The 72,089-nt window shown below is 44.0% G+C and overlaps 2 protein-coding genes, 1 non-coding gene and 1 pseudogene across 3 annotated transcripts; 2 read left to right on the forward strand and 2 right to left on the reverse strand.

Moving 5' to 3' along the window:
- Positions 1-14,814: 14,814 nt before the first annotated feature.
- LOC136453347 (uncharacterized) lies at positions 14,815-15,354 on the reverse strand. The gene is made up of 2 exons (XM_066453918.1): positions 15,216-15,354; positions 14,815-15,092 (listed from the first exon to the last, which is right to left on the reverse strand). Exons 1-2 carry the CDS (start codon positions 15,352-15,354, stop codon positions 14,815-14,817), a joined length of 417 nt encoding a protein of 138 aa, XP_066310015.1.
- Positions 15,355-50,255: 34,901 nt separating this feature from the next.
- On the forward strand, positions 50,256-51,086 carry LOC136453348 (uncharacterized; annotated as a pseudogene).
- Positions 51,087-56,022: 4,936 nt separating this feature from the next.
- On the reverse strand, positions 56,023-56,862 carry LOC136453349 (uncharacterized). Its single transcript, XM_066453919.1, has 2 exons — positions 56,601-56,862; positions 56,023-56,484 (listed from the first exon to the last, which is right to left on the reverse strand). Exons 1-2 carry the CDS (start codon positions 56,788-56,790, stop codon positions 56,282-56,284), a joined length of 393 nt encoding a protein of 130 aa, XP_066310016.1. The 5' UTR covers positions 56,791-56,862; the 3' UTR covers positions 56,023-56,281.
- Positions 56,863-61,151: 4,289 nt separating this feature from the next.
- LOC136455732 (small nucleolar RNA Z247) lies at positions 61,152-61,290 on the forward strand. The gene has a single exon (XR_010759206.1). It is a non-coding gene; the product is annotated as a small nucleolar RNA Z247 (small nucleolar RNA).
- The last annotated feature ends 10,799 nt before the right edge of the window (positions 61,291-72,089 follow it).

A 72,089-nucleotide genomic window follows, 5' to 3' on the forward strand; every position in this document is an offset into this window, starting at 1 on the left:
GGGTGACTAGTTTAAGGCAGACTGGTCCTGAAGGCCGAGGCAGACTCGAATTCTTGTTGGACTGGGCCTCCGGCTTGTGTGGGACGTCCTTGCTGGTCATCATCACCTCCACCACTTCCTCTAAGTCCTTCATGATCCTCTCCAATGTTCCTAAGTAAGATAACATCTTTGGTAGTAATCTATTCTCAAAAGTATGAAAAGTATTGCTTAAGAACGAGCTCACCTCTAAATTGAGTTGTCGCTTTCGAGCCCGGGTCATTGGACCTTGCATGACGGTTGGAGGATCAGCTGGTACCTCTAAAGAAGTGATGTCCTCATCATCCTCCCCCTCTTGAATTGGAGTCATCCTCGACTCAAGCTCATCTTCTTCTCCCAAATAAGGTTTCAAATCTACAATGTTAAAGGTGGGACTAACCCCGAACTCAGGTGGCAATTCAAGTTTGTAGGCATTATCATTTATTTTCTCAATGATCTTATAAGGACCAGCTGCTCTTGGCATTAATTTAGACTTACGCAGCTTAGGAAATCTATCTTTTCTCAAATGTAACCAAACCAAATCACCCGGTTCAAGTTTAATCTCTTTTCTACCTTTACTACCAGCAATTCTATACTTTTCATTCATTCTTTCAATATTTGCTTTAGTTGTTTCATGCAACTTACGAATAAAATCAGCACGCTCTCTAGCATCACTATGTATTCTCTCAGTGGTAGGTAAAGGCAAAAGATCAATAGGAGCACGGGGGTTAAAACCATACACTACCTGAAAAGGACTTACCTTGGTGGTGGAATGTTCCGCCCTGTTATATGCAAACTCCACATACGGCAAACACTCTTCCCACATCTTCAAATTGTGCTTCAAAATGGCTCTCAACATGGTGGACAATGTTTGATTCACAACCTCAGTTTGCCCATCAGTTTGGGGATGACATGTTGTAGAAAATAGCAGCTTGGTCCCCAATTTATTCCATAACGTGCGCCAAAAATGACTAAAGAATTTTGCATCATGATCTGAAACAATAGTAGAAGGCATACATGCAAGCGAATGATTTCTTGAAAGAAAAGGTCAGCAATATGAACAACATCGTCGCTCTTATGACAAGGAATAAACTGTGCCATCTTAGAAAAACGATCAACCACCACAAAAATACTATCCCTCCCCCTCTTAGTCCTTGGCAAACCCAACACAAAATCCATAGATATATCAGCCCAAGGAGTAGAAGGAACAGGAAGAGGCATATACAAACCATGTGGATTCAACCGCGACTTAGCTTTTTGACATGTGGCACACCGAGCCACGTACCGCTCTACATCTCGCCTCATCCTTGGCCAAAAGAAGTGTGTGGATAGCACCTCCTCTGTCTTCTTAGCACCAAAATGTCCCATCGATCCGCCTCCATGTGCCTCCTGCAACAACAAAAGACGAACGGAACCAACTGGAATGCATAGGCAGTTAGCTCTAAACAAAAACCCATCGCTGATCATAAACTTATTCCATGTGCATCCCTCTCTATAATTAAGCAACACATCCTTAAAATCAGGATCAAGCGCATATTGTTCTTTAATGGATTGAAGACCAAAAATTCGGCAATCAAGTTGGGACATCAATGTATATCTTCTAGACAAAGCATCAGTAATCACATTATCCTTCCCTTTCTTGTGTTTGATAATATAAGGAAAAGATTCAATAAATTCAACCCATTTAGCATGCCCATGATTCAGATTATTTTGAGAGCGAAGATACTTAAGCGATTTATGATCAGAATGAATAACAAATTCTTTAGGCCACAAATAATGATGCCACGTCTCTAAAGAACAAACAAGTGCATACAATTCTTTATCATACGTGGAATAATTAAGAACAGGACCATGCAATTTTTCACTAAAGTAAGCAACTGGTTTACCATCTTGCATCAAAACACCACCAATGCCAACTCCACTAGTATCACATTCTAGCTCAAAAGTCTTACCAAAATTTGGAAGTTGTAGCAATGGTGCGTGTGTAAGCTTGTTCTTCAAAGTGTCAAATGACTCCTCTTGTGCCTCTCCCCAATGAAACACCACTCCTTTCTTCGTCAACACATGCAATGGGGCAGCAATGGTGCTGAAATCTTTGACGAGGCGGTGGTAGAATCCTGCAAGACCAAGAAAACTCCTCACCTGTGTGACGGTTTGGGGAACCGGCCAGCTCTTTATGGCTTCAATTTTCATCTCGTCCACCTCAATTCCCTGTGGAGTTACAACACCCGTGCAAAAGATGCACTTCTCAAGGTTACCAAATAGACATGCATCACGTCAACCATTAAAAACAGCACGTAAGTGATCCATATGTTCATCAAAAGACTTGCTATAAATCAATATATCATCAAAGTAAAATCCACAAAATGTCCAATAAAAGCTCTTAAAACCTTATTCATTAAGCGCATGAAAGTGCTAGGTGCATTTGTCAAACCAAAAGGCATTACTAACCACTCATACAACGCGAATTTGGTTTTAAACACAGTTTTCCATTCATCTCCAAGTTTCATTCTAATTTAGTGGTAGCCACTTCGCAAGTCAATCTTAGTGAAAATTATAGAACCACACAACTCATCTAGCATGTCGTCTAGCCTAGGAATAGGATGACAATACCGAATAGTAATATTATTGATGGCTCTACAATCAACACACATACGCCAAGTTCCATCTTTCTTAGGAACCAAAAGTACAGGAACAGCATAAGGACTAAGGCTTTCACGTACATACCCATGGTCCAATAGGTCTTGGACTTGCCACTGAATTTCCTTAGTCTCCTCGTGATTGGTTCGATAGGCAGCACGGTTGGGCAAGGTTGCTCCTGGAATCAAATCGATTTGATGCTCTATCCCTCTCATAGGTGGCAGCCCCGAGGGTATCTCAGCTGGAAAAATGTCCTCATACTCCAGCAAAAGGTTAGTGACAGCAGGAGGTACCGAGCTAACAATATCATCAAGCGAAAACAAAGCTCGTTTGCATACCAAAGCATAGCAAATATCATCATCAGAAATTTCAGCAAAGTCACATTTTGTTGCAAGCATAACACCACCCTTCAATTTAATCCCCTCAGCCTTAGAAATAGATGTAGACTTATCCTTTTTATGTGGGAAAATAGAATTAGCAACTTGCTAATTTTCAGATTGAACATCATTCAAACTAGCAGCGCATTCTCTATCAGCTTGTACAATTTGAGCAGGGGTCAAAGGTACCAAAGTAATTTTCTTTCCTTTATGCACAAAAGTGTATTTATTACTTCTACCATGGTGTGTAGCATCATTATCATGTTCCCAAGGATGACCCAATAAGAGTGAACAAGCTTGCATAGGTACCACATCACAATCAACAGAATCAGCATAAGAACCAATGGAAAATGAAACTCTGCAAGTTTGTGTTACCTTTGCTTTACTAGAATTATTTAGCCACTGAATATGGTATGGACGTGGGTGTGGGCGTGTGGTCAAGCCAAGCTTCTTGACCAAATCAGAACTCACCAAATTATTGCAGCTACCTCCATCAATAATGACACGTGCTCGACGATCGCTGATGACGAAGAAAATCTAGAACAAGTTATGGCGTTGTAGCTTCTCAGGTTGCTGGACTTGTGAGCTAAGCACCCGCTATACAATGATACTCCTATAGGATGCCGTGGCCTCATCACCAAGGACTTTGCCATCGTCCTCATCTGCAACTTGGTCTTCTTCATCCTCAATGTTAGAGGTGCTGATGTAACCATCTTCTGTAGCAATATATGCCCGCTGACTTGGGCAGTCCTTCTGCACATGGCCAATGCCATGGCAACGGTGGCACTGATACCCAAAGTGCGTCCCGTCGATGCAACGGATGAGGAACTCTTGGTAGGCACCTGTAAAGAATTTTTACTTGAATCTGAAGGTCGTGCGGGAGGTGCCTTAGGTGTAGCGGAAACTCTAGAGGCTGCTGGTCGCTTGCTCGCTGGTGGAGGCGCCCAAAAAGTGGTTGGCTTGGTCAGCCCCGAAGATGGTGCCGAGTGTGGCGTGTATGTGCTAGTGCTGACCTTGCTCTTGCCCTGCTGTTCACGCCCCTGCAATTCCTTTTCTGCAAGCATAGCAAACTGAAACAACTGGTGACAGTGTTAAATTCTTTATAATCAACAATGTCCTGAATCTCATGCCTCAAACCCGAATAAAAATGACAAATGGCATCTTCGTTTCCCTCCACAACACTACAGCGCATCAATCCCTTTTGGAGCTCACCATAGTAATCCTGTATAGATTTATCTCCTTGTTCTAAACGCATCAATTTCTTACGCAAGTCTCTATGATAAGGAGGAACAAAACGATCACGCATAGCTACCTTAAGTTCTTCCCACATACCAGGTAAAACATTCTGTGCAGCTAGCCCATTCCACCAAATAATGGCAAAATCCTTAAACTCACTAGTAGCTTGTCTAGCTCTATGCTGCTCAGGTACAAGGTGGGCACTAAACTTTTGTTCTACTGTCATCTCCCAATCAAGATATCCCTCAGCATCATAATGACCCGAAAAAGATGGTATTGTGAACTTAATTTTAGCATAAGAATCATTGGGCACACGGTGATTATTACCTTGATGGTGGTGGTGGACACCACCCAAACCTGTCGTGTTGCGGCGAAGACGTTGTCGTAATCTCTCTTGTCGGAAAGCTGCTCGACCTATGTTCCCATTGGCATCATACACCATGTCTTGACCATTAGTGTTGCTGCCAGAGATGTTGTTGCCCACCACAAAGGTTTCCAACTCAGTAACCTTGTTGGTTAGCGTGGAAATTTGCTTGTCCAATCTCTCCATGCTATTGCCAATGTTGAGTTCAATGAGTGCGTCAGTGATGGCCTTCCTGATAGCCTTATTCATTCTTTTTTGGGCATCCTCTATAATAGCTTGTAGTTGCTCTTGACTGACACACTCATTGAAACCCTTAGGATTGTTATCTCCAGTCTGTTCACCTCCTGCCAGTAAAAACACAAAAACAGGAACAAACAGGTGAAAGTTATCCCTACCAAATGACTACGTGGTTGCAGTGGTGTCACTTTTCACAGCAAGTGGAAGCGTCTTACCAAGCTCTTACAAAGTTCTTACCAACGCAAGCAATGGGCGGTACAACCGATGGCTGGTTCGTGATACCTGTGAGGCAGTGGTACCGAGATTGCAAAGCCCTTTTTCTGTACTGATCTGAAGAATTTATGGAGCTTAGAAGGCACACAAAGAGTAATATGTATATCTGGCGCATAAGTCAGTAACAGAAAGTAATGCTGAATTATAGTCCAAAGTACTTGTTCTCGTTGCTGGTCTAAAATGTTCCAAATACTAGGCGTGTGACAAAAGTATGGTGGATAGAAAGGTGACAGGTGCGTGAAAAACAAGTATGGTGGATGAAAACCGCAACACAAATAAGGAACCAGATAGCACACGCTAACATCGCTTACTTTGGTCTTCTCTATGCGCTCCTCTAAATATTGTTCCTCTTTTGCCCCTCTTTTTTTCTATTTTTTGGGTTGTCGTTGTTTTCTTAGAAAATTTTGACTTTTTATTTTATTCTTTTGATATTTTTCCTTTACTTAGGAGCACAAAAGAAGTAACCACAGAAAATATAAGCTCAAATAAGTGTAAGACGTGTCCTGTGGAATTTTCAGAAAACTTGCTCAAAATCGATAAAAACCTTGTGACCACGAAAAGAGGATCTGTTGACCACTTTTTGACCAATCTAAAAATTTTGAACCCCAACAAGGTAGGGATGGATGGATCTGAAAATTTTTTCTGATCGATTTTGATATATGGAACATCGAAATCAGAGTCCGTATGCAAAAACTAGACCAGTTTTAAGAATTGGCTTCGAATTAGAGGACAAAACGGGAATAATGTGCGCAAAATTGGTCACAACAGCAAAGATTTGATGGAAACGATAGGGGAAAACACACGAACTAGACTCTAACATGACCTAACCAGCAACAAGACCTTAACCAGGACACAAACTCAACACGATGGACTCTGAAATCGAAATATGCAAACGCTATGGCGCGGAAGATTCTAGGACAGGAAAAACGAGTATGGCACTGGACTATGGGACGAATGCGAAACACTCAAACTAGGGAATAAATGTGAACCTGATGGTATACCTTAGCTCTGATTACCACTTAATGGAGACGGGGATCCCGATCTTCCGTCAGGTGATGGTAACTATCGTTGTGGCGGAGAATGACACACCGATCCGGCTTCAGATCGAAAGATCGAACCCTGTAATCTTAGCATCACAGCTCCTCTGGTTATCAACCAAGTCACGGACCAGGTTGACCTCGCTAAGAAGGCTAATCCCTGCCTGCGCAATGAAGAACACAAGCAAGAACAAGAAAGAACGCAACCAAATTGCAGATGAATGATTATCTCACGAAGTTGGGGTCTCACAAACCGATGAACGGCGAAACTGTTCTTGACAGAATAATCTAAGCAAAACCCGAACTCTAATGGAGGGGCGGCGGCTGTTTATGAAGACTCTAGGGTCGTGCAAGACCCCTGGACGCGCCCCTAATGGCCCCAAACTCGATACATGGTCCAACGGACCAAAAGACGGTGTCGCAGCACCCTGGCAGATTCTAGATGCTGACTTATTTCAACGATTTCTGTTGATTCCGAATAGATTTTGATGTGAAACCACTTGGATTGGCTTCCTTATCAAATTAGCTTTCCATCCATATGTGGATCATCGAAAACGGAGTCCGGATGCATCCTGGGTGACCAGTTTAAGGCAGACTGGTCCTGGAGGCCGAGGCAGACTCGAATTCTTGTTGGACCGAGCCTCCGGCTTGTGTTGGATGTCCTTGCTGGTCATCATCACCTCCACCACTTCCTCTAAGTCCTTCATGACCCTCTCCAATGTTCCTAAGCAAGATAACATCATTAGGTAGTAATCTATTCTCAAAAGTATGAAAAGTATCGCTTAAGAACGAGCTCACCTCTAAATTGAGTTGTCGCTGTCGAGCCCGGGTCATTGGACCTTGCATGACGGTTGGAGGATCAGCGGGTACCTCTGAAGAAGTGATGTCCTCATCACTAAGTACGGTCATCGTTAGAACTAGTCCATTAACTCAAGAGGCGTATGTCGTATTTTATGAGCCACAATTACAGTTGATTAATTACATCTTTGCATTGTATCGCATGCATATCATATAGGTACGATGATGGATCAACGGATCGATCAAAGGATGATTGGGGAATCCGAAGATGGTGCAATGGTATTCTCTCCAAAAGATGATGCAATGGGCTTTCTGTTCAGATGATGTGGATGATTTGAAGATGCTGATACTAACTTTTTAATATCTCTTACCCAGGCAAGCCCCGGTACATAACCCCTACTCTTCTGTAGTTTGAATTATATTTGTGCATTAAGTTTTAAGGAGTGGTGAGATGTGATGATGAGTGCTGAGATTTGATGATGAGCAGATGGTGAGAATGAGTGTATGGGTTGGGTTTTAGAGAAGATTTATACTACTTACTATGACGCTTCTACGTGCGCTAAGGATGCAAACTACAACCAAACTATTAGGATCGCCAGATCCCTTTATTTTCTTTTTTCACTAAAGCTCATCGGTGCTAACCATGGCCTACACACATCTGGGGGTGTGCAGATTTCTTATCTTGCAGTGATGTTGAGATTAGTAGTTGGTTTGCGGTCTACTCTCAAGTATGCCTGTGGATTGGAGATTCACCAAGCTTCGCTGCTATGAGTAGAACCTCGATGTTGTGTTTGATCATAGCCTAGAGAGCTTGTAATTAGGTTAGTTTTACTCCTATTTTTGTACTATGTTGTTGTATGACTTTGTAATCGGCTGAAAAGTGGACGCCCATGATAGCTGGTATTTTAAGTTTTGAAATCCTAGTTCATTTTAGTTGGTATCAAAGCCATACTTGATAGTAGATCGCAAACTTAGAACCAGACGTTAGACTTAAAGCCAACAAATCTAGCTGACTACCCCTGTCAAAGAAGCTAATGTTTAGTAGACCCTCCCTACCATACGGTTCCGACTAGCTAGTTGTGTGAATAGGATTTTAATGTTGCTTGAGTGATTGGCTCTTGTTGTTTGTTGTGTTTCTTATGCTTGAGTGTAGCATAGTAAAACTGATTACTGTGTGCTTGTTTGTGACTCCACCTCTAGGTAGCTTAACCGAAGCCTACCTTACTCTTTTGTTGACCAGATGCCAGTCCTAACAAGGATATCAAGGTTGGAGAAAAAGAAGGCTCGAGCTAAACGAGCAAGACAACCTATTAGTAGTCTCAACTTGGAGAGTCCGATGGACGTCGACCCTGGTGTGAACCTTCAACACCTAGAGCCAATCACGACTCATCTCACGAGCCTAGACCTAAGACTCTAGAAGCACCCAACTTGATAGCAGCCATCGCACATCAGACCCGTATCCTATAGAAGATTGCCGATGTAGTGGCACCTGACCCATCTCACGAGCCTTTCATCAAGAAGTTTAAGGAGTTCTACAAGTTGAAACCTCCTACCTTTGACCATGCTGACAACCCAATTGAGGTTGATGACTGGTTACATGGAATCAAAGGAAGGCTTGAACTGGTGAAATGCACTGACAAGGATGGTCTGAACATTGTCACCCTATAGCTTAGAGGCATTGCTAACTCATGGTGGGATTGATTTTGTGCTAACCACCCTGACCCACCAATATTGGTTGGATGGAGTTTGCACAAGCATTTCGCGAGTACCACCTCATGGAAGGAACAATGGAAGCTACCTAGATCCCCACCATAACAAGCCTAGGGACAGCTATACTATCCACCATAGGGAACCATCTATCAATACCCTGTTGAGCCTATTCTTGAACCATGTGCTGAGAAGCCTGCCAAGTGCACTAAGAGCAAGAAGAAGAAGAAGAAGGTGATCGTTGTTTGCCACACATGTCACCAGATTGGCCACAAGACCCAAGTTTGTCCTCAGTGTTAACAGTTTGCTCAGCTTGGACTACTTGAAAGTCGCTCTCCAACAACTTGAAGCATGCTTGCCATATCATCCAAAGATCATGGAAGACTTAATCATGTCACAACGAAGAATGCAATGGAAGCCCCTGAAGTTGTGCTTAGAAAGCTAGAAGTAGAAGGAGCCCCTGTAGTAGTCTTGTTTGGCTCAAGAGCCACCTATTCCTATGTCACCTTGAAGTTCATATAGCAACAGTCTCTTCCTACCAAACATCGAGGTAGATCCATGATCACTAGCTCTCCCCTTAGGGATGTCAACTGCACTCTGTTATGCAAATCAGTGAGACTCAAGATGGTAGAGTACATATTTCTAGCAGATCTAACAGTCCTGAAGTCCAATGGTGATATTGATGTGATTCTTGGTATGGATTGGTTGACCAAGCACAAGGGTTTGATCTCTTGCTTCCCTCGATCTGTTAGCTTAGAGCACCCTGGAGGTTTTTGTGTGCAGATTGATGCTACACATCGACTAGATGATGCAAACAAAGCTGAACTTCATGCCTTGACTGAGAAGACATTGCAAGATGTGCTAGTTGTCTATGAGTACCTGGACGTCTTTCCAGACGAATTGCCAGGAATGCCACCTGATCAGGACATTGAGTTCATGATTGACTTGGTCCCTATAACAGGACCAATTGCCAAGCATCCATATAGAATGGTAGCCAATGAATTGGCAGTGTTCAAGAAGTAGTTGCAAAAGCTAACTGATAAGGGTTTCATTAGGCCTAGTGCTTCACCCTAGGGATCTCATGTGCTCTTTGTGAAGAAGAAAGATGGATCTATGCGGATGTGTGTTGACTACCGTAGCTTGAATGTCGTCATGATCAAGAACAAGTATCCGTTGCCTCATATAGATGACTTGCTTGATCAATTGCAAAAGGCAAAGTACTTCTCCAAGATTGACTTGAGATATGGCTACCATCAGATGAAGATTAGTCTGAAGATGTTGCGAAGACAGCCTTTGTCACCAGATATGACCAATATGAGTTCATGGTTGTTTCTTTTAGGTTGACCAATGCGCCCACATATTTCATGAACATGATGAACAAGGTCTTCATGAAAGAGTTGGACAAGTTTGTCATGGTTTTCATTGATGACATCTTGATCTACTCAGAGACAGCAGAAGAACATGAGAAGCACCTTAGAATTGTGCTAGAGAAGTTAAGGCAAAATCAGTTTTATGCCAAGTTTGAGAAGTGTAAGTTCTGGCTTGAGAAAGTTGCTTTCCTTGGCCATGTGTTGACTGCAGATGGTGTTGCTGTAGACCCATCCAAGATTGAAGTAGTTATAGAGTGGAAGCGACCACAAAATGTCACTAATATCAAGAGTTTTCTTAGATTAGCGGGATATTATCGTAGATTCATTGAGAACTCTAAGATTGCTAAGCCAATGACAGAGCTGCTATAGAAGAATGCTCCCTTTGTGTGGAATGAGGCACATGAACAAAGTTTCCAAGAACTCAAGAAGCGACTCACTACCACTCCCATCCTTGCCTTACCCAACATTCACCATAATTTCGTGGTATATTGTGATGCTTCCAAGCAAGGAATAGGATGTGTGCTTATGCAAAATGACAGAGTGATTGCTTATGCATCATGATAGCTAAGAGATCATGAGAAGAACTACCCCACACATGACCTTGAGTTAGCAGCAGTTGTTCACGCTCTTAAGATTTGGAGGCACTACTTGATCAACAACAAGTGTGATATCTACACCGATCACAAGAGTCTCAAGTATTTCTTCACGCAGAATGAGCTAAACATGAGACAATGTAGATGGTTAGAATTGATCAAGGACTATGATCTAGAGATTCATTTCCATCCTAGAAAAGCCAATGTCATGGTAGATGCCTTGAGTAGAAAGAGCTATTGTAATAGTTTGGTTGCCAAACAGCGATTGCCTGAGTTGCATGAAGAGTTTGAGAAGCTAAGAATTGAAGCTTGTGGTAGTGGTTATCTTCACACACTCCAAGTTACCTACACCCTAGAAGAAAAGATCAGAGAAGCTCAGAAATCATGCAAGGAGATTCAGAAAATCAAGAACCTTATGCAAGAGGAAAAGCTCCAAAACTACAGAATCGATGAGCAAGGCACCTTGTGGTTGAAGATTTGGCTATGTGTCCCACAAGATCAGCAAATTTAAGAATCCATCTTATCAGAGGCACATAACCCTAGGTATTCCATTCACCCTGGTTGCACTAAGATGTATTAAGATCTTCGAGACAGATTCTGGTGGAAGGACATGAAGTTCGATATTGCAGCCTATGTGGCAAGATTCGACATCTGCCAAAGAGTGAAAGCCGAGCATAAGAGGCCCGCAAGTTTGCTTCAGCCCCTGGACATTCCTGTGTGGAAATGGGATGATATTAGCATGGACTTTATAGTCGGCTTGCCTCGCTCTTAGAAAGGGCATGACTCGATATGGGTCATAGTCGATCGCTTGACCAAAGTGGCTCATTTCATCCTGATGAAAATAGCTTACACCACAGATAAGCTTGCAGACTTGTACATTGACAACATCTTACGTCTACATGGAGCTCCCAAGACCATTGTGTCGGATAGAGGGACTCAGTTCACAGCTAAGTTCTAGAAGAGCTTCCATAAGGCCGTGGGTATAACCCTAGATTACAGCACAACTTTCCACCCTCAGACTGATGGTCAGACTAAGAGAGTGAATCAGATTCTAGAAGACTTGCTTAGAGCTTGTGTTTTGACTTATGGATCTAATTAGGAGAGAAGTCTATCCTTTGCCGAGTTCTCCTACAACAACAGCTATCAAGCTAGCTTGAAGATATCCCCATTTGAAGCCTTGTATGGCAGAAAGTGCACATCCCCACTCATGTGGTCAGAAGTTGGAGAAAGATAATTCTTTGGACTAGCAGAGATCAAAGATGCTGAAGAGCAAGTTGCTAAGGTCAGAGAGAACCTAAAGATAGCCAAGACCAGATAAAAGAGCTATGCTGATAAAAGAAGAAGAGATCTCAGTTTCAATGTTGGTGACTATGTGTATCTTAAGGTGTCACCTCTTAGAGGCATCATGAGGTTTCATGTCAAAGGCAAGCAAGCACCTCGCTTTGTAGCCCCGTACAAGATCGTGAGCAGAATTGGGAAGCTCGCCTACAAGTTGGAACTCTCACCTAACCTAGCACCCCGTGTTCCACGTCTCACAGCTGAGGAAATGCATGAGAGTTCCAAATGAACAAGTCCAGACAGAAACTCTAGATCCAAATGCATGAGAGCATCCTGTCAAGATTTTGGATATAGCTATCCAAGAAACTAGAAGAATGACCATCCCCATGTGCAAGGTTCAATGGAGCAACCACACTAAACAAGAAGCTACCCGGGAGAAGGAAGAAGAACTTCGAAAGCAGCACCCCCACCTCTTCATCGACTGAGTATCACCTTAATCTCGAGGACGAGATTCTAGTAAGGGGAGGACTATAACATCCCATGGTTCTGTGTAATAGAAAAATCCCAACTTTTTAAAAATTTTGCTTGAATGTGCGTTGCATGTAAATGTTAGGTCAAACTTAAGTTAAATGTTTTCCCTTCCCGCCCAAAATTCAAAATTTGAGCTTCAAAACTTTTACAATGCACCACTTGTCGTGAAGTTGGCCAGGCCAAGTCAACAATATGACAAGAGGTGTTTGCAAATAAAATGTTTTTCAAGAAAAAATAAAACCATGGTTGAATTTGAGCTACACTCGAATTCAACATACAACCCGCACGAATGGTTTATTAGTTCCTAAAATGTAAACCTAACTATCTCCCATCCCCTTCAAATTGAGTTTACAAATAAATTAATGCACCATTTAGTATGAGATGCATGTGTGATTTGGATCTTCTTGTTTGTGCTTGGAGGTAGCCTTGATTCCCGGAATTCCCTAGAGAAACTAGGAAATCTTTCTCCTTTGACCTATGGCCAACAGGCCCTATCTAGCCCCTTGCTTCGCTAGAGCCCAGCACGCCCTTCTGGCCTCCTTGCCGAAGTGGCCTAGACCAACTCCCTTCTTCCTCCTTTGGCTCAGGTCGGAGCAGGCCTAAGCCACGCCTCATCCCAGCCTAGCGTGAGCACAAGCAGCAGCCAGTCTGTGGGGGATATACCCCCCGTACCCACAAGACAAGACATGGGCCGCATCCCAAAGTTGGCCTAGCCCACAAGATCAAGGCGTGCACCGTAAGAATACATGAAGATGTGATTTTTGTATAATACCAAATATGATATTTTCCTTATAACCCTGCCCCTTCATCCCAGCCTAGAGCGAGCACAAGCAGCAGTCAGTCTGTGGGGGATATACCCCCGGTACCCACAAGACAAGACATGGGCCGCACCCCAAAGGTGGCCTAGCCTACAAGATCAAGGCGTGCACCGCAAGAATATATGAAGATGTGATTTTTGTATAATACCAAATATGATATTTTCCTTATAACCCTGCCCCTCCAGAGTATATAAGGAGAAGTAGGGGTCCCCTAGACGAGAGATTGAATCTGATACACAATCAATATAAATTTACAGAGCACAGGATGCAGGGTGTTACGTCAAGCTAACGATCTGAACCGGTATAAATCTTGTGTCTTGTGTCTCTGTTACCATCTGGTTCCTAATCACGCGCACCGCCACCGATTATTTACTTCTGTGGGTATACTCCTCGGTAGACTGCCTACTAAATTTCGTCGACAGTGGAGCACCAGGTAGGGGTATGCGTGCTGATCCTCTGGCGAACCAGTTGGCTTACCACAAGATCTAGCTACGTCGTTCGTGGCAACTCGGCTGATCCAGGCAGCATCACGACGCAACTAGCGGCGGCGTGTCATGGCATGGGGAATCACAGCGCATCGCTCTTCATAAGGTTTGATCCGATCTCCTACTTTTATCCAAAAAGCCTGGCTTCTCGTATGGAGTACGCAGGGCGATCTGTACATGCGTCAGAAAAACACAGATGAAACAAACATCTAAAACATCTGAAACACTCAAAACATACGCTTGCACATGCCTCTGAAATAATTGCAACATGTGCAACATCCCCCGATCTAGTTTTGCAACATCCATATGAAACAAATACAACATACATCTGAAACACCTAAAATACTTGAAATATGTGTATGCAACACAGGGAAGGGGAAGGCTAGGTCGGTCGATTCTGGCCGTCGGGTGGGGGAGCTCGTTCGCTAGGTTAAGAGAGGGAACCACCGGGATGGGGAGGGCACCGTGCCGGGGTGGGGCAGAGCCGCCCACTCCCCTACAACGCCACCGCGCCACCTCCATGAATATGTGTGACCGCGAGGAGGTGTTTTAATTGGGGCATTACCGTTATTAATTAGGTATCCAAATATATACAACCATCAATATGTGTGACTGCGAGGAGGCGTTTTAGGCCGGTGGCAGTTGAATTAGCAGAGTCCAAAGCATAACAACTCCTCTCATCAGCAACACGATGGACGAAATGAAGAACAAACGAACGCACGATACATATCGAACGCATGACTACATGAGAGCAAAACGATGAAATAATTTTTTTTCCTGGAAAATGCGTTGCGGGGGATGCAGACATAGAGCGACACGCATGACTACATGATACTGAAAAAGTTCTATTCGAGAAAAAAAACTTCGCTCATACATTATTCGAGAAAAAAAACTTCGCTCATAAATTATTCGAAAAAAAAACTTAGCTCATACATGGAGGGGAACATAACAGAGAACGAACCCACCATAGGATGCGCCTCCTTATTCAAAGCCAAAGCACGACTCAGCATCGTCGCGACGCACACGCAGGTCCAGGGGGGCAGCGCAAATTAAAGTCAGTCATGACAACCGGATGTGGCTTCAAGGCAGACCCACTGGCCGACGAAGAGCTTCTCGCAGCAGAGGTTGGGGTTGAAGAAGAGGAACTGGTCCTCGGTCAGCCTCGCTCCCTCCCCCACGGAACAGCACGTCTCGCCGGCCTGCACCCCGTGCACCTTGTTGCAGGTCAGCTCCGACTCCGGCTTCTCCGGCTTCTTCGGCTCCTCCGGCTTCTTCGGCTCCTGCTCCGGCTCCGGCTCCGGCTCCGTTGGTGCCGCAGCATCCGCCACGTAACCTGCGGCATTTCATTCATTCGGCACGCACGCTCATCATACGGTCAGACAACGATGCACGGGCACAGATGCATTTCATGCCGGATGATTGCTTGGATGACAGGTCAGAGTATGTAGCTGCATACCACCTCCATGCGCGTCGTGGCGGAGGGCTGCCGTCTTGCTGGGACGCACGCTGGGCCTCGCGTCGGCCCCGGAGATGGCGACCGCCACGAAGAGGGACACGATCAGGAGGAGGGCGGCGGCGGCGCATTGGTTCGCCATTGCGAGTGCTGCCGCTTCAACCGTGCAAGCAGATAGATTTTGTGTAGAAGAATTGAGCTCGAGCTATATATGCTTTTATTGCTTGGATGGCTTGGTGTCGCAAAGAGCATGCTTCGCGCCTTCTTATAGCTCGGCGAATGCGGTAGCTGATAAGATGCATGTAGTACGTGACGAATCGATGGACGGGTGAATCGGTGACGCTGCTATGGACATGTCGTCGCAGCACAATTTTTAGCCGGTGTCTCCCATGGCAATTTGGCCCTCGACCAGCAAGTGAATCCGAAGGCGGTGTTTATGATTGCAATGGAGCTCATTTGGAATAGGGAAATAAGATATAACTTATTAGTTGTTAGAGCTTCAACCGTGAATAAATTGAAGGTTAACACATTGGTTATCTATACGGCCTCAGCCTATGCCTACGTAGCACGTGTGGCGGTTATGACTCCTCCGTGCCAGTCAACACATTGGTTATCTACGGCCTCAGCCAGTTCAGCATTCGTGTCCCCACTCCCCAGTCCTAAACGACCCTGCCGCGCTGGCAAGTGCTCACCAGTCCTGCGTCCTAGGCCCCGGCCCTCCGTGGCCTTCCCCTCGGCCCCTTCGTGGCCTTCGCGGCTCCGCTCGCGGCCGCATCGTCGATCTGTTCCGTAGCCGTCTCACGCCCTCATCATGTCCTCTTTCAGCAGATACGTTCAGGAAATTAGAGCGCCGTCATCTGGTTCGTCGCCTCTTTTGCCTCCTGCCGCGGCGGCACAATCGGCGGCTACCCCTACCATCTAGCACGGGGATGGTTCCTGAGCGTCGAGGTGCTGGGAGATATCCCAAAGTATATATGTCAAGGTATGCACACAATATATTATAGTTTAAGTATTGTTTCATCTTTGCAGTTACAGGGTAGCAGATGTTAGCCAGACTTGAAATAAAATTTCCTTTCGCTAACTCTATAGAGCCCAATATTTCACGGCTGTATCTGTATGTGCCTAAACTTAAATACCAACACAGGTTCAGATTTCTAAATGTTAATATTCCCTCCAGTTCAGCAGTTTCGTAATTAAGCTTTGGTCTACTTTTCTTTCCATGCAGTCACCACCAAGCAAGTTAAGGCTATCAGATTTAAGCCTCTTGCCATATGGAGAACACCTTCGTCATTCATGTTGCCTTTACATGGATGCAGAAAGAGAAAAATTATACTGTAATATTGTTTCGCTGCAGTGGTGGTAGTATTTACCTGAAGCTTATGATTATTGATGAAGAAAGTCTGTTTCATTGATAACCTCACATTTGGCTCCATCAGCTGATTAGGTGAGATTTCTTGATTTCATTTATTATGCTATTTAGAATGACAATAAGGCGATAAAGTGTTATTTCAGTAGTAACTGCCAAAAAATACCGAGGATGGATGATGGACATATAGAGGAGATTACTATGGACATGGACATATAAAGGGAATTACTAAGGATGTGCTATGCTTTTTTCAATAAAGGGAATTACTAAGGATGTGCTATGCTTTTTTTCAAGATGATCCTTTGTAGTTACTAGCAAATATGTCCGTGCGCTGCAACGAGAGAGAAAAAGCTATCAAACATTAGACCTATTCGTTTCATCTTGTTTCACAACTACAGCGCCCGCGGCAGCTTAATTTGTATTGGTGCTACTTTTGATGTTGTGGGTGGTTGCTGCAGCAATCACAAACAAACGGGCTTGTTAATAAAAATAAGGATGACAATGTTACATATTTATTTATTTTCTATTTTTATCTTTCTATAAACTTTAAAAGCTATACTGTATTTTATGATGGCCACCGTATCCAGAATATAAGTTAATATTGGCAATAATATGACAATGTCATGTGAATTCTGTTTGAATTAAAATAGAATTAAGTTCACTTTTGTCCCCTCAACTAACATGTTGGTTAAATTTTAACCCTCAACTACAAAACCGTTTAGTACCGGTACCTCAACTGTCAAAACCGTTCACTTTTAGCACCTGGGCGGGGGCAAGATTGTTTTGACCGACGTTGAGCGGTTTTGACCACGCCTCCCTCTCCTCACTGCACAGCCTGACAAATCGATGTTGGGGCCTCTACTCTTCCCTACCAGTGGCTCGAAACCAGGAAGTGCCTGAATAAAAGTTGTAGTTCTAAGTGTAAGCTTGGGGCTAGTAACTTGAACGAGCTAGAGTGCCACGTGAAATCTAAGAAACACACACGCAAAAATCGCGCAGCACTTTGTTTTGGCCGGTGTCCACGGTCACCGCGTCCGGTCGTCGAGGGCCGAGCGCCTGCTCACCCTACACCGTGCTGCCTCATCGCGCTGTCATAGCAGTTCGCCTAGCCGACCCGCGGTCGCGCCAGTGCCGTGGTTGAGCCGCTCTAGCCTCGCCTTGCCGTCGCCGCTTCTCTGGTCGCTGCCCTGGACAGTCCTGCAGCGCCCGCACTGCCCCTGCTGCTGCCGCATCGTGCTGCTGCCTCGCTGCCGCACCCGACCGTGCCCTTATCATTGCAACACTCGACGGCTGGCCGGCTAACCCGCTGTCGCGCGTGCCTCTGCTACACGCTGGCTCTGCCACGCCGAGCTGTGTGTCTGCCACGTTCACGCCATGGTTGAGAGCCCTACCGCCACTGTGTGCCTGGTGGGGCACAGTGTTGCGCCCCATCTCGCCCATGCCGAGCCATCATCTGCGCGTGCACGCGACACCGCTGCCGCGGTTCCACCGCGTCAGATAGCCAGGGCGAGCTCTCTGGTGCACGAAAGCCGGTGCTACCGCGTCCACAAGGTAGCTAGGAACCTCGGGAGGCTACGTGTAAGAGGAATTGAAGAGAGGTCGAGTGTAGGTGATGATTTTTGGAGGCAGAACCGGCGAGCTCGGCTACGACGTAGGGAGGCGGCAGCCGCCGTAGCCTGCTCGTGTGCTGCTGTCCTGCTCGGGCACCGCCGCCACCACTTGCTCCAGCGCCACCGCCCTGCTCGCGCGCCGACGCCGTAGCCTGCTCGCGTACCGCCATGCTGCTTGCGCGCTGTGGTCTTAGCCTGCTCGCCATCGGTGACGGGAGGAAAGAGAGGGGCCACCGTGGCACAGTCAATGTCAAGGCCAGCGCCGCCGCGTCGGAGGGAGTAGCGCCCGCGAAGGAGCAGCGCCCGCCCCGCAGCGCGAGGAGAGAGGAGGCGTCGGGGAGTATGCGTGAGGATGGAGAGGGAGGGGTTGAGTCGATGACACGTGGGCCCCACATGTCACTAAGATGGAGGTCAACGCCAGCATGGCGTGGTCAAAACCGCTCCACGTGGGACAAAACAGCCTCACCCGCGCCCAGGTGCTAAAAGTGAACAGTTTTGACTGTGGAGGTACTAGCATTAGACGGTTTGTAGTCGAGGATCAAAATTAGACGAACACAATAGTTGAGGGACCAAAAGTGGACTTAATCCATTAAAATACAACCTTGGTATGTTTTTTCTTTCATTATAAGGCACAAAATATTTACTCCAAAATGTATCATAACTTTAGTTTTCATACAACCCATGTGTTAATTAAAAATATCAAGTTTCGTGACTTCTTTTAAGGATCCATAAAAACTTGTACTTTTTATATCTTATTAAAGTTGGTAAGGGGTTAATTATCGTTGTGTCTCGTTTCCATATACCAGGCCTTATCGAAAGTTGCACCGGTATATGCGGACAACTAAGAGGATTTGCATTGGTATGTGTGGGCAACTTAGATAAACATTTGTTTTGATTAGATTGGATAACAAACTACTCAAGATTGCAGTTTACGATTTGATTAGGATTAAGCCATCGGCTAATTCATGTCATAAGAATAATAATTCACTCCTAATTAAAATCAATAAATTAATTAGTAATAGAAATATTTATATTTATTAAGTAAGGATCAAAGTTACCAAACCCGTAATACCTTATTTATTATATTTATCTTTATGTTCATAAGGAAAAGCAGAGTTACATCATCACGAGGAAATTAAAAAAGTAGAAACAAGGAAAGGCAGCACGTGACACAGAAAAATCACGGAACATCACCGTGGTGGGCGTGGACCACTTTCCTTGAGGCCTCGAAATTTTTTTTATTTTTAACCCTTTTTAAAAATAAATTCTAAATCTAACACCGTTGCTTTTTTATTTTTAAATCTAACCCGTTTGGCTGCGCCAAAACACGCCGCCGCGTCACATGCATCGGCGCGGCACGATCTACCACAGTGGACAACCATTTCTAAATGGAAAACCTTGCCGCGGTAGCACTGTAACGCCAAGGCAACCAGACCGGCGCGGCAGGGCACAACTTAGAAAGGTTATATCTCTTTCATACGACCGCTGATGAAGATAATCTTTATATGAAAATTGTAGCCCTCGATTGTATCTATAACTTTGTAGTTTCGAGTTTTTTTCATTTGAGGTCGTTAACATGGTCAAAACAATTAAACAAAGTTTTAACAGTATATTAATAGTGTACAATGGCTTTTTGACTTGAACAAATTATATCTTTTTTATATGGTGTCAAATGGAGATACTTTCAATATGAAAGTCGTAGATCTTGATGGGATCTACAACTTTATAGCTTTGAGTTTTTTCATTTAAGGTCGTTAAGATGGTTAAAAAATAATGTTTCAGTAGTATATTAATTGCGTACAATCGCTTGTCGCCATCAAAAAAGCATATCTTTTTTATATGGTGTCAAATGGAGATGCTTTCTATATGAAAATTGTAGCTCTCGATGGGATCTACAACTTTGTAGTTTTAATTTTTTTTTATTTAAGGTCGTTAAGATGCTAAAAAAGTAAAACAAAATTTCAACGCTTGTCACCTCGAAAAAAAAACATATCTTACTTATATGGTACCAAATGGAGATACTTTATATATAAAAGTTGCAGCTCTATGAGGGATTAGGTTTTGTGTTTTTGCATTTGAGATCATTCAGATGCTAAAAAATAATATAAACTCAGGCTTGGATTGGGGCGGGCGCAGCGGAGCACGCCTCCTGTAACGTCCCATGATTCTATGTAATAGAAAAATCCTAACTTTTTAAAATTTTTGCTTGAATGTGTGTTGCATGTAAATATTAGGTCAAACTTCAATCAAATATTTTCCCTTCCCACCCAAAATTCAAAATTCGAGCTTCAAAACTTTTACAACGCACCACTTGTCGTGAAGTTGGCCAGGCCAAGTCATCAACATGACGAGGTGTTTGCAAATAAAATATTTTCCAAGAAAAGTTAAAACCTTGGTTGAATTCGAGCCGCACTGGAATTCAACATACAACCCGCACTAATGGTTTATTAATTCCTAAAACGTAAACATAACACTCTCCCATCCACTTCAAATTGAGTTTTCAAATAAATTGATGCACCATTTAGTATAAGATGCATGTGTGATTTGGATCTTCTTGTTTGGGCTAGGAGGTAGCCTTGATTCCCAGAATTCCCTAGAGAAACTAGGAAATATTTCTCCTTTGCCCCATGGCCAACAGGCCCTATCTAGCCCCTTGCTTCCCTAGAGCGGAGCATGCCCTTCTCGAGCCTGTTCGGCTGGCTGGTCAACCGACTTGTTCTGTTTTTTTTTCAGCCGGAGCAGTGTTTTCCTCTCACAACATTCCATCATGAACAGTGTTTTTTTTTGACATGAACAGTAAATAATCCAGTTCAACCGAACACTCTCCAGGAGTGGCCCAGACCAACTCCCTCCCTCCTCCTTCGGCTCGGGCCAGAGCAGGCCCAAGCCGCGCCTCAGCCCAGCCCAGCACCAGCACAAGCAGCAGCTAGTCCCTCTTCGCCTCACGAGTGCGTCACGCGCAGAGGAGCGAAGCCGCGCCGCTCTCCCTCGGACGGGGGCTTCCGTTTCTGGACCCTACCCGCCAGCGACGTCGTTCGCCTATCAACCGAAGCCCCCACTCACCTCTGGTTGCCTCTGTTTCTCTTTTCATCGCCTCTCCATCAATAGCGTCGTCGTTTTCCTCCCCACCTGCTCCCTCGCTGCTTTTCCGTCTCCTTACCGCTGCTTCCCGTTGACGCTGGACCCTAAACGAACCAACTAGCCCGCCTCGGTTGCCACCCGCGCCCACGGCAGCAGACCCCACCATGAGCTGGCGAGCACCGAACCTTGACCGCGCTACGGAGGCCCGATGCCCCTTCACGAAGTTTCCCGAAACTAGACGCCGGATGATCGCCACATACCGCTCGGTGCGGCGCCAAGGATCGTCGTCGTTCCATGGACGCTCCCCACCTGTGGAACCCTAGTCGCCTAGCTATAAAACCCCAGGCCAAGCCCCTAGCTTCGCCATCCTTCCCCAGCCCGCCACCACAAGGCCTCCTCTGATCCCTCGGCCTCGCCTTCTTCTCCCTCACGCCACCGAATGGAGATACTTTATATATAAAAGTTGCAGCTCTCGATGAGATCTGGTTTTGTGTTTTTGCATTTGAGATCATTAAGATGCTAAAAATAATATAAAGTTTCAGCATCGTATTAATTGCGTTCAAGCTTGTCGCCTTAAAAAATCTTATCTTTTTTTGTATAGTGTCAAATTGTAAGAATCCTTGCTAAGATTAGAAAGGGGGTGAATAGGCATATTTAAAACAAACTTGAACAAGTATTAAATTCCCACGTGGCACTGCCGCACGTTGCGGCACGGCGGGGTTGATATGCGGCACTGCCGCGGTACCTGAGAAGCTCGCCTTCACAATTCAAATTCTACCCAAGAAAATTTAGATCGAGTAAATTTCTGAGCTTCTTTTGACAGAGTTGAGCCTAGTTCACCACCTAAAGGTTCATCTATAACTTTATAGTTTGATTTTTTCATTTAAGGTCATTAAGATACTAAACAATAATATAAAGTTTCAGTAGTATATTAATTATGTACCGGAGCTTATCGCCTCATAAAAATCGTATCTGGTACATGCCGCACGTGCTTGTTCATTAGTTAAAAAGAAAAGCAATGTTTTTGAGGTATAAGAAAATATGACGAGAGAACAAGGTTACACTAAGCGCTAAAAGGAATATCTTAAGATCACAAAGTTCATTCAAATGCCAAACTGTGTAAAGGCAGACGCATACAGGACTGCTTCTTTTTCTTTTTCTTGGGCACCTTAAAATAGAATTTCGTTTTGCAGGATTTGGCCTAATTTGGATTTGGCCTGTTGTGATACATGTGCATGTGTAACTAGGTGCATGTTAATGAGATATTACCGACCGTTTAATCCTATTTTTGTTGCTAAAGGTGAGTTAGATCAACATATAAAATTTTTAACCTCAGCACTTGGAGGCACCTCAATAAAATTTTTGACGGACCGAAGTCTTGGAGGTCCATCCAGCTCCAAGAGCTTTATGGGTGCGTTTTCCTTTTATTTGTAAGATTTTTTTCTTTCGGTGAGGCTGCAAAGACCTTTCATTTTTTTTCTTTCTTTCAGTAAGGTTTCTCCTTGTATTTCTTCTTGTACGCGACTAATACGATGTTAAAACTTTATATTATTTTTTAGCATCTTAATGATTTCAAATGCAAAAACACAAAACCAAATCCCATCGAGAGCTGCAACTTTTATATATAAAGCATCTCTATTTGGTACCATATAAGGAAGATATGATTTTTTTCAAGCTGACGAGTGTTGAAATTTTGTTTAATTTTTTTAGTATCTTAACGATCTCAAATGAAAAAACTCAAAACTAGAAAGTTGTAGATCCCATCAATAGCTACAACTTTCATATAGAAAGAATCTCCATTTGACACCACATAAAAAATATATGATTTTTTCAAGATGACACGCGATTGTACACGATTAATATACTGCTGAAATATTATTTAATTTTTTTGAGCATCTTAACAACCTTAAATAAAAAAAATTAAAAACTATAAAGTTGTAGATCCCATCGAGAGCTACAACTTTCATATAGAAAGTATCTCCATTTGACACCATTTAAAAAAGATATGATTTTTTCAAGTTGACAAGCGATGGTACGTGATTAATATACTGTTAAAACTTTGTTTAATTGTTTTGAGCCTCTTAACGACCTCAAATAAAAAAACTCAAACTATAAAGTTATAGATTTTGTCGAGGGCTACAATTTTGATATAAATATCATCATCATCGGAGGTCGTATGAAAGAGAGATAATTTTTCTAAGTTGCATCTTGTCACGCTAGTCTGGTTGGCGTGGTGCTACTGTGCTGCCACGCCCACGGGAGTGACGCGGCAAGATTTTTCACGTGAAAATGGTTGTCCACCATGGCAGATCGTGCCGCACTGATGCATGTGACGTGGCGGCGTGTTTTGGCCACGCCTAAGCCTAAGCTAAACGGGTTAGACTTAAAAATAAAAAGGCAATGGTGTTAGATTTGGAATTTGTTTTTGAAAAAGGTTAAAAATAAGAGAAGAAGAAAAGAAAACAACGGGAGAAGGAATAGAGACGGAAACGGAAAAAAGACACGGACACAAATACTGATGATCAGGTCGGACGAAAATTTAGAAATGCCATAAATTTTGTCTTTATATTATATTATATTATATATTAGGTATAGATTTGAATTAGCATTCATATTCCTATTCAGTTTATTCAGGTACGGAGAGATTTATTTGTCCTAACTATCTTGGGTCATATATGTTCAGACGGAAGAAACTCTCGACTACCAGTAGTTAGGAGAAGATGGACAAAAAAATGAATGGACTAACAAAATGATCTGACATTTTGCCTCTTTATTATTAGTTATTATGTTCATGCACTGATTGCACATTTATTTAGATGTCTCGATAGGTCGTCTATTGCTTGCATACAGATACATCAGTTTTTATTTTATTTTATTTGCATTTTTTTGGCATTTCTTCCTCATGTATACTGCACATGGCGTGGGTTTTCAATTTTTTTGTCCACTGCAGATGAAACCATCTTGGACACTATAATCAGCAGTTAGCTAAAAAAAGTAAAATGTTTATGCTTCTTGGCCCAATATGCATGACTGTGGACTATCTTTTTTTACAATTCGCCAAAGAAAATGTTTGGCTCTTATAGGATTCAACCTCTTATTTGCTGTTCTATGTTTTTTACAACAAATTTGCCGTTCTATGTTAATCTGCAACTAAATTCGATGGTGTTTAGTTGAACTCAAGCTTGGACTGGGGCGGGTGCAGCGGAGCACGCCTCCCGTCTAGTATGCACTAGTAGAGAAACGACTTTTGATCCACTTTAAAATTTGGCTTTAGTCCCGGTATTTTTCGCGCCCGAGACTAGAGAAACCTTTAGTCCCGGTTGGTAGCTTCAATCGGGACTAAAGTTCCCCTGCAGCAAAAGCCTGCCGTAGTAGCCGTTGGGCAGGGTTTTGCTGCGGCAGGCTTTTGCTGCAGGGGACCTTTAGTTCTGGTTAGAGCTATCAACCGAGACTAAAGGTTAACTTTTACTTCCGGTTGGTCCCTCCAACCGGGAGTAAAAGTCTACTCCTGGCTGGAGGCTCTATCCGGAACTAGAAAGAAACCTTTAGTCCCAGTTGCTGTCTTCAACCGGGACTAAAAATCCCCTCCTATATACCCCTTCTTCCTCCTCGAGCCCGAGCCACTTCGAGCTCAGCGTTCTTGCTTTATCGCCGGACTCTCTTCTTCCTCATCGCCAGTAATCACAAGATTTCTTCGATTTCTCCATCGATTCTTCGGTTCTAAAGGTTACCAACTATATACTCTCATGTTTCATCAGTAGCATATCTCATTTTGTGGACTAGATATATGTGGATTTTTATGATGGATTTTTTTATTTGTAAGCCATTTAAGCTCAAAATCACTTTAAAGTTTGCATATTTGGATGAAGGAAGGTTAAAGTAGTTATTCAAAACTAGTATTCAGCTTTTATTTCTAGCATACATAGCACACTTCATGGTTTAGAGATATAGAGAATTTTAGAGTTTTTTAATTTTATTTGTTTATAAAATGAGAAATTTATATTATATTAAAAATTAGTATAGAGAGTAGATGGCAACTGCTTCTGGGTCCTCGGCCTCTCATCGAGTTCCAAAGCGACTGAGGCCGGACCTCCCTCTCATTGCATGCGGCAAGTGTGAGTAGAAGATTATGATGGAGTACCGGGTGAGGAAGGAGTGTCCCAATAAGGGCCGTATCTTCTACAAGTGTCCGGATCGCAATGTGAGTTATTTAATCGCATTTGATGATTATGGTTAATTTATACTTATTTTCATGATGATTGTGATTAAAGTTCTAATTTTTTTATTTTAATTTTAGTGGGATGGCACTGGATGTTTAGGCTGGTACTAGGAGGAAGAGTATGTTGAACACGTGCAAAACTCTCTTGCACAGGCTGCTACGGCGGCTGATGAGGCAATGATCCTACGGAAGAAGCCCATAGATGTTGAACGAACGCATGATCTATCTGTTTTATTTAGGATTGGTCGCGAAATCCTTATGCTGCTGAAGTGCATTTTAGCTTTAGTTTTTTTAGTAGTAGTTGGGATTGTCTACATTGTAGCGAGACTTTCATAAATTAATACCTTGTGTGGTGACATGCATGTCGTATAATTAACTAATTATGTTCTAGATTTTAATATGGTATGTATGTCATGTAATGCAGATGAGCTGGCATTAGATGTACAATGCCGATCGCCGCTCCCAAAAGTTCATTGAAGGTGTGCATTTTTTCTTACGTGTGGCCGAGGCAAACAAACGTGATGGTTTCATGTGTTGTCCATGTGCCATATGTAAGAATTTGAAGGATTATGCTAGCTCAAGGAGTCTTCATTCACACTTGTTGAAGTCGGGTTTCATGCCAAACTATATTTGTTGGACGAAGCATGGAGAAACTAGGGTTGTAATGGAAGAAGGTGAAGAAGAACAATGGGACGATGATGACATTATTGCTGAATATGGTTCCTTCAATGATACTATAATGGAGAAAGCTGAAGAAGAGGTAGGGGCAGAAGATGAGTCCGCTGATGATCTTGGTCAAGCCATTCGTGACACACAAAGAGAATGCGAAAGTGAAAAGGAGATGATCAAGTTCGAGCGCATGCTAGAGGATCACAAGAAATTGCTATGCCCAACTTGTGATGTGGGGCAGAAAAAGTTGGGTACCACACTGAAATTGCTGCAATGGAAGGCAAAGAATGGTGTATTTGACAAGGGATTTGGGGAGTTTCTAAAAATCCAAAAGAAGATGCTTTTTTAGGATAACGAATGGCCCGCCACTACGTACGAAGCAAAACAGGTAGTATGCACATTGGGATTAGAAATCCAGAAGATACATGCATGTCCTAATGACTGCATCCTCTACCGTGGCGAAGAGTACGAGATGTTAGATGCATGCCTGGTATGTCATGCATCGCGGTATAAGATCAGGCGAGATGACCCTAGTGATATTGAGGGCGAACGTCCCACGAAGAAAGTCCCTGCCAAGATTATGTGGTATGCTCTTATAATACCACGCTTGAAATGTCTATTTAGAAACAAAGACCATGCAAAGTTGTTGTGATGGCACAAAGAAGATCATAAGGTAGACAATATGTTGAGACACCCTGTTGATGGGTCCCAGTAGAGAGCAATTGATAGAGAATTCCCGGAGTTTGCAAATGACGCAAGAAACTTAAGGTTTACTTTAAGTACGGATGTTATGAATCCTTTTGGGGAGCAGAGCAGTAGTCGTAGCACTTGGCCTGTTACTCTATGTATCTACAACCTTCCTCCCTAGTTATGCATGAAGTGTAAGTTTATTATGATGCCAGTGCTCATCCAAGGCCCAAGGCAACCTAGCAACGACATCGATGTGTACCTAAGGCCACTAGTTGAAGAACTTCTACTTTTATGGAATAGACTAGGTTCATGTGTGTGGGATGAGCATAAACAGGAGCACTTTGACCTGCGAGCATTGTTGTTCATAACAATCAATGATTGGCCTGCTCTAAGTAATCTTTCAGGACAATCAAAAAAGAGATATAATGCATGCACACACTGTTTCGATGACATTAAAGGTATATTCTTGAAAAAATGTCGAAAGGTCATGTACCTTGGCCATCGTCGATTTCTTTCTACGAATTACCCCCTAAGAAAAAAGGCAAGCATTTTAAAGGTAAGGCAGACCACCAGACCAAGCCGGGCAACCGAACTAGTGAGGATGTACTCAATATGGTCAAGGATGTGAAAGTAGTATTTGGAAAGGTATGTGGCATCGAACCTGTTTCGAACGACGCCGACGGTCACGCACCCATGTGGAAGAAGAAGTCCATATTTTGGGAGTTACCCTATTGGCAAGTCCTAGATATCCTTAGCGCGATCGACGTGATGCACCTGACGAAGAATCTTTGTATGAACCTGCTAGGCTTCATGGGTGTGTATGGGAAGCCTAAGGACACACTTGAAGCATGATAGGACCTGCGGTGTTTGAAAGAACAAGACAACCTGCATCCAGAGAAGACAGATGATGGATGCCATTACTTAAGTTCTGCCAGCTACACTCTTAGCAAAGAAGAGAAGGAAAGCATGTTTGAATGCCTAGCAAGCATCGAGGTACCATCTGGATTCTCCTCGAATATAAAGGGTATAATAAATGTGCTAGAGATGACGTAGTTGCTTCCAGTTGCATTAAGAGGAATTCTACCTCCAAATGTACGTCTAGCCACCGTGAAGCTATGTGCATTCCTTAATGCAATTTCTCAGAAGGCAATCGATCCAATGGATCTAGCTAAACTATAGAATGATGTGGTTCAATGTCTTATCAGCTTTGAGTTGGTATTCCCTCCTTCCTTCTTTAATATCATGACACACCTCCTAGTTTACCTGGTCAAGGAGATTAGCATTCTCGGTCCTATGTTTCTGCACAACATGTTCCCCTTTGAGAGGTTCATGGGAGTTCTAAAGAAATATATTTACAACCATGCTCGGCTAGAAGGAAGTATCGCCAAGGGCTATGGAACAGAGGAGGTCATTGAGTTTTGTGTTGACTTTATTCCCGACCTTGACCCGATTGGTGTTTCTGAATCACGACACGAGGGAAGACTAAGTGGAAAGGGGACACTAGGGAAGAAACAATATATTGGTATGTAGGACAATTATTTTAATAAAGCACACTACACAGTCTGCAAAACTCCCCCTTGGTGGGTCCATATATCGAGACACATAAAGAGTTGCTCTGATCTGAGTTTTCAGGGAAGTCTGAAGCTTGGATTATGCGTCAGCACATGAAAACTTTTAGCGACTGGTTACGAAAAGAATGTTCGGGTGATGAGTGTGTTGATGAGCAACTGTATTTGTTGGCTAGGCAGCCATCGTGGCATATCCTCACATACAAAGGTTACGAGATAAATGGGAATACATTTTACACAGTAGCCCAAGATAAAATGAGCACCAACCAAAACAGTGTGTCCACATAGATACCACCGACCCTAATGGAAATAAGCAAACATATTATGGCCATATAGAGGAGATATGAGAACTAAACTATGCACCTACTTTTAAGGTACCTTTGTTCAAGTGTCAATGGGTAAAGGTGACTGGAGGCAGGGTAGCAGTCGACAACCAGTATGGAATGACAACCGTGTACCTCAACAATATTTGGTACAAAGACGAACCGTTCGTCCTTGCCAAGGATGTGAATCAGGTGTTCTATGTCAAGGACATGTCTACAAAACCGAAGAGAGGGAAAAACAACAACGACCCAATCAATGAGCCAAAGCGCTACATAGTTCTTTCAGGGAAAAGAAACATCGTCGGAATTGAAGACAAGTCAGACATATGAGAAGATTATGAAAAGGATGACCGAATTCCACCCTTTACAGTGAACAAAGACCCAAGCATCCAGCTAAATGATGAGGACACTCCATGATTACGGCGCGATCATAACCGAGCGATATACGTTAAGAAGAAGTTCACTACTGTGCCCGCTTGATATATATAGTCATGTTTAATAGTGTGTATTAGAGGTATTATGTAATAATTATGAATTCAGAGATGTTTATTAGGTGTTTCCTTTTTTTCTATATTCAGATTAAATTTGTGTTTGATGGTGGGATTTCCATGTCGCTTTTGGACAATGAGTGATGAAAAAATGAAAAGATTTACGTTAAAATGATGTGAAAACAAATTTTCCATCAAAAACAAAAGTTTTAATGATTTAAATTAAATACTATATTTTTGCATTAATGAAATAGTAATTATTAATGACATTATGTTTCAATATTTATAAGAAAAAACAAAAAACTTTCGGTCACACAATTTTCCGGTGTGCAATAAAAGCAAAAGTAAATCCATATTCTTTTAAAACAATTTTATGCCTTATATTTAATTTACTGTGCAATTAACAAGACTTTAACATTTTATAGAAAGAAATATATAAAAAAAACAAATGGAGCTTGAAACGAGCAGGAAGTGAAACTGCAGCCCAACTTTAGTCCCGGGTAGATCTACCACCCGGGACTAAAGGTGGGCTGTATTTTTTGTGGCCCGCCAAAATACACCTTTAGTCCCGGCTCATAATACCAGCCGGGACTAAAGGTAACCTTAAGTCCCGGCTGGTATTACCAGCTGGGAATAAAGGTCTTTTCGTCCCAGGTGTTTATAGGAGCCGGGACTAAAGGTCCCTCCCCTATATAAGGTGCCGGTTTTTTCTTTCTCCTCACCCTTCGTCTTCGTCGCCCATCGCCACTGTCGCCATCGCCGCCCTCGTCACCGTCGCTCGTGGCCACCTCATCATCCTTGACCTCGCCACCGCTGGACCTGGCGCCGATCTTCTCCTTCCCGACCTCCAACGCGCTCTTCGACTGCGCGTGGTCCGAGTCCCACGACTCCCTCTGCGCCGCCGCCTCCGGGGACGACTCCCTCTGCATGGTTCCAGATTAATAAGCAATTCTGATCGAGGCAGGGCTAGGCTTTTGTTTTGTCTGGGAGAAGCAAGCTAAAGGAAGGCGATCGGATCAGATCCCATCGGGAAACGGGAGCTTCAGCCCGAGGTACGCCCATGGCTTCCTTCATTTCTTGCGATCCTCATCGCCTGCCTGCTATTTGCTTTCCATCTTCTCCTTTCCTTTTTATTTCTCGTCTGTCTGATGCCCTCCTCCTCTTCTCTAGACTTAAGTTTTTTTATGGAGGAAGTGCAACTTTTCTAGCTTTTGGCGAAGTCTACAACAGTACATTAGTATGGATAATATCTCAAATTGTCAATTAATTTGTTTCCCAAGTTCATGTTTTCGTACTTATGGATGTTAATATTTTTTATCTAGAAATTTGATCATAGTTAGAGAAGTTTGACCTAGGTTAATTCTCAAATGAAATATAATTTAAGATGGAGAAAATATAAAAGTTCACTGGATACATACATAAGTCAAACGACACTATTTTATTTGGTTGCTATAGGCCATCAAAATGTAAATATTACTCCATAAATGTTGATGCTATTTTCTAGGAAATTGGCCTCGATTGGAACACCAACGTCGGCCACCCCAACGCCGTCCGCCCCGCGCGCCACCAACGCCGCCGGCCCCAACATACTGTGTATTGATATATATAAATTTGTTATATATATATATTAGAGAGTTATAAATTTGTATTTTTATATATATAAATTTGTTATACATCTATATTAGAGAGTTATAAATTTATATTGTTATATAGCTAAATTTGTTATACATATATATTAGAGTTATAAATTTATATTGTTATATATATAAATTTGTTATACATACATATTAGAGAGTTATAAATTTGTATTGTTATATATATATATTTGTTATACATATTAGAGAGTTTTAAATTTATATTGTTATATATATATATATAAATTTGTTATATATATCACTTGCCAATAAATATTTCTAGAAAATAAGAAATCAAAGTTATGCTTTGGAGACTTGAATTTCGAGTGTAGTTATTTAATTAATTTTAAGCACATGACTCGATCCATTTTATAGATATATGGTTTTTATTTTTCATAGATATATCTAGTGGTGTAAAAGCTAGATGGCTGCCCCGAGAGACAACATGGATGAAGAAATGATAGATATTATCAACACCGGCACTCAATTTGCCGATGGTGACCTGTAGGATGTAGATGACGGGAGTCAATACCTGACTCTTGAAAATAAGCAAGAAAATATTATGCAAGAAAATATTAGCGAGGGATATATATTTATATATATATATATTTGAATATTATATATATATATATATATTTTTGAATATCTATCATCTATTATGTGTACACATGATATTTATTTATTCTTTTTTTATACGTAGCCCTCTGGATCGACGACCACAATGGTGAAAAGCAAAAATATTCGAGGCCCAAAAAGCCATTGGAGGAGCGTTACATAATATCGGAATTCAATATCGAGACAGGCGAACCACTTGGTCCACATGCAAGGAAATTCATGCAACACTATGGGTACCTTGTAAGGGACAGACTTCCGATCAGTGCCCGTGAATGGAAGCAAAAGATCAACGAGCCTCATGTTAGTTTTGTCTCTGATCTTGATAAGAATTTAATTTGGGATGATATCCTTCAACATTTCACGTTGCAAGCAGATGATTATGATGATATCAACGATGATGAATTGAAGGAGCTAGTTCGAAAGTGGGCTATGAAGAAGATGGCCACACAATTGTAGACTTGGAAGAAATCCCTATACACGAAATACGTCAAGAAGAACCTAACGCCCAATTTCAATACTAGAGGCCCGCTCGCGAAGTTGAGGCCCTACTGGAATGATTTTGTACAATACAAGACATCAGAAGAGGGTGAGGAACAGGTGAGAAGGAACCAAGAGAATGCCCAATAGAAGGTATACCACCATGGCATAAGATCAGGTGGCTACGCGACTACCATTCCCAAGTGAAAAAAATGAAAGCGGAGATTCTTACCAAGGTTATCATACCAGAATCACTCAATTGGCCCAAACGCGTGAAGAATTGGTTTTTCGCTCATGGGGGAAGACTGGACCTAGAGACCGGGAAGCTGGTTCATGGCCCAAAACTTGAAAGAGCAACATAAAGATTTTCTTATGCTCTATAAGCTAAAGTTATTGGTGCTTTCAGGTCCAATAGAGAAAAGGATGAACTGACGCATGCCATCGGGACTGCTGAACATAGTGGCCAAACGAGAGGTTTAGGATGGAATATTTCTTGGGAGCATGGTTTCCCTAACGACAGAGATACCTACAGAAACCGACAGAGAAAGAAGGATGAGGAAGCAGCGCGGATCAGCAGGTTGGAGGAATATGTTCGTGAGTCATGGGAGGCGTTGCTTCAAGCACAGGAGCGTGAAAAAGACAAGCAAGCTAGAATGCAGGAGGAAATCATAAAGCAAGTGCAAATAGCAATGAGTGCCGAAAGGCAGGCATCAGATCTAGAAATTAACATTAATATTAGCCCCCTGATCAGTTGAAAAGCAGTTGCGCTTCCACGGAGTTACCAAATCAAGATAACGCAATGCTACGTTTCCCCGTGGATGACATCACTACACCGTTTACATCATGTGAGCTACATATTCCAAAAGGGAATGCCACAATCATGGTGGTTCTCAGTGTTTCTTCTCCTCTAGATCCTACCAAAACACTAAAAATCCATGGGACAATAATACCACCTAGATATGTTAGTGTCTCAATGGATAGAGTTAACAAAGGTTTTAGTGATCTGGCTCTTGACATTCCAGGAGATGATGGGGAGAAGACTCTAGGAGAAGCAGAGAAGACATTCATACTATGTCGCAAGCGCTACTTCATTATTCCTGGGGTCTTTAGTCCACCGCTGCTTTCTCAACTGCTAGACAATAGGTGCGGATAAAAGTGAACGAAACAATTTTTTCACTAATTTTCTATTGACATGCATGATTAATAATAACAATTTCTTATACCTAATTATTCTTTTTTGTACTCACACAGCAGGGACTTCGCCAACCTAAGTCCAATTATTCAATCTCCAGATCATCACAGTGCTCCGGGCAATGATTATGCAACGCCGCCACCGCTGCCACCTCCAAGGAGGTCTCCAACGCCTCCAAGGAGGTCTCCAACGGTTGCTCCGCCTCCCTTGATGACCAAGAAGCAGCCAGCTCCTAAGAGGTCCGCCCCACAAATGAAGTCGTTGGCCCACCAGCCGGTAAAGAAGAAAGCCTCCTCTAATCCAGTTATTCTCCAAAAACTGTCTTACGAGAAAAGTAAAAAGGAATTAAATGCTACAGTATAAAAAGATGTGAACAGTTTCTTCAAAAAAGTAAGAAAGCAACGAGAAGCAAGGGAGAACCCAGAGAAACCGTACTTCTACCCACCTCCAGATCTTTTAAGAAAAAAGGTGCACCAGAAAAAGCAGAAATCTCAAAAGACCCTGCCAAAATCAGACTACGACTGCTCTCTCACCAAGTCATTTGAGGCGGCGCAGAAAAAGACTAGAGTAGGGAAAGGTGTTGCGCAACTCGGACAACAATCGCAACAATCAGTCCCCCCTCTTGTCATTCGTAATGAATATGATTCAAACTTAGACTTACTGGACATCGATTTTGAGGACCTAGTTCGGTTTTATGAGGATACTGGTTTGGACCTTGCCCAAATGCTCACTGAAGGATCATCTACTCTGAAAGCGGATCCTTGGAAGAAATTTGAACATGGAAAGAGTCTATACAACCCTGAGGCCTTAGGTGAACTGGGTACGCAAATGTACCTGCTAAACAAATGATACATGGCGACGTGTGAACGGTGAGAGACCTTTGTTTCTGTCAAAGTTAGAAACCAACATTACTTCCGTGGCGATGACGTTATATATGTCGAGTTTTTAGAATTATAACAACTATACCACCTGGACTCTCTCGACAAAAGTCTCATTAGCTGCTATTGTCTGTAAGTGTGATTATTTTCTTCTATTAAAGTGTATATATATAAAGCTACATATATAGATATATATATAAATTATATATCCTCACACTATATTTTTATATATGCAGATATGAGATGACAGAACTCAGAAAGAGAAAGGATAATGATGTTGGTTTCGTTGATCCAAATGTCTTATTCAAACACCCTAATTCCCCGCCTGAATGGAAAGCTGAACTCGAGAAAAATCTCATGAGGTTCTTAGTGAACCAACAAAACAAGGACATACTCTTCCTCTACAACTTCAAGTGAGTGTTAAATAATTAATGTCGATCATATGGACATTTGTTCAATTATTTACTTACTAGCTAAGCTATCTCCCAATATATATATATATATATATATATATATATATATATATATATATATATATATATATATATATATATATATATATATATAAACTCTAGCTAATGTCGATCATATTTGTGTATAAAAACATATGCAACAATCACTGGATATTGATGGTCATCGATATGGCCAATAATCGGTTGAGCATCTTAGACTCATTGAGAAAAGAGCAAATAGAGTACCAAGACATGATAGATATTATCCAAGGGTAATTTGGTCTCTCTAGCAACTATATATACCCCGATCTTTTAACTGTAACAATTATTAAAGGCCAAATTAATTTTTTATTTTATTGGGCGCAGTGTTTGGAAAAGTTTCATTGAGGAACACCACATGAAACATTGCAAAGCGCCACTGGATGTAATCGCACACAAAGTAAGTACTAGCTACATATATTTATATATATATATATATAATTCAATTAACACCATGCATGCTTTCAATTCACCGGATCTTTTTTCTCGTAAAAGTGGGTTCTGAGGCAAGAACAGGGGACCACTACTACGGATAATATGTTTACGAGTTCATCATGGCGTACTAAAAAAGAACTCCTAAAAATATTCTCAAAGTACGTTATATAAATATATTCATATATTCACAATTTCTTTTATTGCTCATATATATAAGTAATCACGTGACCAACACACACACACACACACACACATATATATATATATATATATATATATATATATATATATATATATATATATATATATATATATATATATATATATATATATATATATTATATATATACTTTTCCTTTAACTTTTATTGAAGACTCTATGGTTGAAGGAAAAAGTCATACGACGTGACCAACTGAAAGCAATTCAAGAGACCATAGCAGGATTTCTTAATGACTAGGTCTTAAACCCTGCCGGTGAGTTCTACAGTGACATGAATGAAACAAAGAAGCCAAACCAGATGGAATAAATTTATTATTCCAAGGATATGATAGAATATACAATGCAAGCTTTATTTGTAATATATATATATATACATATTATATGTACATAAAATAACATACAATATATGTATATGCATGTAATGTATACGTTAGTTTTATACTTTAGTTTGTACAAAATGTTTGAACATTATAAGCGTGTAGAATACGTATATTATTAGCAGTATAGAATGCGTATTCGAAAACCAAAACGAATCATCAATTAAAAATAGAAACAAAAAAAGAAAAAAAAAAGAAAACCTTTAGTCCCGGGCCCCCTGATCAGTTGAAAAGCAGTTGCGCTTCCACGGAGTTACCAAATCAAGATAACGCAATGCTACGTTTCCCCGTGGATGACATCACTACACCGTTTACATCATGTGAGCTACATATTCCAAAAGGGAATGCCACAATCATGGTGGTTCTCAGTGTTTCTTCTCCTCTAGATCCTACCAAAACACTAAAAATCCATGGGACAATAATACCACCTAGATATGTTAGTGTCTCAATGGATAGAGTTAACAAAGGTTTTAGTGATCTGGCTCTTGACATTCCAGGAGATGATGGGGAGAAGACTCTAGGAGAAGCAGAGAAGACATTCATACTATGTCGCAAGCGCTACTTCATTATTCCTGGGGTCTTTAGTCCACCGCTGCTTTCTCAACTGCTAGACAATAGGTGCGGATAAAAGTGAACGAAACAATTTTTTCACTAATTTTCTATTGACATGCATGATTAATAATAACAATTTCTTATACCTAATTATTCTTTTTTGTACTCACACAGCAGGGACTTCGCCAACCTAAGTCCAATTATTCAATCTCCAGATCATCACAGTGCTCCGGGCAATGATTATGCAACGCCGCCACCGCTGCCACCTCCAAGGAGGTCTCCAACGCCTCCAAGGAGGTCTCCAACGGTTGCTCCGCCTCCCTTGATGACCAAGAAGCAGCCAGCTCCTAAGAGGTCCGCCCCACAAATGAAGTCGTTGGCCCACCAGCCGGTAAAGAAGAAAGCCTCCTCTAATCCAGTTATTCTCCAAAAACTGTCTTACGAGAAAAGTAAAAAGGAATTAAATGCTACAGTATAAAAAGATGTGAACAGTTTCTTCAAAAAAGTAAGAAAGCAACGAGAAGCAAGGGAGAACCCAGAGAAACCGTACTTCTACCCACCTCCAGATCTTTTAAGAAAAAAGGTGCACCAGAAAAAGCAGAAATCTCAAAAGACCCTGCCAAAATCAGACTACGACTGCTCTCTCACCAAGTCATTTGAGGCGGCGCAGAAAAAGACTAGAGTAGGGAAAGGTGTTGCGCAACTCGGACAACAATCGCAACAATCAGTCCCCCCTCTTGTCATTCGTAATGAATATGATTCAAACTTAGACTTACTGGACATCGATTTTGAGGACCTAGTTCGGTTTTATGAGGATACTGGTTTGGACCTTGCCCAAATGCTCACTGAAGGATCATCTACTCTGAAAGCGGATCCTTGGAAGAAATTTGAACATGGAAAGAGTCTATACAACCCTGAGGCCTTAGGTGAACTGGGTACGCAAATGTACCTGCTAAACAAATGATACATGGCGACGTGTGAACGGTGAGAGACCTTTGTTTCTGTCAAAGTTAGAAACCAACATTACTTCCGTGGCGATGACGTTATATATGTCGAGTTTTTAGAATTATAACAACTATACCACCTGGACTCTCTCGACAAAAGTCTCATTAGCTGCTATTGTCTGTAAGTGTGATTATTTTCTTCTATTAAAGTGTATATATATAAAGCTACATATATAGATATATATATAAATTATATATCCTCACACTATATTTTTATATATGCAGATATGAGATGACAGAACTCAGAAAGAGAAAGGATAATGATGTTGGTTTCGTTGATCCAAATGTCTTATTCAAACACCCTAATTCCCCGCCTGAATGGAAAGCTGAACTCGAGAAAAATCTCATGAGGTTCTTAGTGAACCAACAAAACAAGGACATACTCTTCCTCTACAACTTCAAGTGAGTGTTAAATAATTAATGTCGATCATATGGACATTTGTTCAATTATTTACTTACTAGCTAAGCTATCTCCCAATATATATATATATATATATATATATATATATATATATATATATATATATATATATATATATATATATATATATATATAAACTCTAGCTAATGTCGATCATATTTGTGTATAAAAACATATGCAACAATCACTGGATATTGATGGTCATCGATATGGCCAATAATCGGTTGAGCATCTTAGACTCATTGAGAAAAGAGCAAATAGAGTACCAAGACATGATAGATATTATCCAAGGGTAATTTGGTCTCTCTAGCAACTATATATACCCCGATCTTTTAACTGTAACAATTATTAAAGGCCAAATTAATTTTTTATTTTATTGGGCGCAGTGTTTGGAAAAGTTTCATTGAGGAACACCACATGAAACATTGCAAAGCGCCACTGGATGTAATCGCACACAAAGTAAGTACTAGCTACATATATTTATATATATATATATATAATTCAATTAACACCATGCATGCTTTCAATTCACCGGATCTTTTTTCTCGTAAAAGTGGGTTCTGAGGCAAGAACAGGGGACCACTACTACGGATAATATGTTTACGAGTTCATCATGGCGTACTAAAAAAGAACTCCTAAAAATATTCTCAAAGTACGTTATATAAATATATTCATATATTCACAATTTCTTTTATTGCTCATATATATAAGTAATCACGTGACCAACACACACACACACACACACACATATATATATATATATATATATATATATATATATATATATATATATATATATATATATATATATATATATATATATATATATATATTATATATATACTTTTCCTTTAACTTTTATTGAAGACTCTATGGTTGAAGGAAAAAGTCATACGACGTGACCAACTGAAAGCAATTCAAGAGACCATAGCAGGATTTCTTAATGACTAGGTCTTAAACCCTGCCGGTGAGTTCTACAGTGACATGAATGAAACAAAGAAGCCAAACCAGATGGAATAAATTTATTATTCCAAGGATATGATAGAATATACAATGCAAGCTTTATTTGTAATATATATATATATACATATTATATGTACATAAAATAACATACAATATATGTATATGCATGTAATGTATACGTTAGTTTTATACTTTAGTTTGTACAAAATGTTTGAACATTATAAGCGTGTAGAATACGTATATTATTAGCAGTATAGAATGCGTATTCGAAAACCAAAACGAATCATCAATTAAAAATAGAAACAAAAAAAGAAAAAAAAAAGAAAACCTTTAGTCCCGGGCGAGAAACCGGGACTAAAGGAGGGGCCCTTTAGTCTCGGATTCGTGCTCCCGGTTGGAAAACTGAGATTGAAGGGGTTTCCCAACCGGGAGTATAGCTTGTTTCTGTACTAGTGATGTAACCGCGGATAATTTGGAGGCCTCCCAGCGATTTGGCTCCTGTTCACCTATATCTCTTGATGACTCGTGCCGCTCCAGGAACCGGAGGCCAGCGCAAGCCACATGTCCTGCTGGGGCCACGTGCAAGCTCTTCTTCTCACGTTACAATCTCCGCCCTGTCTCAGGCCTCATCGATCAAAGTGAAAAAAAAGACACCGCACCGCCTCCCTACAGGCTTCAGCTTCCTTGCCTTTTCCTCTTCCCTGCCTGCGGCACGAGCAGATGCAGCGCACGACCCTACTGGTAGCTGCGCGTGCGGATTGGATCACTTCATCACCTGTTCCTCTCCCCCGGCCGCGGCGTGTGCGAAAGGAGAGGCTGGGACGGCCATGGCACTTGGGCGCGGGCATGCCCGGTGCAGCATCACCCGTTCCTCATCCTCATCTCTGCAGCTACCCATGGGGGTTCCCCAACGTCTACCTCTCTGCCGTTCTCGAGTACCTTGCCACCTGAGGTTCGTATTCGTTCCTCCAGCTTGATCTGCTTTTCAATATGGACCTGCCTTGATTTCAGAGTTTTTTATCGGGTACAACTTGGACGTACATAACTCACACACTCCACACTCACACCACACGCACACAACGCGTACGCATCCGTACACATGCAAAGAAAAGATTGGGAGGCGTAGCCTTCAGTCCACGGAAAACGTGTAGTACCACCTAACGTCTTACCTTTTATTTTAAAGCCTATATTTCTTTATTTGTAACTCATGCCATGAGTGCTTGCCTCCATATATATACTCTTGTAATACTCTGGTAGATATAACGAAATGCATGGCTGTGTGTGAGATACATAATTGGCTACATCAAACATGTATCTTGATGCTGCGAGTTAGCCTTTTTCCTTTTCCAATGATATTTACATATGTTTGTGATATGGTGATTGTCAACTATGGATTGGTACATATATCTAAATTTATTGCTCTTAGATTTTTGTTCTGAAATTTGTTCCAGCATTTGCCAATTTTATATTGTTCCGTGCTTATGCTAATTAGCTATTGTTGCATGATTATGCTAATTACTTATTGTTCTGTACCCATACTGATGCTGCAATTCAATTGAAATGGTTTCCTCAACCAATGCTTTATGTGCTACTGGCAGAGATGGCCTTCGGTGTCCCTTGATGATGAAATTATTTCTTTCATCGATGTATTTGGATTGACTAGAACCGTTGTGGGGCAAGGACCAGACCACATGGTGCTAAGCCAATTCTATATGTCAGCCAGGGCACATATCAGGTAGAGACCATTTGCTAATCATTAAAAAAATAGCTTCTTGTGTTAGTTCCAATAATATTGGTGTATTATGATCTTGACTTGATTTTCTCATGGACATTTCAAGTTATATATTTGTTCATTGTAAAACCTAAAATATCTTTGTGTGTCACTTTTCATACTTAGATCTATGTCTATGTCTATATCTATATCTATATCTATATCTATATCTATATCTATATCTATATCTATATCTATATCTATATCTATATCTAATACCAAGGTAAGACATGTTGGTTCTGTTGACCTGAATCAGTTAGTACCAAGGTATGCATTTTTAATCCACCATTTAAAATTCTTAGCGCACTGTAATCACTAATTTGGAATCTAGAAAAAAAAGAAAGACAATTATTATTGTTATACTTGAAATTTATCCCATAACTTAAATCTCTGCTATCTCTTATAAAACCATGCGAAGAGATGCATGTTGTATACACCGAATTTTTTACTTTTTAGCCATTTTTTCGAAAGTTTCTCACAAATAGACCCCTGGCGGAAAGAATTCAGAAAATGGACCCTAGCTCAGCGCCATCGATGCTGGCGCCGAGCTCGGCGCCAGCGTCCCTGGCGCCGAGCCTCTAGGCTGGGGCGAACTTACATGGAACGAAGCTCGGCGCCAGTCACTCTGGCGCCAAGCTCGGCGCCGTAGATGCTGGCGCCGAGCTCGGCGCCGTTGACGCTGGCGCCGAGCATGGTAAATTTAAAGACTTAGCTAAAATTTTATATATCCATCTCACGTAAAACTAGGTGTTAGGTTAAATTTAGGGTGTTTGATGTGCTTGCTAACCATCGGCCACACCAAACGTAGGCCTCCAAAGGGCAAGGTCAACCTTTCTGTTCTGCTCGCGCATCAATCGACCCATCGACAGACTGGTCTGGTATTCAGCCCTGCCCGTCTGGGACGGCACACGGACAGCAAGGCATGGCCCTGCCCGCCTGGCTGCATGTCCCTGATCCAGCGGATTCTTCTTTCCTTCCTCCCCCTATGGCGTAATCTGGCCCTCTGGCCTCTGCTGTAAAATCACGCACGTCGTACTTTGCTATTCACGCGTGCGTCTGATGATCTGATCTGGTCTCACTCGTCTGGTGACTGGTGTTGTCCAGAGGCCAGAGCATATATTCCAAATAATGCTGCAGTGCCAGAGGACAGTTACAAGGTCTGCACGCGGCCGGTAGAGTATCGGCATCTAAAAATGGTACCTTTTAGCAAAGCCGGTACGGGCGCGCGGATTAGTTTATTTAGCCACAAAGTTCTTCTTCACCAGCCTCGGCTCGTCCGTCGTCGTTTGACCAAGATTCTCCCTGGGCTGCCTCGAATTCGAATCGACCTGATGATGCACGTCGTTAACGGTGCCTGAAACTGCATGCTCGGCGCCAGCGTCAACGGCGCCGAGCTCGGCGCCAGCATCTACGGCGCCGAGCTCGGCGCCAGAGTGACTGGCGCCGAGCTTCGTTCCATGTAAGTTCGCCCCAGCCCAGGGGCTCAGCACTAGGGACGCTGGCGCCGAGCTCGGCGCCAGCATCGATGGCGCCGAGCTAGGGTCCATTTTCTGAATTCTTTCCGCCAGGGGTCTATTTATGAGAAACTTTCGAAAAAAGGGTTAAAAAGTAAAAAAATTGGTTGTATACACCATGGATTTTTAGTACAACTACAAATGAAAAATTTTGTAGTATGCTAATATGAATGCGGGATTTATCTTCAGTTTTCCACTGAATTAGTGCTTCCGCTCCACATTAGTATCTTTTTGCTCATTCCAGTATATAGGTTGTTCAAGTGCTTCTGTTGGATTCGTGCCGACAGTATGCTAATATAAATAGGGGATTTATCTTCAGTTGGCAGTTGCCCACTATTGCGTCTTCCTTTTCTCAGCAAGGGCCAAACATGAGTGCATGATAATGCTGTTCAATAGGTGAGTTGGTGCTTCCTCGCCACATTAAGATCATTTTTCCCATTCTAGTATGTAAGTTCGATTTGTGCCGACCTTTTTTACTGACAACAGCCCAACAAAGGATAATTCTAAAATGCCATTAATTGACAGCACTGCTGACAAGCCCAAGTGCTACTTCCATAAGTCCATGATCAGGTCTTCCCTTGTGATAGATTTACCCGCCCTCTGTCACAACAGGAAACGGCTGATTTGCCGGGAGCAAAAAAATTTGCCGGGTGCTTTTTATCGGGCACCCGGCAAAGGAATTATTTGCCGGGTGCCAGGCCTGGCGACACCCGGCAAAGAAAGGCCTCCGGCAAAGCAGCCTTTGCCGGGTGCCGGGCACTCGGCAAATTCCAGCCGTCGGCAAAAATTGGTCTTTGCCGGGTGCCGGCCACTCGGCAAAATATGGCCGCCGGCAAAGGTGGCCGGCTTGACGGCGGCCAGTGGCCGTCAGCCTTTGCCGGGTGCCACGCCGTTAGGCACCCGGCAAAGAATTTTTTTAATTTTTTTTTAAATTTCTTTGCCGGGTGCCCCGTGACCTGGCACCCGGCAAAGGCTTCTTTGCCAGGTGCCCTGGGTGGCACCCGGCAAATTTTTTTTTTGTTTTTTTTACCCCTTTTTTTTTGTGGGGACTTGCTACAGTAAATGCATCCCTATTTCAAAATTTGTGACAATTATGAGTTTTTTAACAATATTTCCTTAATTTTTTCCGTTTCATTGAATTTTTCCGACTATTCCAAATTTGAACTGCAGTTACATGAAATAATGGAATTTCGTCATTCAAAAAATAGTATTCATGATATTTAGGCTATGTCGAGGCCGTATGCAGGAAGTGGCATGAAATGTCGCGCATCATGTTGTCGTAACATGACGATGTACTCGCGGGGGAAGTTTATTTAAATTATATAAAATCCAACATCGCAGCTTGCTCGAAACTTGCTCGAAACTTTCTCAATTTTTTACCAGGGCCTCCACATGTGATAACAAGACACATCGACAAGTTTCGTGATTTTTGGACATCGTTTGGATTTTATATAATTTAAATAAACTTTCCCCACGAGTACATCGTCATGTTACGACAACATGATGCGCGACATTTCATGCCACTTCCTGCATACGGCCTCGACATAGCCTAAATATCATGAATACTATTTTTTGAATGATGAAATTCCATTATTTCATGTACCTGCAGTTCAAATTTGGAATAGTCAAAAAAATTCAATGAAACGGAAAAAAATTAAGGAAATATTGTTAAAAAAATCATAATTGTCCCAAATTTTGAAATAGGGATATATTTACTGTAGCAAGTCCCCACAAAAAAATGGGGTCAAAAAAATAAAAAAATAATAATTTGCCGGGTGCCACCCAGGGCACCCGGCAAAGAAGCCTTTGCCGGGTGCCAGGTCATGGGGCACCCGGCAAAGAAATTTAAAAAAAATTAAAAAAATTCTTTGCCGGGTGCCGTCATCACCTGGCACCCGGCAAAGGCGCATGACTAAAAGGGCCGGCCCGTCCCAACCCTATCCTATTCCAGCAGACCGACCCCGCGCCTACGGTCCGCAGCTACTGCCGCCGCCCTCGCGCTCCGCCACGCCCGCGCCTCGCCGATCCGCTGCGCCCGCGCCTCTCCCGCGCCTCACTGCTCTACCGCCCAGTCCCGGCGACCACGCGGCGCCGGTACCAGCAGCCTAGCGCCCGCGTGAGCCGCGCCCACGCCCGGTGGCTGGCCGGTGCTCCAGCCTGGATCCGGTGGCCCCACGGCCACGGCCCCGCCCTGACGACCCCGGTGGCGCTCGACCCAGCCGGCGCTCGGCCGGCACTCCTGCCTGGCCCTGGCGCCCCAGCCTCGCCGACCGCGGCGGCCATGCGGCCCCACCTCACCGGCCGTCCCTGACGAGGCCGGCTGCCTATGGTCTAGCCGCCGGGCTCCTCCCACCGCTGGCCAGTAGTAGAGGAGGTAGGTTGAAGAAGGGAGGAGGAAGGAAGAAGAAGAAGAAAAAGGGGAGGAGGAAGAGGAAAAAAGAGAAGGGGAGGAGGAAGAAGAGGAAGGTGCCGACCCGACCGCCCGTCGATCCCCGTGCCGTTCCGACCGGCCGTTGATCCTCGCGCTGCTGCGGTCATCCCCGCCGTCGTCGCCAGCCCTCGCTCTTGCCGTTCTTGCCGCCAAGGTAAGCCCTACCCTTATAGTGTTAGTAGTAGTAGTTAGTAGTGTTAGTAGTAGTTAGTTGTAGTGTTAGTAGTAGTAGTTAGTAGTTTTAGTTGTAGTGTTAGTTGTAGTAGTTAGTAGTGTTAGTTGTAGGGATAGTAAATAGTAGTAGTTAGTAAGTAGTAGTGGTTAGTAGTAGTTGTTGTTAATAGTTAAGTAGTTCTTACTATTAGCATTGTTAGTAGTGTTAAGTAGTTGTTAGTAGTAGTTGTAGGGTTAGTAGTAATTGTTGTTGTACTACTTCAATACTTTCATGTGCATGGAAAGAGAACTAAAGTACATGGCTCCTCTTGATATATTGGTGGTTGTTGGCCTTCGTGTCCATGTTTGGTATATATGTGGTTGTTGGCCTTCGTGCCATGTTTGGTATATATGTGGTTGTTGGCCTTCGTGTCATGTTTTTTGCAGGTTTTGGGAACCTCCCCGTGCAGGGGAGGTGCTGCCGAAATTTTGAGTCGACACTAACCATTTTTGCCCTTTTTTGCAGGAGGAGGACCTGTGGGAGAGACTTGACGACCCCGATCGTCTTCGTCGGCGCTGCGGGTCTTCCTGCACCACGTCGACTCACCACTGCACCGACTCTCCACCGCCCCGCTACCCGGACCTCACCGCCACCCTAGGTATAACCCCTCTATCCATATGTGGTTTTTGGTCGCGTAACCTAGTTAGGTGTCTCCTGTTCGAAAGAGATACGGTCGGAGATATGCGGTCCTTTGCATATCTGCGACCGTATCTATTTCGGATTGTCCACGCTTTTTGGACAGCCCGCGAATGCGTAGTTGAGGTTAGTTTTCATGCTCCACTCTAGTTTGAGATGGTGTTTCGGCATCACCTCTCCGTTGTTCTCCGGATACACACTCTCCCTTGCAGGACGTGTATCGGGAGAACGGCGGGGAGGTGCTGCCGAAATTCCATCTCGGATAGGAGCGGAGCATGGAAACTAACCTCATCTACGCATCCACGGGTGGGATTAGAACCTATCCTCACCTATTAGAGAGTAGGGACACCGCGTAGATGCAATTAATGGTCACCTGTGGTGATGTTATATATGCTAGAGGATGGAGGACCGTCAGTGGATGTACACGGGCCGAACAAGTCAGGGTGATGCCAGCTATGAATGGATGTAGAAGACCGATCGTTTCTTGAATCGTGCATTTGGAAAGGCTGCAAAATTCCCAAAAATGGCTTTGTGTCCCTGCAGCAAGTGTGGTAACAGGAGAATGCTAGACAAGGAACTCATGGGTACACATCTGCACAAGAATGGGTTTACGCCGAACTACACCCGGTGGGTCCACCATGGTGAAGCCGATCGTATGAGAGAGGAGGTGGTGAGACAACGCGTCGAGGCTTTCGATGCTGATGCCGGGGTAGCAGACATGGTAGATGACGTTCACCAAGCACAGTTTGCTGAAGGACGTGAGGAGGCAGAGATGCAGGCAGCCGTAGATGCGTTCAAGTACATGATGGACTCGGCATAGAAACCCCTTCACGCTCATTCTAAGGTCTCCCAGCTGGATGCCATAAGTCGCTTGATGGGGTTGAAGTCCGATTTAAACTAGAGTCGAGAAGGCTTCGATAAGGTGTTGGCCGTGGTTGGCACCCTGCGTCCAAAAAACCACGTGTTGACGAAGACCATGTACGAGGCACACAAGCTCCTTAAAGCACTAAAGATGCCATATGAGCAGATACATGCTTGTCCGAACGGGTGTGTCATATTTCGGGAAGAACTCAAGGAGGCAAAGTACTATCCGAAGTGTAAAGCCTCTAGGTTCCTGGAGGTAGAGTCTGGTGACGGTGGTGGCCAGAAGACCCAGCTTAAGATACCCGCCCGAGTCCTACGGCACCTTCCCTCCGTGCCGAGGATTCAAAGGCTATTCATGACCGAGGAAACTGCGAAACAGATGATGTGGCACAAGAATGGCAAACGCTACCATCCTGACAAGATGGTGCATCCATCTGACGGTGAAGCATGGACCAACTTTAATGACAAGCATCGTTTGAAATCCGATGAGGCTCGTAATGTACGTGTCGTGCTGGCAACAGATGGGTTCAATCCTTATGGCATGATGTCTGCCCCTTACACATGTTGGCCCGTGTTTGTTATCCCCCTCAATCTCCCCCTGGCGTCGCCTTTCAACGACATAACGTGATCTTGACGTTGATAATTCCCGGGCACCCAGGGAGTAAGATGGGTGTGTTCATGGAGCCTATGATTGATGAGTTGATCAAAGCTTGGAATGAAGGGTATGGACATACGACTGAGCTACAAAGGAAAGCTTCAAAATGTACGTCTGGTACCAGTACTCCATGCATGACTTCCTGGCGTATGGGTTATTCAGCGCCTGGTGTGTTCACGGGAAGTTCCCGTGTCCAATATGCCAAGAAGCTGTGAGGTTCATTTGGTTGAAGAAGGGTGGTAAGTATTCGTCGTTCGATCAACATCGTCAATTCCTAGATTCCAACCATCCATTCTGATAGGACACCAAGAACTTCAGGAAAGGTGTCGCAGTCACGGACCCTAGACCGCACTTGAAGACTGGTGCCGAGGTTCATGCTCACATAGATGCTCTCTTGCCCAATGAAGAAGGTGGTTTTGTGGGATATGGTGAGCAACACATGTGGACTCATAAGTCCGGCTTGACGAGGCTCCCCTATTTCGATGACCTTCTACTGCCCCATAACATTGATGTAATGCACACTGAAAAGAATATCGCTAAGGCACTTTGGGCAACACTCATGGACACTGACAAGTCTAACGACAACCCTAAGGCTAGAGTGGACCTGGCGACGTTGTGCGATAGACCACAGCAAGTTATGCGGCCTCTTGTAAACGGCAAGAACTGGAAAAGGCCTAAGGCCGATTTTGTCTTGAAACCCGAACAAAGGAGGGAAGTACTACGATGGATCAAGGCGTTAATGTTCCCTGATGGGTATGCAGCGAACCTGAGCAGGGGAGTGAACTTAGGCACTATGCGAGTCAACGGCATGAAGAGTCATGACTACCACGTATGGATTGAGTGGCTTCTTCTGGCGATGGTACGAGGCTACGTTCCTGAGCATCTCTAGCTAGTGCTAGCAGAGTTGAGCTATTTCTTCCGCCAGCTTTGTGCCAAGGAGCTATCTCGGACCGTGGTTGCAAACTTGGAGAAAGTGGCACCTGAGTTGCTTTGTAAGTTGGAGAAGATCTTTCCACCCGGCTTCTTCTTGTCGATGCAGCATTTGATTGTGCACCTCCCGTATGAGGCATGTATGGGGGGGCCCGTGCAGGCCCATTGGTGCTACCTAATCGAGAGATGTCTGAAGGTCGTTCGCAAAAATGTAGAAATAAAGCCAAAATTGAGGCTTCCATTGTAGAGGCTTCCATTCTGGAGGAGGTGACAAACTTCACACAGCTATACTACACGGAGAACCTTCCTAACGTGCATAATCCACTCCCTCGCTACAATGTTGACGAGAATGAATCCAACCTTAGCCTTTTCCAAGGGCAACTCGGCAGGTCAAGTGGATCAACCAATAAGAGGTTGGAAAATGAAGAGTGGCGCATGATCATGCTATATGTGTTCCACAACCTACCCGAGGTGAAGTCGTTCATTGAGTAAGTTATCAAAGAACTTGTTTAAATACACTGTCACTATTCTGCATCCAACTGATTCTTTCTCATTTGCATAGGGAATTTATTCGTGTATCCTGGCATCAACCAAGGGATCCTACCCCATGGCAAACCGACACCCTTCTTTCATGGGGTCCGGGAGCAGGGAGGCCCGATTTCATTTCTTGGTTCAAAACAAAGGTATTGTCCAATTTACCTCGTACCTAGTTTGAGATTCTGAGTTTCACGTACTTAGTCCGGCAATCTTTCCTTCTTGCGCTTGCAGGCCCAAACCGATGCAACTATGAGTAAGGAGTTGAGACAGGTTGCAAATGGCTTCGACAATAAGGTGAAAACTTATTCAGGTTATGATGTGAATGGATATTGCTTTCACACAAGAAGCTACGAGCGAGATCGGCCCCATCGAAAAACCACAAACAGCGGAGTTTGTACTCCCGGCACTGATGGCCTCGAGTATCATGGCATAATTGAAGATATCTATGAACTTGAATTTTATGGTTCGAAACCTCTTCGTCTCGTCATGTTCAAATGCCACTGGTTCAATCCTCGACTAACGAAACGGAGCCCTAATATTGGTCAAGTCGAGATTCGACACGATTCCATCTATCAAGGAAAAGATGTCTTTATTGTGGCAGATCAGGCCGTGCAGGTTTATTATTTGTCATACGCATGCCAAGGCAACAAGGCTCTTCAGGGTTGGTCTATTGTGCACCAGGTATCGCCACATGGTAGACTAGCTGTCCCAAATGATGAAGATTATAACTTCAACCCAAACACATATGATGGAGAGTTCTATCGAGAAGATGGGCTACAAGGGAGGTTGGTGATAGACTTAACCGAGGCGATTGGAATGGAAGTAGACAATGAAAGGGTTGATGACGAGAAAGAAGGAGATGAGGTGCAAAATGCCAAGGACATAGAAATGCTTGAGCGATTATATTTAGATGATGACGATGAAGGCAACATTGAACCTTCGGACAGTCTTGTTTATTTGGACAATTTTGATAGTGATGACGAGACATATGATCCAGATAATCCCAATAATGATGATTACTTCTAATACATGTAATACTATGTTATTTTGTAATTGTGTTTTGTTTATTTACTTAGCATCTATTTCTAATACATGTAATGATGTCTTGTTTGTTTCTTTTTAATTGCAGGTGATTGAACAAAGATGGCGGGCGGCAGTGGGCCAAGGAACGTGAACTCGAGGTACCAGAGAGCACGTCAGGACGTAGATGTCGGAGAGAACGCATCGGACGGGAGGAGGCAGAGGGCCAGGAGCAGCGGCAGCGGCAGCGGGAGCGGCAGCAGGAGGGGCCAAATCGTGGGACCACTACAAATCTGCCCCCGACGCAGATTATGAAGACAAGCAGGAGCGGGTCAGGAGAGAGTTCTGGGTAAGTCTCGTTCGCACAACTTTGATCAATACATCGCATTCATTTGACACTTTTTGACATAATGAATTGATACATTGTGTCTGTCTGTAGACTTTTTTTAGGTGTGAAGAGGGACAGGAGGAGAGGGCGGAGAAGAACTTGGTGAAAAGTGCCAGGAAACGCATCAGCGACATGCACTACGAGGAGTGCCTCACTTGCATCATCAAGTACTACGCCACGTGACTTGGTCAGAAAGTCAGCAAGACACAGGCAAGACAGATGCCTCTAACCCAGGAATAGTACATTGAGGTAAATGAAGAAGAATAATACTAATTCATTTTGAGATTAAGTAGCTTTCATTTGGTCGTCTTACATCTCAAATTCTTTATGACATGTAGATGATTCCATGGTGGTGCGAGTCCTTTGCCGACTGCTGGGAGATGATCGTGGACAGGTGGTTCACAGAGGGTTATATCTAGGAACACGAAGCCCACCGGGAGGGGGCTTTGCAGGCGATAGGCCCCACACACCACCAAGGCAGCCACAGCCTCAGCGCGTACAAGCAAGCTTGGGTACGTGAATTCATTTTTAGTATTCTGACGCTCCATTCTGCATGTTACTTCTAATCATCTTGTTGTCTTTCTCGCAGTCGGCATCGCATGGTGGCCAGCCTTTGTCCACATTCATGGCGTATGGACTGGCCCACAAGGGAAAGGCGACTTCCGCTGTCACCTTCAGCCCGGATGACCCACCCAAGTCGTACAGCAACCCGAGTGCCCACACCCGCATCAGCTCCTACGCGTCGGATGCAAGGTCGGTCCAGGGGCCAGACTAGGATCCAAGCACCGACGACATTGATGGCACGACTGTCATGAGGATCGGACAGGGCAAGAAGCATGGGCGGTACTGGCTTGGCGATGGCACCCTCGAGTCCGGCTCTGTTCCCTCCCTCTCCCAGATCTGAGCAAGTACCCTGAGCGGAGGCCCGGCCATACGCCAACGGTCGTCCCCTTCACAGCAGCGGGTCAACGCACTCCAGGTTAGTCCAGTTTAACTCTTTGTACATTGATCTTTACATAACTTAGTTACCTTTACATTACTAAAACATTCGATTGAATGTTGCAGGCCGATAACGAAAGGATGGCTCAGGAGCTGCGGGACCTGGCGGCGAGGACCGAGGTGGCCGAGCGGGAAAGACAAGCCGAGCGGGCCGAGCAGGAGAGATAGGCCAAGCAGCTGGCGGAGATTACGATGTTCCTGCAGAACTTTGGGCAAGTGAACGGTGTACCTGTTCCGATGTTCGCTCCAGCGCCGCTGCCAGTTGTAGCTAGTCCAGTGAGTATGAATCCATATTGCTTCGACTAGTGCTTTCATTAGATGACCCACTCTAAGCGCCTGAATATCTTGTCCTTTATGCAGCCTCCGTCGGCGGGTTCAAATGACCCATCTCAGGCGCAAGCAGGCGGTGCCGAGTTTCCTTCACCAGGCACTCAGTTTCCTCCCCACCTTTAGTTTGTATCTCTTTTTCACCGCTTGATGGACATGTGATGCACTGTGATCCACTATCGACTTGTTTCGATGGTAATTGGACCTATTATGTTTGTGATGTCGTGTATGTGAGGTATTGTATTCGCGATGTGATATATATGTGTGGGATTGAGTTTGTGATGAGATGGATGTGATATATATATGCTATATTGTCTTTGTGATGCTTCAGATGTGATATATATCTTTTATATGCTGTGTTTGTGATTATAGAATCAAAAAACAAAATAAAAAAATTAATTTTTGAGGCTTTGCCGGGTGCCCTGGCCCTGGCACTCGGCAAAGCTGGGAATTCTGAAAGGAATTCCCAGCTTTGCCGAGTGCCAGGGCCAGGGCACCCGACAAAGTTTTTTCAAAAAAAAAATCTTTGCCGGGTGCCCCATGACCTGGCACCCGGCAAAGAAATTACGAAAAAAAATAAAAAAACTCTTTGTCGGGTGCCCCCGCGGTGCGACACCCGGCAAAGAAATTATAAAAAAATAAAAAAATCTTTGCCGGGTGCCTCCCGGCACGGCACCCGGCAAAGAAAATTTGAAAAAAAATTAAAAAAATCTTTGCCGGGTGCCTCTGACATGGCACCCGGCAAAGCAAGGGATGACGGAGCTGGCGCCGTAACGACCACTTTTCTTTGCCGGGTGCCGGGTTTGCACTCGGCAAAGTCTTTGCCGGGTGCCCGATAAAAAGCACCCGGCAAAGAAATCTTTGCCGACTAATTTTTTTGCCGGAGGCTCTTTGCCGAGTGCTGCACCCGACAAAGGCTTTGCCGAGTGCAAAGTAGCCTTTGCCGGGTGTATTCGGCACCCGGCAAAGCGCCTTAATCCAGTAGTGTGTTTATATGATGTTGTCAACAATTACATTTTTAGTTATTTTCATAACACCTTGTTACTATTATGTTGCTATACAACATGAATGGCATCGAATCCAATGAGGTTTGTTTTAGTTTGAAGAGTGAACCATGTTACCATTATAATTAGTTTGTTTTAGTTTGAAGAGTGAACCATGTTACAATTATAATTAGTTATTACACCGAGTCCCTCTCTACCGAGCATTTCTTTTAGTCACATCATCTTATATATTTTCCTTGAAGAAAAAGTACTCCCATATAAAATAAATTTTCTTTGATCTTTTATTACCTATGCTTCCAACGTCATCTATGCATGATCATGATATAGGCATAAATATTGACTAGCTGCAAAAAAATAAAAAATCAATTTGGGGAATAGTTTTGCATGTAATTTAATATACCAAGATGAGATAGTACCCCCTTTTTTATCTTTTTAATTAATGAATAGTTTTGGAGCCTAACTTAGAGAGAAGCTACTCGATTTGCATGGTCCAAGGACTCAGGAGTTGCCATTGCCTCTATTATGAAACCGTTCTTACAGTGATACTATTTTCTATTTTGTAAATAATGGATCTATTTGTGCAGACCAATCTGAGGGGACAATATCCATGTGAGATGGGGGCCAAAAAAAAGGATGACACAATATTTTGTTGATGAATAATACACCTTGTCTTATAGTTCTTTTTTACAGTATCCCTAATCCATTGTTCACATTGTAATGAAGATTTTGCCTGTGCCATATTTGGCTATTCCTATAATCCTGACCTCAATAAATACATGATATAATGTATAGTGCCTACAAAGTTTGCAACGTTTATATATTGGTGTTGAGTGTTGAAACTTTTTTATTTTGCTCTTTTGTCCAACGACCATGTTTGGGCTATATATGTATAAATATCATTCAGTTATTCCTAATTGTGTTATAAATCATGAATGGTTTTATTCTGTCACAACTTTTAGTCACATGGTTTCTTAATCTTGTCTCACGCCATACAACAAGCTAACGTTCTGCTCATTTACCCAAAAACAACCTACCACTACGGATATGTTATTCCGTGTGGCATGCCACGTTGCCCAAAAACCGGCGCAGCGAAAGCGTGCCTACCGTGCTCTTATCCATGCAGAATGATTTTTTTTTAATCTTGTGCAGAATGATTTTGATTGAGCAACGATCTTTTGTTACCTTCGTATTTTCCCTATGTACATGCATTACGAGGAGTTAGCGAGGTTTGTGAGTGTTAACCATTCTGGTGAGAAAAGTTGGAGTTTTTGTATTTGAACGTGAAAAGACCCGATCTGCAAAAGTGTTTAAAAGCTCTGGAAGACAACTTCTTTTTTTTAGAAAGGGCGGTAAAAGTTATGCCATTATTTATATATTTGACGATAAAAAAGAAAACAAGTGTCGATTCAGTTTTGAGTAAAAAACCAGTCTAAAAAACTACACAACTGAAAAGAGTATGTCACTCATCCCATACAAATTGGCACTCCAACCGGACCACTGACACTTCACACCACTACATGCTTGGTGAACTTCACCGAGCCAACTTGGTGAAGACGACCCAACTAGCAACTCAACCTGGTCGAAAAAACAACACAACTAGCAACTCCACAGCTAAAGGACGCCACAACTAGCAAAAACAACTAACTCAGGCAACCAACCCAAAACATTGCTGCCGAGCACCACCAACAAAACAACCTGAAGCACCACCATGGCCACACAACAGGAAACGGAGCAGCGGTGCGGACCTCCGAAGCCTCACGAGGCCTTCAAGAAGAAAACTATGCCAAGGCTGCAAGGCAGGTTTTCACCCGCAAATCCTAACTCGGCAGGAGAATGCAAGAAGGCTTTCATCGTGATCTCTCACACCATCCCACCACCACCCACCATTATTGGTCACCACAAAGGAGACAGTCACGAAGGAAGGTGGCAGTGATGAACGAGGACATCCTCGCCAACACTGACGCCACCACGCGTACCGCGAGCAGCCTTGCAGTAGTGCAGCCACATGACACGACACCCCTGACCCATCACGAAGACGAGATATGGAGAGCCAAGGGGGTTGTCCGCCCACCCGAGCCGCCACGGGGAGTTGCAAGAAGGACTATACCCATCACTGGAACCAGCCGAAGCCAGCTAGCAGCAAGCCGAACAAGCCAACGTCAAGGGAAAGGAAGATGACATGGAGAAGGAGGGGTCGGGGAAGGGAAGGTAGAAGCCCTAGCCGTCCAGCCTCCCACATGGATCTAGCTGTCGGCCACCACAGCCCGGGCCAGCCCCCATAGGACCAGCCAACCCCCGCCTAGATCCGGCTGCTGCACACACACAACCAGTCTCCCCTCCCCCCTGCGGGATCCGACCGAGGCCGGCTAGCAGCGAGCCCGCCCAGGCATGGCCAGCTAGAGCAAGGGAGAGAAGGTGGCAGGAGGAGGGGCGCGGGAAGACCCCCACCACGCGGCCACGAAGATTCGGCCACCGAGCACAACGACTGGCCACCCGAGCGAATCCATCCGCTTGACCCTGGAAATGCCAAAGCGACGAACTCGGAGAAAGAGAGAGGAGGGGGAGGAAGGAGAGGGTTGGGTAAGGTGGAGAGCGAGGTTGCCTCGCTGCCTCCCTCCTTGCTGCTCGTCGGGCCTCCGGCCGGCAGCTCCGGCGGCGGCCGAGGTGCCGCTAGGGTTTGCGGGGAGGCGCTGGGTGAGGGAAGGGAGAGCCGCCCGAGTCGGTCGGCTGAACGACGCGGGGGTGAATGAAGACAACTTCTCCCTCTCTTTTTTAAAGTCGTGTTTGTTTACCGCTTGATTTATAATATGCGCTGGTTTATAAGCCCAAAGGTCAATGGGTTGCCAAACAACCCGAATTATATAAGCTAGGTACCCAGTTTATGACAAATCCATAAACTACATGCACATATTCACTGCTCCTCCACAGTGGCATGCGTGAAGGGCGTGCAGTAGTGACAACTCCAGTAGGGTGTTAAGGATGCAAGTTGACGTTGGATGGAGGAAGCGCGGTTGGAGCGACAGGTCATAAGGGAGCAGCAATGGGCCTGGTTTTTGAATTGTTGTTTGGAAGGTACAGTGATAATGGTTTCGGATCCTTAGAAACCATAATCACCCCTTGATCCCTTCTTATCTTTTTTTTTATTTTATTTGTTTTTTTTTTTATTGACATGCTCCTCACCGAAGCTCAATTAACAACCCAAGCCAAGGATCAGAAATCCCTTCAACACGGGTTAGACCGGCCTACGTCGAGGTTTATTTTGGCCTAGCATATTCCCTTATTATATACTAGCATTTACCTGTAGCATCACAGAGCGTCTCCAATAGTTCCCAAAAAGTTAGTTGGTAAATCAATGAATTTTAGAAATGGCTAAAAAAGATTGGAAGCATATTTGTTAGCTCCTCCAACAATTTCAAAAACCTAGTTACTAAAATATTTTGCATCAGGAATCTCAAACTATTTCTAAATCATATCAACCACTCTTATACTTGGTTTCTCTCTTGTATATTTGTATCAGGATTCAAGAACCATATCTTAGAGCATCTCCAAGAGACTCTTTATATCTTCCTAATTTACAGAAATAGAGATTTTGGTGAAAAAAAAATACTCTAACAGACTCTTCAATTGGATATCCAAATATATATATTCTCTATTTCGGGTTTTTCGCTAACCAAAGATGGAGAGCGATGATGACTCTCTAGACTGCGTACAAGATATAGAAACACTGTTGGAGGACACAAAGATATAAAAAATTGTTGGAGGACACAAAGATATAGAAAATGATTTTTACGCGGATGATTCTTCAAATGATGATTTAGAGAGTAGATTTTAGAAAGGCTCTTGGAGATGCTATTACTCTTTATTCTTCCCAAATCCTTCTCCATATTGATGTCGATCGCATATATTTCCGCGTGATTGGTGGATCGATTTTTCCAAGTGCCGAAAGATTGGAAGTTGTTGGAGAGCAGTTTTTTCAATCTTGCTAAAAAAATCTAGATTGAGAATTAGTTTTGGAAACTCTTGGATGCTCTAAGGCGTATTTTCTCGTGGTTATTAATTAGGGATCCAAATTTGTACAATCATCAAAATGTGTGACCGCAAGGAGGAGTTTTAGGCCGGTGGCGGTTGAATTAGCGGAGTCCAAAGCATACCAACTCTTCTCATCAGCAATACGATGGACGAAATGAAGAACACACGAACGCATGGTACATTTCGAACACATGACTACATGAGAGCAAACCGGTGAAATCAAATTTTTTTTATGAAAAATGTGTTGCGGGGACAGAGTGACACGCATCACTGTGGAATACTGAAAAGTGCGACAGAGAATACTGAAAAGTGCGACAGATAACATACCGACCCTATATGATCAGCAACTTCACTCATACGTCATTCGAGAAAAAAAAAACTTCGCTCATACATGGAGGGGAACGAAACCACCATAGCACGACTCATCGTCGCGACGTAGGGACCAGGGCAGCGCAAATTAAGCCAGGCATGCAGGCACTCAAGCGGATGTGGCTTGAAGGCAGACCCACTGGCCGACAAATATCTTCTCGCAGTTGATGTTGGGGTTGAAGCCGAGGAACTGCTCTTGGGTCAGCCCCGCGCCCTGCCCCACGGAAAAGCACGTCTCGCCCACCTGCACTCCGTGCACATTGGTGCATGTCAGCTCCGGCACCGGCGCAGCCTTCGCCACCAACACGTCACCTGTGACATTTCATTCATTCGGCACGCACGCTCAAACAACGGCGACGCACGGGCGGCGTATGCATTTCATGCCGGATTATTGCTTGGACGACGGGTCGGAGTATGTAGCTGCATACCTCCTTGTGCGTCGCGGCGCACGGTGAACCTTGTGATGCGCCCGGTGAGCCTCGCGTTGGCCTTGGCCCCACGGAGGGCCGCTGCCTCGTTGTGGCGCACGGCAGTGAGCCTTGCGTCAGCCCCGGACAGGGCGACTGCCACGAGGAGGGACACGATCAGGAGGAGGGTGGCAGCGCCATGGTTCACCATTATATTGCGAGTGCTGCCGCTTCAACCGTGTGCAAGCAGCAGATAGATTTTGTGTAGAAGAATTGAGCTCGAGCTATGCTTTACTGCTTGGATGGCTTGGTGTCGCAAAGAGTATGCTTCGCGCCTTCTTATAGCTCGGCGAATGCGGTAGCTGATAAGATGCATGTAGTACGTGACGAATCGATCGAAGAAGCTACAAGTGTCAGAGACGTATGGCCTTGGACATGTCGCAAGGACGGCCAACGGACGGGTGAATCGATGACGCTGCTGTGGACATGTCGTCACAGCACATTTTTTTTAGCCGGCGTCTCTATTGCAATTTGGCCGGGACCAATCCGCCCCGTTTATGATTCCAATGGAGCTCATTTGGAATATTCTCTTATATCCATGCAGCAGAATGATTTTGACTGAGCAACGATCTTAGTTACCTTCGTATTTGCCCTATGCACCCTGTGGATGCATTAAGAGGAGTTAGCGACGTTTGTGAGTGTTACCCATTCTGGTGAGAAAAGTTAGGAGTTTTGTATTTGAACGTGAAAAGACCCGATCTGCAAAAGTGTCTAAAAGCTCTGGCTCGCTCTGTTTTATTAAAGCCGTGTTTTTTTTTACCCCCTTCATTTATAAAATATGTGCTGGTTTATAAGCCCGAAGGTAAATCAGTAAATGGGTTGCCAAACAATCCGAATTATATAAGCTAGGTACCCAGCTTATATATGACAAAAATCCATAAACTACTTTGGAGGAGCTTATTTGGGCATGCATCTGCGGCAGCTGCGCGCACATATTCACTGCTCCTCCACAGCGGCGTGCGTGATGCGCGCAGTAAGGCTGCAACCAGAAAAGGTACAGCCGATGAGATCCAATATTGCCTTTTCCTAAGAAATCACACCTCCAAATATTTTTAAATATGTTATTAGGTTACCAAATAAGGTATAGCTTGCTTCCCTCTGGTTTATACTCCCTTCTTCATAAAATTTAGTGTATAGAAGCATTTAAAGTTGTAGCTAAATGAAAATGATTTAGGGAAGGGGACATAAAGACAAATTTGCATTAAATAAAATTTGGCAGGTACTGTAAATTGTATTTTGGATTCAGACTCATTTTTCAAATAGCCGTTAGCTGCCATTAATCAAGCAATCCGCTTTGATCACGCGGGTGGCAGTGTCTACACAAACCTGAATTAAATGGATTAGTAATGTTATGTTATATTCTCTCTTAACCTATCTTAAAGTCCCTTTATTTGGTCCAGCACGACAAAGGGAAACAAACATGCTCTAAATTATATTATTTTAACTTTTGTCTTAAGTCAAACTTTTATAAGTATGACTAAACTTTTAGAAAAAGAACACATAATCATCTAAATTGTTAAATTAGTTTTATTAGATTTATTATTAAATATATCTAGTGCAGATATTTAAATTTATCGATATTAACATACATTTTTAAAACTTGGTTAGCGTTATATAAGTGACATGGAGCCTGGAGCGACTACTTATGAAGCAACGATCTTTCTTTTCTTTTCTTTTTTGAAACATGGAAGTAAACTCCATTACTCATCAAACCGCATCTCTGGCGACCAAGACCTGGATACAAGAGGGCATATCATCCCTAACCGAGATCGGGCCAAACCCAGACTAGCCCCTAAGCTAGCAAGACCGTGGGCTATAGAATTACAATGTCGAGGATCATGAGAAATCGTTCTTGATACAAAATTAGAAATTAAGAGATCTTTGAGCTCCCAAATCAAGCCACATGCCGAGCTGTGGTCCAGGGACGAGTAGGTAGCTGCTTGCACCACAGCTACTGCATCCGTCGCCATGATCAGTCTCTGCACGCCAACTCAGCTGCTCGTTGTAGCGCCTGGAGACAAGCTATAATCTCCGCTTGAAGCGGTTCAAGAACCGTCTCCAATTTGCCATAACCAGAGCTTATCACCCTTCCTTCTTGATCGCACAACACAATTTGGCTTTAATGTAACCAGTAGGTGGACGCTTCCATATCTCTCGTTGCCGCGGCACAATGGTCACCGGATTCAACTGATTCAGGGAGGAGTATTCATCAGCATATGAGCGGACCACCTGTGCCAAATGCAGATACCTTCTGGGCGTCTCGCCTTCTCGAACTGCACATCTTTCAGACCACCATAAGTAGAGCAGCACTATGACTTGTCTCTGAATATCACCCTTCAGTTTCAGAATCTCCTTAATCACTTCTTTGGCCGATGAGAGCAAAGCCATGGAGCTGCAGACGTGGCTCATTTGCAATTCGTTCCACACTCTGGTGACATGCTTGCACTTCAAAAATAGATGTGCTCCATCCTCATCAAGTCTCCTGCAAAGGCAACAAGCGGTGTCCAGCTTCATTATATTCCACGTCACTTGAGATTAACACGGAGTGCCAGGCTGTTATGACCAAGCCGCCATAGGAGGTGCTGCATCTTTTTTGGACAATTCAGCTTCCAGAGGTGCTTCCACAACAAGCTATCATCACCATTTGCCACAGCTGAGGATGATCCTGCTTGTCTCCTATCATTTCGCCTCGATCTTCAACACACACTTTATAAGCTGAACGGACAGAAAAGAGTCTGTTCTTGTTGTAGTGCCGAGATACAATGTCCTCCATTCCATCATGAAACGGAATAGGCAATATCATCTTGCCATCGTCTTCCCAAAATAAGTCACAAACAAGTGCTTCATCCCATGTACCACCAATCGGGTCCATCAACTCATCTACTCAAAAAAAAAACTCATCTACGCGAGTCAGTAGGTAGTTCCCCCACCCGCGGCGTAAAAGGTCTGCGAGTATGCTCCCTAGGCAGCCATGGCCCATTTTCTAAGGCCTAGCGGGCTGGACTACATGTTTTAGGCTACGGCTCATTTTCCAAGGCCTATCAGGCTAGGCTACATTTAGCAACCAACTTTGTTTGAAATTAGTGATGGCACACCACTATCAGGGCCATGTTTAGTTCCGGCCGGATTCGGCGCCGTCGGAAACCCAGGATACTATAGTGGCACTGCGGCGCACTGTAGCATTTCGTTTGTATTTGGTAATAATTATCCAATCGTTGACTAATCAGGCTCAAAACGTTCGTCTCGTAAAGTACAACCAAACTGTGCAATTAGTTTTTGATTTCGTCAACATTTAGTACTCCATACATGTACCGCAAGTTTGATGTGACGGGGAATCTTCTTTTTGCATAGTGCCAAATTCAGGAATTTGGGGAACTAAACATGGCCCAGAAATAAGTTAGAACTTAGAAACCGTAGAGGCACGTTCTATTTCCCCGAGTTGGATTATATGACCAAAATACATTAAACTTTTTGTATTTTAACTACTAATGGATGAAACCACACATTCACGGATAAAGTCTTATATCTATATTTATACCGTTTGACCAAAAAAAATATTCACACTTACACCCGTTAATTACAATTAATACTCATTGATACTCCTACCACAAATAGGATTGCTGTCCACCAGACAAACTGGCTGAAATTTGCGTAACTTGACCCAAAAGAAAGTCCAATCTATCTACACTTTGCCATTCAAAAGAGTCTACTCTAACTTACATTAGAGGGACTTATGTTACCGACATTCAAGTCCCTCTTGTTAAAGGATGTCGTGCTTATCCCCTTAGCTCCCTACGGTGTGTAGTTAGGATATGCCGTATGGTTAGTTGTAGCCATGGCTTTGTAAGTCAAGATGTAATCTTGTAATCTATCCTGTAATTTGAGATTGTTGTACAAGCCACGTTGGGGGCTGTTCCCAACCATATAACAGGCAACCGAGCCCTCCAAGGGAGGCAACTCGTTCCAACCATTTCCACATGGTATTCAGAGCCTTCTTCCTAGCGGATTTATCCCATGGCGTTCGCTTCTTCCTCCTCCGTAGCATCTGATGTTCAGTCCATCGCCACATTTCTTCCCGTGAGCGAAAAACTGAACCGCGCCAATTACTAGTTGTGGAAGGCCCAAGTGTTGTCGGCACTGAAAGGTGCCCAGCTCGCCAAGTACCTTGATCCGGCGGTGAAGCCACCGGCGGAGGTCCTCACACCGAAAGCAGACGACAAGAAGGAGCCGCCCGTGCCCCACCCCGACTACGCGACGTGGGTCACAAAGGACCAGATGGTCCTTAATTTCTTGTTGTCCAACCTCTCGAAGGAGATCCTATCTTAGGTCTCCAATGAGGTCACTGCTTCCGGGGCTTGGGCGGCGATTAAAGGGTTCTTCGCGTCCCAGTCCCGTGCTCGTGTCATTAGCACGAGGATGGTGCTTGCTACCGCTTCCAAGGGCAACTCCACCATCAACGAGTATTTTGTGAAGATGAAGGGGTTAGTGGATGACATGGCTTCCGCTGGCCGCAAGCTTGAGGATGAGGAACTTGTTTCCTACATTCTCACCGGTTTGGATCTTGAGTTCAACCCGGTGGTTTCTGCCGTCGCTGCCAGAGTCGAACCCATTACGGTGGGGGAGCTCTACACCCAGCTGATCAGCTTCAAGCAGCGCATGGAGATTCATGGTGGCAGTGGCCACCAATCCTTGGCAAATTTGGTCGCCAAGGGCGGCCGTGGTGGTGGAAGCTCCAACAACACTCGCGGCGGCTGTCGCAGTGGCCGCGGCGGTTTTGGCCGTGGATCCAAAGGAGGTCATGGTGGTGCACGTCCCTAGGGTGGCGCACAGTCTGGTGTTATTTGACAGCTGTGCGGCAAAGAAGGCCACACCGTGATTCGCTGCTTCAAAAGGTTTGATGTTTCTTTCACAGGACCACCGCAGAAGTCTGCATCATCCACGACCACCTCGTATGGAGTTTACACAAACTGGTACATGGATTCGGGTGCCACCGATCACATTACCAGTGAATTGGAGAAGCTGACCATGCGCAACAAGTACAACGGCGACGAGCATGTCCACGCGGCAAATGGATCTGGTATGGAGATTCATCATGTTGGTCATAGCACTTTATGTTCCCCGACTAGAAAAATTCATCTAAACAATATTCTCCATGTTCCAAAAGCCCATAAAAACATGTTATCTGTTAATCGTCTTGCTAGAGATAACAATGCTTTTCTTGAATTTCATCCGAATCATTTTTCTATCAAGGAACAGGTGACGAGGAGAACGCTCCTCACAGGCCGATGTGAAGGCGGCCTCTATCCTTTGAAGTCCTCTCCGAATAAGCAAGATTCCATGAATAAACAAGCCCTCGGTGCTGTGAAGCCATCGGTCTCCTTGTGGCACCGTCGACTTGGCCATGCTTCTGCTCCTATAGTCCAACAGGTCCTTAGTCGCCACAAGCTTGCATTTGTTAGGAATTCGAATAATAATGTTGTATGCGATGCATGTAAACAGGGCAAGAGCCATCAGTTGCCTTACCCTAGGTCTACTAGTATTTCATCTAGTCCTTTAGACCTTATTTTTCGGATGTATGGGGACCTGCTCCAACCTCGGTTGGGCGTCATAATTATTATGTCAGTTTCATCGATGACTACAGCAAATTTACTTGGATTTACCTTTTGCGCCATAAATCTGAAGGTTTTCAATGCTTTCACGATTTTTAGAATCTTGTTGAATGACAATTCAATTGCAAAATTATAGCTATCCAAACAGATTGGGGGGAGAGTATCAAGCTTTGAACTCTTTCTTCAAGTGCATAGGTATAGCACATCATGTGTCGTGTCCCCATGCTCACCAACAGAATGGTTCTGGAGAGAGGAAACATCGCCACATTGTTGAAGTGGGGCTCTCACTTCTTGCTCATGCATCTATTCCATAAAAATTCTAGGATGAAGCTTTTCTTACTGATGTTTTTATCATTAACCGACTTCCTTCTAAAGTCATTGATAATGACACGCTCTTTAATCGTCTGCTTGGGACACAACCTGATTATACTTTTCTCCTCACCTTTGGGTGCGCCTGCTGGCCGAACATGCGACCATACAATGCCAGAAAACTCCAATTTCATTCCAAGAGATGTGTATTCTTGGGGTATAGCAATCTTCACAAAGGGTTCAAGTGTTAGGATCCTGCTGAGGGACATGTATATATTATTAAGTTGCATGCACCAACCAACTCAACCCAAAAGCTTAAGCTGATGAGGAGAGGTGGGCAATTCACTTATATTTCAACACTCCCCCTCACGTGGAGGCTCCCTCAGGCCTCAGACGTGGAATAGGAGCGAGCAGCAATTATTTTATTTTAATTGCGCTAACCAAGATTCGAACTCGAGACCTCTGGATCTGATACCATATTAAGTTACATGCACCAACCAACTCAACCCAAAAGCTTAAGCTGATGGGGAGAGGTGGGCAATTCACTTATATTTCATCACTCCCCCCCACATGGAGGCTCCCTTAGGCCTCAGACGTGGAATAGGAGCGAGCAGCAATTATTTTATTTTAATTGCGCTAACCAGGATTCGAACTCGAGACCTCTGGCTCTGATACCAATTGTTGAAACCGGTGGTGACCACCGAGTTCACGATCTTAGAGCTGGCTTACAGCCGGCCCGGCTTATTCACTTATATTTCAACATATATTTCTAGAGATGTGGTTTTTGATGAACAAGTCTTCCCTTTTTCATCTCTTCATCCCAACGCTGGCTCTAGGCTTAGATCTGAACTTGCACTTTTACCCGATGTCTTGTTGAACCCATCATCTAGTTTTAGGGACGTAATTTTGCATGATCAACACTTGAGTTCTCCTGTGTCTACTGACCCTTTGTCAAGTTCTGGTCGAAGTCCAGCTATTGCAGGAATATATGCAGTGGAAAACGGCGAAAGAACGGTGTCCAGCGAGCGTTATTCATGTGTCGCTTGGCTGGTGACAGCACGCGTTCCGAGATGGATCCGCCTGCTGTTGTCTCCCCACCGATAGGTGCTACAACATCGTCTTTGGGATCATCACTGAATCCGCCGTCTCCATCACGCATGCCTGCACAGTCTCGACGCTCGGCAGGTACGGTGCCTGGATCTTCTATGACCGAGACTACCGTCTCTCCCTCTCTGTTTGCACAAGCCGATCTGAGCGAGAGGGGACTAGGTACAGTGACGGGATCTGGTGTGGTGACGCCAGGATCAGGTGTGGTCACTGAATCTGCTGCACCTTCTACATCGTCTGATCATCAGCGCCCTATTACTCGCCTACAACAAGGTATCTCCAAGCCCAAACAATACACTGATGGCACTGTTCGATGGTGTATGTCTTCTACAATCAGTACAGATGAGCCAACTTTTGTTGATGAGGCTTTTTGGAACAAGAATTAGGTTTTGGTGATGGATGCAGAACACCAGGCTTTATTCAGAAACAAGACTTTGCACCTTGTTCCTTGGCCCAAGGGCAAGAACATTATAGGATGTAAGTGGGTTTACAAGGTTAAAAGGAAAGCTAATGGTTCCATTGATAGGTACAAGGCGCGTCTAGTAGCCAAGGGCTTCAAACAACATTATGGCATTGACTATGAAGACACTTTTAGCCCGGTGGTTAAAGCAGCAACAATTCATTTAATTTTGTCACTTGCAGTGTCTCAAGGTTGGTCACTTCGTTAGCTTGATGTTCAAAATGCTTTCCTCCATGGCATTCTGGAAGAGGAAGTGTATATGCAACAACCGCCACGATATGAGAGCAAATCTTGTTCGGGCTATGTTTGTAAACTAGACAAGGCATTATGCAGTCTAAAACAGGCGCCACGGGCGTGGTATGCTCAGCTATACAGTAAGTTGGAAACTCTTGGCTTCAAATCATCCAAAGCTGATACTTCCTTGTTTTACTACAATATAGGGAAACATACCCTATATGTGTTGGTGTATGTCGATGATATCATTGTTGCTAGTTCTTCTCAGGCTGCAACAGATGCCTTACTCAAGGATTTACAGCATGAGTTCGCACTTAAGGATTTGGGAGACTTACACTATTTCTTGGGCATTGAAGTTAATCGAGCCCGGGATGCTTTGGTGCTTTCTCAAGGATGGTATGCTATGGATATTATCACTCGTGCTGGTAACCTTGTATGAAAAATTGTAAACTTGTTGATACTCCATTACCTCCTTCAAGATGTGCATGTGTGTGGATGTATATATGGTGGCCAACCTAATTCTACTATGCTCCTTGAAACATATCTCTCTTGTTTGAAACTTGAAAAACTTTTGCAAGAAAACATGGGCTATCTTATTCATCTCTTCTTCTTTTTTCTTTTTAGGCGGGCATCTGAGTACCCATTATTTTCAATATCTCGAACACTAGTCCGTTTTTTCCCAATACTTTCTTTTTCTTTTATGAATAACTTTTGCATAGCCCATGGCTCTCTTTTTGCAATCGAAACTTTTCAAGAGAAACATTTACAATAACTTGGAGCATTTATCCTATCAAGCATATTTTTGTGTCTATTCCCAGTATAGGAGTAGAACATTTTTAGGTGGATAGAAAATATGTTGTTACGTACCCCTAGTGTAGGAGTAGCAAATGTATGTGGAGTGTACGTGATCTTGATCTTGAGAGCATGATAAGTTTCTCAACAAGGGTCACAAGGTTTGACCAAACTCAACACAATGACAAGTAGTATATGTAGAAGGTTTCTCTAGTCTATATATGGCTCTGGTAGGACATTGCTTACCACAAAGGAGAGGTGTAGCTATTCTTTTTATTTTTTTGGAATAAAATTCTCCAATAACAAGACATCAAGAATCAAGTTCTCATTATTCTACTATATCTCATTCCACAACAACTTAAGTAACATGGGGTCTCTAATAATAAGTTCCTAATAGTAGCAAGACTTTTAGGAAAAGTATTATGTGAGTCTATCCTTAAGTCATGACTGAAATAATCTTTTCTTATGTTTTAAAGTTGTTTTATTAAGTGATTTTCAATTTGGTTTGAAATGGAAAGCGAAACATATAAAAATAGAGTGGGTTGGGCTCGAACCTGACTGTGGACAAAGCGCGAGGCTAGGTGGCACTGTGATGGGCTGGCCGGCCCATGTAGGAGGTCGGGTGGCCCACTCTCGGGTCCATTTTGGTCCAACTTTGATGAGCATGGTTTTTGTTCTATTGCTTTCTTAATTTTGTGATTTTCGCGATCGAAATCTATCTTGATGTCGCGGTGTGCTTCCCCCACACTTGTTTTCCTGTAAACCTTTATACACAACATGTGGAGACAAACACATATCCAAGAAGAAATAGAGAATAGATAATAATAAGAAGACTTCATTAATATATAAGGCACTTTATTACACAAGCACAAACTAAACACAAACTTTTGACTACTTAGCACAAACTTCAATATTCTAACGATCTGAGCTAAGCGAGTAACCTAAACATACTATCTTCAAACACTTGACCTAACCACTCGTGCCTTATTATTGACTACCTAATTCTCACTTCTTCATCTTAGCAACAAAATGATTCAAAGCATTTAGGTCATGTTGCAGGCTCTTGCGATAGACGTGTTCTTTGTCGATCCTTTGCTCTAGGGTATAGATAACATCAAAGAGGTCTTCAATCTTCTTCTCTAAGAGAGCAATGGACATCCATGGTGGCTTCTCAGCCTCTGGGATAGGTGTGATGGCGCCTTCCTCTTCTTCTCCTTCGGCGAAACAACCTTGATCTGATCCGGCATAGCGCGAACTCCATCGATGAAGGTATGAGGGGTGACCGACTTGTATTTTGCACATATAACGTCTCCAAATTTGTTGGTCTTCACTCTGGTCAGCACCTCGTTTGCCCTCGAAGGAAGGAGATTGATCTCCTTCATCACCTTGATCGGCGGCAACACGTTAGCTTGACGTGGCTTGTCCTTGAGAAGTAGATGTGGTGGCGGTAGAGCAATCATCACCGGACAACGGATGGCATGGGCAAAGTAAGATTGGCTTGAGCAAATTGGGGTAACTTCTGGAGGAGCGACGATCAACGCAAGCGCGTTAGGCTTCTTGCTAGGGTCAAAACCATAGGGAACAATCTCTTTGTTGGCAATGGGAACTAGAGAGGAGGAGAGCTTTGCTGTTGTTGGAGAGAGAAGGCTTTGATGGGATGGCTATGGAGGCAGATAGAGGCTCGCTTATATAGGGGGGAACAACTTGCAGCAGGGGTCAAGATCCATCCATATGGTGAAACAACCTTGATTTCCATGAAGGGAAATCTACAGAGTCGAAGTGTAATAAGACCATTTATAGATCATATTACCCAAATTCCAGTTGGATACCACATCCATACAACGATAATATCAGAGTACAAATAGTGCGGAATTACATAATTTATTACATCGCCGCATTGGCGGAATCAAAAGTAGCATTCATTCAGAACATCCTGTAGATAAGATTGCCAAACTCGAGCGTAGGAACGAACCCCTCAACCGTCAAACTCCTTGGAGCTATACTCCTCAGCAAAACCTGTGTGCCAAAATTTATCAGTACGATTTGTACTGGCCACTCCCACCCTATGAGCATTGCTTTGTGGAAATTGGATGCAAGTCGGTTGTAATCAAAAGGAACCTATAAGGCTAGGGTTTCCTATGTAATAGCATATTAAGTAAATAATAATAGTTGGTCAAGTTTTAACACCATTCCCACACATGTTCCACCCCATTCCCTTCTAGAGCCAGTTTCGATCCTGGGATCGATACACCACCATCTCCATATCATCACCATACCATCGCTCAGTCGACAGGCCAACTCCCTCTTAGCACTGTCTCATGGCCCATAGCCCCTGGCTACGTCCGAACACTCACTTCCAGGGGGAGAAGAGAAGGACTCATCTCTCTATCTAGTTTAAGTGAAACCCAGGAAAGGTCCATAGCCGACAAGTTGGCACATGTATCGATTGATCAACCATACACTCTGTAAAGGTTTTACATAACCACAAGATCTGCCTCCTTCGCTGACCGTCGTCAACTGGGCTAATTCCAGCCGCTTGCTAGCCTAGGATAATGCCACTCTACCATTCAGCCCTAGTACACCCCAAGTCTAGTCTGGGGTGGCTGAAACTATGAGTCATGAGCCGGGTCCACAAGGTCTCCATGAAGTCTCGGAAGGGTGTGGGGGAAACCTCTGTGCCCTGTACCTCCTTACACTGTCAGCTATCAACCTAGCAGTAGTGGCAAATATCCTACCAAGTAGTCCAGTCGTCCCACACCATATAGGGCGAGTGGTACGTAAGGCTTCCCGGTGAATCTGAGTACTAGTAAGTCCTTAGGGATGACCAAGCCAGAATGTCTTCATCAGGGTTTCCATTTACTGTGCCACCACAGCACCTCCATCCTGGGCTCTTCCCATCACAGGTTCACACCTAGGACCACCTCATATACCATTTACCCACCATAGGTATCCATTTCAAGGGTGCCCAGGTAGCACCCTATGGCAAGACTTGCCCTAGGCTCGTCGTATACTCCAACTTGGTTGACACAACCCTCACCCTCCACGCACCCAAGTCACACACGCAGCACTCTCCCCATAGTCCAGATAACTCCAGTTTCCACCACGCAATAGTGTAGTACAAGCGTAGTAGAAGTAATAAGCAATGAAATATAGCAGCAAGCGTGTGTCTAGCCTAATAGCAGGGTGAGCAGGGGTAAGGTTGCGTTAAGGTAAAGGCCATCAAGAAAGCATACTACCATGCAAGTCCTATCATAGTGATTATAACAATGAAGTAAAGCAATAGCAGCTTTAAATTAGCCATGCATAATAGGTGCTATGAGATTGGGTGGGATGTGGCACCTTCAGTGTAGTCATCTCCGTACTCCTCACGGTACTCTCGGTCCTCGTCTGTCTGGTTCTCCTCCGAGTCTACAAACGATCGCATTATCGTCGCGTTAGCGACGTCTATAGAATAGCACAAAGAGCAATGAAAATTCAAAAGAACCAAATGCACTCAAACATGGGTTCATTGCGTAGATCTTGATTTTAGATGAATTTTGGTCCTGGTCTTGTATTTTTCTGAGTTCGTATGAATTAGTTATGAATTTCCGACGTTTTAAACATTTCTGAAAATGGAAAAAGGCTGGTTAATTCAGGGCTGACACGTGTCACACTATGACTGGTCCATGTGGCAGGTAGGGACACAGCTGGTGTGGTGGTCAGAGAGGTCACCGAAGTGGTCGAAAAGGTTGCCGTGGTGGTCGGAGATGTCGCCGAGGTGGTCGGTGAGATCGCTGAAGTGGTCAGCGAGATCGCCTCAGTGGTCGGAGAGGTTGCCTAGGTGGTCGGAGAGATCGCGGGGGTGGTCAGTGAGATCGCTAAAGCGGTCGACGAGATCACCTCAGTGGTCGGAGAGATTGCCAAAGTCCCCGACACTGGCGTGGTCTCATCATCGGCACGACGTCAGCATGGCGCCATCCGAGCTAAACTACGGCTGACAGGTGGGTCCGGGGTCAAACGGTGTCTGACAGGTGAGGCACGGTTCATGGTGAACCTGCCTGTGTTGGTCCATGGACCGTAGAGCTGGTCTATGAAGGACTGGTCCACTTACTCCTTCCCAGTGTTTGATTCACGTGCACCAAGTGCACAGACATGTGGCCAGCGAGGGGAAAATCCCAATCTTCTTCCCCGTCGTGCTCCCGCCGGTAGTGAGCTCACTGGTGAGCCCCTCCAGTGGCACGGGTGTGCAATTAAGGTGGGCAAAATCTTGGCTATGCCATAGCAAGTGTCCTGGTGAAGTTAACGTGGTGGTCGGGCGGCTCCAGTTGGCTGGCCGCGGTGAACGACGGCGTGGGTTCGTCGACGTGCATGGACAGGGCTGCGGTGGTAGCGAGAGCCCAGTTGGAGGAGCGTGTGAGCTCCATGGTGCTTCTACGACCATGGTAGGCATGTTGAAAGAGCTCCTGGTGCTCCCAGTGGCTCTGGCCACGGTGATGGGGGCAAAGCGGAGGCGGTGGCGCTCCGACAAGGTGCGGTGCGGAAACGTAGGGCTCCGGTGGGCTTCTTCCTCGGCTAAGGTGAGCGCGGTGTGTCTCTCATCATGGTAGAGCCAGTTAGGGTGTCAACATTGCCTTTACCGCAACGTAGAAGACGCGGTGGTCTCACCATGGTTGTGCTCTCGGCCATGGTGAGCGTGTCCGTGCATGTGTGCTCCTGTTCTGATGTACAGCGTCATGGCTGGGGTCCTCCTTTTGGCTTATGGCAGCATGCACGGCGCATCCTGGGTCTTGGCAAGCGTGGCCATGGTGGTCTTCCTAGCTAACCAGTTGGGCTAGGCCGAAACTCGAAGCTTCGGCAAGGTTTCGATCATGGCGGTGCACGTTCCATTTGGCTAGAAAGGTGGTCTCAGCAAGATGGCTCACCATAGAGTTCATGGCGATAGGATGGTGGTGCAGTGGCAAGGCGAGGCCGTGATGAGGCGATGCAGTGCCGTGCCGAGCAGCTACGTCGCTGTAGCCGATCGGGGCGGCGCTCCTGGCTCCGGCGAGGTCTGGTTCCACGGCGGCTTCCTTCTCCTTCTTGCTCCTCCCTCCTCTCTCTCTCTCTCTCGGCTTGATGCGGTGTGGTGCTGTGCCACCAGCGGCGGTGGCGAACGGGCTGAGGTTAGGTTTCACGGACGTTGGCTTTTATAGCCGAGCTCCATGGGCTCCAATGACGGACAGCGATTGGGCGGTGGTGATACATGCGGCGCATCCGATGGCCCGCGTGCGGTAGCGTAGGTGCGGCGCAAGGGGAACAAGGTCATGCGATTTGCGTGACCCTGGGCCCGCACCTACCACGCTGGTCGGCCTCCGATCGCACGGGGAGAATGCGTGGGCGAGGGGAAGAAGATGCTACTGTGCTATCAAGTGAGGTCAGGTCGTCAGGCGCTTGACGCTATGTGGCTGCGTGCTGCGCATGATGGCTGACAAGTGGGCTTGGCTTGTCAGCGGCTGTGCGCGTGAAAGGGCAGGCGAGGCTCGGCTGGGCTGGCTAGCTTGGGCCGAGCTGCTGGCTGCGAGGCCCTCTCTCTTCATCTTTCTTTTTCCTTTTCTTTTGTTCTTTGTTTGTTTGCTTAAGGCATTTACTCATCAAAGGATTAATTAGCAAGCTTAATAGTTGTTTGGCAATTTTTAATTAGCATAACATAAGGCAAAAGAAGAATCCAACTCACAAGTGGTATTAATATGCATGCAAGGTTCATTTATTTAGGGAACTTAATCACATGTTTATGCCAAGAGTTATGCCATGCTTATGTGTTGACTTGGGGTTGGGGTTAGACCTAATGCATCTCTTAGGTTGGGTTTCTATACATGACACTCATCAACACATGGGAGTTTTAAGAAAAATTTTGTAGTTGGTATTTTTGGTGTATGGATTTTTGGGTTGTTACATATGGGGTCAAGATCCATCCATATGAGGCCATGGGAACTAGAGAGGAGGAGAGCTTCTGAGTAGGCCGTGAGAGCAGACTCTAAAGAGGTACGGTTCATCCCATATGTGGAGATGACTTTTATAGATGAGCTTCCTTTTGTTCTCACCTAGTGGTACATAACCTGCAACCATAAAGTTAACAATATTTGCGTATCAGGAGTTAGATTTTCTGACCTTAAAGAGCATGTCGTTCCGTAGTGAATCATTGATGGGCAGTTCCTACGAATTCTCAAACTGTATTCTAGACAAGTGATCGGCAACAGAATTTTCTACTCCCTTATCATCTTTTATTTCTAAGTCAAATTCTTGGAGTAACAAAATCCATCTTATTAATCTAGGTTTAGCATCTTTCTTAGTGAGTAGGTATTTCAAAGCAGCATGATCCATATAAACAATCACCTTGGCTCCTACTAAGTAAGATCTAAACTTATCAATAGCAAAAACAACAGCCAGGAGTTCTTTTTTAGTTGTTGCATAATTAAGTTGAGGTTCTATCAGAGTTTTGCTAGCATAAGCAGTTGCATGATGCTTTTTATCTTTAGTTTGTTCCAAAACTGCCCCCACAGCATAATCACTAGCATCACACATAATTTCAAAAGGTAACGACCAATCAGGGGGTTGAATGATTGGTGCAGAGATGAGTGCTTTCTTAAGAATATTAAAAGATTTCAAGCATGCATCATCAAATTCAAAGAGAACATCCTTAGCCAAAAGATTTGTAAGTAGTCTAGCAATATAAGAAAAATCTTTTATAAAGTGGCGGTAAAAACCAGCATGACCAAAAAAAACTATGGATCCCTTTGATATTTACGGGAGGAGGTAACTGTTCAGTTACTTCAATTTTAGCTCTATCTACCTCTATCCCTCTTACGGACACTAAGTGTCCAAGCACTATTCCTTCTCTAACCATGAAATGATATTTTTCCCAATTAAGGACTTAGTATTTTTCTTCACATCTTTGCAAAACGTTGTCGAAATTTTCAAGGC

The sequence above is a fragment of the Miscanthus floridulus genome, chromosome 5, assembly GCF_019320115.1.
Source record: "Miscanthus floridulus cultivar M001 chromosome 5, ASM1932011v1, whole genome shotgun sequence".
In the NCBI taxonomy this organism is placed as follows: Eukaryota; Viridiplantae; Streptophyta; class Magnoliopsida; order Poales; family Poaceae; genus Miscanthus; species Miscanthus floridulus.

Coding starts and splice junctions, on each gene's coding strand:
- LOC136453347 (XM_066453918.1), bottom strand. CDS start 15,354: ATGGCGAACCAATGCGCCGCCGCCGCCCTCCTCCTGATCGTGTCCCTC. Junction 15,093..15,215: donor CCACGACGCGCATGGAGGTG/GTATGCAGCTAC, acceptor GAAATGCCGCAG/GTTACGTGGCGGATGCTGCG.
- LOC136453349 (XM_066453919.1), bottom strand. CDS start 56,790: ATGGTGAACCATGGCGCTGCCACCCTCCTCCTGATCGTGTCCCTCCTC. Junction 56,485..56,600: donor GCGCCGCGACGCACAAGGAG/GTATGCAGCTAC, acceptor GAAATGTCACAG/GTGACGTGTTGGTGGCGAAG.